The sequence below is a fragment of the Monodon monoceros genome, unplaced genomic scaffold (genome assembly GCF_005190385.1).
Source record: "Monodon monoceros isolate NGI ecotype Baffin Bay Population unplaced genomic scaffold, NGI_Narwhal_1 Super_Scaffold_11, whole genome shotgun sequence".
Taxonomy (NCBI): Eukaryota; Metazoa; Chordata; class Mammalia; order Artiodactyla; family Monodontidae; genus Monodon; species Monodon monoceros.
In genome coordinates, this window is record NW_021703767.1 from 57444554 (window position 1) to 57516642 (window position 72089).

Sequence of the window (72089 nt, forward strand, 5' to 3'; positions counted from 1 at the left end):
TTTTTTTTTGTTTTAAACCATCAGTTGTCCATTAAAGAAATCACAAGAAGAAAAACATAGATAGTCGTTTATACTTACCGATAGATGTACCATTTCCCAAACACATTATTCCTGCCTGTAGATCTGAATTTCCATCTGGTGTTATTTTCTTTCCTCCTAAAGAACTTCCTTGAGTATTTCATGTAGTACAGTTCTGTTGACAACAAATTCTGCCAGTTTTTTTTGTGTGTGTGTGGTACACGGGCCTCTCACTGTTGTGGCCTCTCCCGTTGCGGAGCACAGGCTCCGGACGCGCAGGCTCAGCGGCCATGGCTCACGGGCCTAGCCGCTCCGCGGCATGTGGGATCTTCCCGGACGGGGGCACGAACCCGCGTCTCCTGCATCGGCAGGCGGACTCTCAACCACTGCACCACCAGGGAAGCCCGTGCCAGATTTTCTATATCAAAAAAATAATCTTTATTTTACCCTCATTTGTGAAGGATGTTTTCAGTGACTATAGAATCTGAGTTGACAATATTTTTTTTCAGCACTTTAAGGGTGTTGTTCTTATCATTATTCCCCTGTATGCGTTTTTTTCCTCCACCTACTTTTTATGATTTCAAAGGTTTTTGAAACCTTCTGTTTTTAGCAGTTTGATTGTGATGCGCGTTGGTGTGGCTTTCCTTTTATGTGTCCTGCTTGGGGTCTGCTGAGTTTCTTACATCTGTAGGTTAATGTTTTTATCAAATTTGGGGAAAGTTTGACCATTATTTCTTTAAATATTCTTCTGTCTCCTCTTCACTCTTTCCCTCTGGGACTCCAATTTCATGTCTATTATACTTCCTGATATTCAATAGGTCACTGAGACTCTATTCCTTTTTGTTGCGGTTGATGATAATCCTTTTTTCCTCTCTCCTATTGCATCATTTTATATTATTATTTCCTATAAATTCTTATTAAAATTTTTTCCAAGTATATGTCATGTTTAACAATCAATTCCAACAGCCAGACATTCCCTAGTTTCCATGGTGGTATGGAGGAAAGACTTCTAAGAAAAGCACCTAGAAAATTTTATAGCTGCTTTTGGAAGAAGATAGTTCTCTCTCTCTGCCAACAATGAACTAAAAGTCTAGTGTGAGAATTTTGGCAAATATGTGAAACCTTGTTGCCATGGATTTGAAGGATGCTTCAAATAGCAAATTGAAAGACATTTCTGTGTTGGGTATTCTATCCAAAGTGTGGCTCAATTAGTTATACAACTGCATTCAATGATATTTTACTTATTTTGCCAGGATTTGAAGTAAGTAGCCATTAATTTGTAATCTATTATTATAGTTACAAAAACCTCAAAATATTTTCAGTGGACACATTCTGCTAAATAAAACAACATTCATTAAAAAGAAAAATATTTATTTCCTACCCTCAACCACCTCCTTTCATTCTCCCAAGTTGCTTCTTATGAAAGGAGTTTTTGTTGCTAGTTGTTACAGCAGTGATGCAGGCTTGCTGCCTAATTCTCTTTTCTATTTCTCACTTGACTCTCAATCACAGGGCCCAAATAAGGTGATTAAAAACAAGACCAAAGCCCCAGTGTTTCTGATGCATTACAGAGTCACTACGTGATCTAAATCAGGAGAGTGCCTCTCTGAACATTATTTATCAACAAGGCCCTGAAGATGTCATCTTGGATTTTACCTGATTTAAGCAAAGTGCTGATTTGTTGCTGTAATCACAAGAGAGGATTATAAAGATGGGGACATCCAAAGGTTAGGAATGAGAGTGGAAATCTTCTCTGAAGTGAGTGTGGGAATCAGGCTGTTAATTCATTGTTGGATGATTACTGCAAATCCAAAGTATGTGAGTTGGGAACAGCGGGGCGGGGGTGGTGGTGGGAAGGTGGGAGAGAGCTACTGAACTACATATGTCACTAAGGGACTTAAAAAGTCATGAAAGACATGATTCTTGGCCTTAAAATTCTCAGAATCTATTAAAGGAGACAAGACACATGCAAATACACACAAGGAAAAGAGACAAAGAAAGCTATGTACAAAATTGAGAATAGAAAAATATTTTAACTGGAAAAAATAGATTAAAATTCTAGAATTTGTTTTTCAGTATCAGAATTATAATTGGTGTTTTTAGCCTCTCTTCCAAATTATGAGTAATGTCTTTTATGACAGAAATAATACATTTATCAAGATTTTAAAAAATTATGAACTAATGTATTAAAAGCATACATTTGCATAATAGAAATCAGTTAGTGGGTATCTGTTGCAAGTCTACTCTGTGCCTGCATGTGCTGGAAACTGAGCCCTACTGAGGAGCAGAAGGGCCAATCTCTGTTCTCAAAGAGCTTACACTCTCATAGAGGATACAAAGCTAGGAACCCTAGAGCAATAAGGCATCCTGTGCAACAAACTGTAAGTCACGAGGGTGGAAGATTCATTCATTGATTAATTTTCTCACTAATTATTACATCATTATTTATTACATACCTTCTGTTAGCTTGAAAAGAGTTGCAAAAGAGTTGATCCTGATTCTCATGGAGCTTATAGTCTGGTAGACGTAAACTGATGTTGACCAATTAACCATAATAGGTGAATATAAGCTCCACTAACTCCCTTGATTTCAGTATAAAATCTTCTTAGTTGTTTTTCCCTACCTCACTGATCACTCATTTTTAATCTCCTCTCCTAATCCTTGAGCCTCTTTCCTTAAAAAAAAAAAAAAATATATATATATATATATATATGCTTGGTCCCTACTATGGGTTGAATCATGTCCCTCTAAAATTCATGTTGAAGTCCCAATCCCCAGTACCTCGGAATGTGATCTTATTTGGAAATAGGGTTGTCACAGGTGTAATTTAGTTAAGATGAGGTCATAATGGAATAGGGTGGGCTCCTAATCCAATATGACCGATGGCCTTATGAAAAGGAAAAATTTGGACGTAGACACACACACAGGGAGGATGTCATGTGAACATGAAGGCAGAGATCAGGATGATGGATCTACAAGACAAGGAACACCAAAGACTGCCAGCAAACACCAAAAGCCGGGAGAGAGGCATGGAATGGATTCTCCCTTACAACATTCAGAGGAACTAACCCTGATCACACCTTGATCTTGGGCTTCCAGCCTCTAGAACTGTAAAACAATAAATACCTGCTGGTTAAGCCACCCATTCGGTGGCGTTTTCTTACGGCAGCCCTAGCAAATTAAGGCAGTCTCTAAGTAATCCCATTTGTTTCACAGTTTTAAATACCAGATCTATGCCACCACTTCCCAACTTACATCTTAATCCCAGGACTTCCTTCCATCCTCCAGACTCATGTATGTAACTGCCTACTGACATCCCTACTTGGAGGTCTTAAAAACATCTCAAGTTCAACATGCCCAAAACTAAAATTTTCATCTCCTCCTACAAAACATGTTCACCCACAGCCTCCCCTGTCTTATTAGATGGTGGTACCATCCTCTTGGTTTTCAGGACAAAACCTTGGTGTCATTTCACTATAGACTGAATTGTTTTCTCCCAAAAGTTTATGTTAAAGCCCTAACCCCCAACGTGATGTTATTTGGAGATGGGGCCTTTAGTAGGAGGCAATTAAAGTTAGATGAGGTCATGGGAAAGGGCCCTCATGGTAGGATTAGTGCCCTTATAAGAAGAGACACCAGAGACCTTGCTTGCTTTCTCTCTCCCTCTCTCTCCACATGAGGACACAGCAAGAAGGCAGCTGTCTGCAAGCCAGGAAGAGAGCTCTCACCAGAATTCATCCATGCCAACACCCTGATCATAAACTTTTAGCATCCAGAACTGTGAGAAAATAAATTTCTGTTGTTTAAACCATCCGGTCTATGGTATTTTGTCATGTTGTCCTGAGCTAAGATACCACCCTTGACTCCTGTCTCTCATACTTCATAGTCAATCTTCCAAAAAGTCCTGTTGGGTCCACCTTCAAAATATATCCTTCTGCTCACTACTTCCACTGCAGTCACCCTGATCTGAGCTACCGCCTCTCTACCCTGGATTCCTGCAATAGCCTCTAACTGATCTTCCTGCTTTTACCCTTAACCCCCTCAGTCCATTCAACACAGCAGCCAGAATGAACATTTTACAATGTAATTCACATGGTATTGATCCTCTGCTCAAGACCTTCAAAGGCTCCTGATTTTCTTCAGTGGAAATGTAAAAGCATTTGCAATGGCCTAAGCCAGGTGTTCTGATGCCAGACTTTTCTACGCTGGCACATTCTCCTCTACCACATTGATTGAACAATGAATTAAAATATCTCAGATTCTAGAAAGTATTTTAAGTTAGAATTAACTGCATCGGTTGAATTGTCGTATCTGTGAGCCTCAGTTTCTTCATCTGTAAAACGAGAAGGTTTAAATAATCTGTAAAGATCCTTCCAGCTCTAACACTTACAATTTTTATTAGCAAAAGAATTTACTCTGCTATGTGTAGTGCTGACACTGTATTGAAGGACCCCAAAATGAAGTGACTATTTTGTAATTATTGAGTTGATCTAATCAAAGCAGACAGCACACTAGGTAATAAAATCCCTGAAGTGAACTTTATTCAGTGAAACTTATTCAGTTTACATTCAAACAAATCAGATAATTAGATAACCTCAGCCACTATGTAAGAAACTAATATCTTTAGACAACATGTGTGTTCATAATGGCCTGACCACATTTCGCATGGATCAAGAGGACATGCATACATGTAAGAACACCCACATGTTTATGCTCATATGACTAGTATGAATATGTTAGACTTCACATCGAGAAAAAATGGCTAAAAAAACTTGATTCGGGTCTTTTAAGACGGGAAATAGTTTTTAAAGGCACATTTAGTTAGCATTAAATCAAAAACAAGCTGATAAAATTCTTCTTAATTTGCTAAAAATGTTTTCATAAATACACTTGTTTTCCATTTATTTCATCAACTTAAAGACTGTTTTTAATATTTAAGTATTTCTTTATTTCTGAACTTGAAAATTGTTTTAAAGAATCTCTATTAATCTTCTCCTTGCTCCCCCCTCTCCAGGTACACTACCTGCTTCTTATTCCTGGAGCACATCAGACACACTCCTACACAGGGCCTTTGCACTGGCTGTCTTCGCAACCTGGAACATTCTTCCTTCAGATGTACATATGACTATCTCCCTCACTGCCTTGAAGCATTTGCTAAAATGTCACTTTCTCAATGATATCTTCCTTTCATTCCACATTCATGATAACACTTATTCTCTCCTATTTTTTACCCGTAACACTAAACACCTCATAATATACAATATAATTTCTATATTTTTATGTTTTTATTTATTTTTGGTCTCCCTCTCCTGCACCAGAATGTTAGTTTCATGAGGCATAGACCTTTGTTTTCATTCACTGATATATCCCAAATGACTAGAATAGCACCTGGAATATAATTGGTGTTCAACAAATATTTGTTAACTGAGTGAATCTGACAATGTTCTAAAGTATTTGAATCTAGATGATGGCTAATAAAGTCTTTGAAAATAGTAAAGTACTGGAAACAAATAAATCAGTTTGTGATAGGATGATATTTAGATTGAGAAAATATTTACAAATATTATACTAATGTATATTTCAATTTAATTTTTTTTTTTTTTTCAGTACGCGGGCCTCTCACTGTTGTGGCCTCTCCCGTTGCGGAACACAGGCTCCAGACGCGCAGGCTCAGTGGCCGTGGCTCATGGGCCCAGCCGCTCCGCGGCATGTGGGATCTTCCCGGACCGGGGCACGAACCCGTGTCCCCTGCATCGGCAGGCAGACTCTCAACCACTGCACCACCAGGGAAGCCCTAATTTAATTTTTTATTACAGTATAGTTGATTTACAATGTTGTGTTAGTTTCTGCTGTACAGCAAAGTGAGTCAGTTATACATACACATATATTCACTCTTTTTTAGATTCTATTCCCATATAGTTCATTACAAAGTACTGAACAGAGATTACTGCGCTGCTCAGTAGGTTCTCATTAGTTATCTATTCTGTATAGAGTAGTGTATATATGTCAGGCCTAATATCCCAATTTAACCCTCCCCCAGCACTAATGTATTTTAATTGCCTCTTTAACTTGTGATTCCTAATACCCTCCCACCCCAATGCTAAACCTTGAAGATTATTGTCCGATGAAAAGAGTGGGCAGATAATTGACTTCTTTATTAGTATGATAATAAATAGGCTTGAAAACCAATTTGGAAAAAGAAATAATTTTTTCTAAATTTCACTTGCATATTTAGACAAGCATACTCAGACCATAGAGTCTGTATCATGGAAAAGACCACTGTCCAGAAAGGAAGGCTAGGCCAAGAGTTTTGGTGCCCTAACGTAGATGGAAAGAACCTTCTCCACGCTTGACACCAGGAGGTATTTTAGATAAGGGAAAAGACGCACTGAGAGCAGATACTGCTTATTTATGAATCGGTAAAAACAGCCTGAAAGAGAACAGTTCTACAGCCATCCATAGCGTGGTTAAGAGGGTGAGACAACATGACGGGCAAAGAGAGGGTCGAGTTGGTACTCCTAAAATATCCTCAGTTTCTGTGTGGCAGTTTTTCCTTTTTTTTTTTTAAGATTTTTCTTTTTTACTGAAGTATAGTTAATTTACAATGTTGTGTTACTTTCAAGTATACAGCAAAGTGATTCAGCTATACATATATAATATATATAATATATATACATATACATATACATATATATGTATATATAATATATATACATATATATTATACATATATACATATACAATCATATATAATCTTTTTCAGATTCTTTTCCATTATAGGGTTTTACAAGATACTGAGTATAGTTCTCTGCTATACAGTAGATCCTTGCTGTTTACCAATTTTATATATAGTAGTGTGTATGTGTTAATCCCAAACTCCTAATTTATCCCTCCCCCGCATTTCCCTTTGGTAACCATGAATTTGTTTTCTGTGTCTGTGAGTCTGTTTCTGTTTTGTAAATAAGTTCATTTGTATCATTTTTTTAGATTCCACATATAAGTGATATCATATGATATTTGTTTTTCTCTGTATGACTTACTTAATATGCTAATCTCTAGGTCCATCCATGTTGCTGCAAATAGCATTATTTCATTCTTTTTTATGGCTGAGTAATATTCCACTGTGTATATATATATATATATATATATATATATATATATACCACATCATTATCCATTCCTCTGTCAATGGACGTTTAAGTTGCTTCCATGTCTTGGCTATTGTAAATAGTGCTGCTGTGAACACTGGGGTACATGTATCTTCTCAAATTTTTTTTTTTCTCAAAAAAGTTTTCTCTGGATATGTGCCCAGGAGTGGGATTGCATTAAGCTCATACAGCTTAATATCAAAAAAAAAAAAAAATCAGGCTTCCCTGGTGGCTCAGTGGTTGAGAGTCCGCCTGCTGATGCTGGGGACATGGGTTTGTGCCCCGGTCCGGGAAGATCCCACATGCCGCAGAGCAGCTAGGCCCATGAGCCATGGCCGCTGAGCCTGCGCGTCCAGAGCCTGTGCTCCGCAACGGGAGAGGCCACAACAGTGACAGGCCTGCGTACTGCAAAAAAAAAAAAGCAAAAAACCCAATCAAAAAATGGGCAGAAGACCTAAATAGACATTTCTCCAAAGAAGATTTACAGATGGCCAAAAGGCACATGAAAAGCTGCTCAAAATCGCTAATTATTAAAAAAATGGAAATCAAAACTACAATGAGGTATCACCTCACATAGGTCAGAATGGCCATCATTAAAAAATCTACAAATAATAAATGCTGGAGAGGATGCGGAAAATAAGGTGCCCACCTACACTGTTGCTGGGAATGTAAATTGGTGCAGCCACTATACAGAACAGTATGGAGGTTCCTTAAAAAACTAAAAATAGAGTTGCCATATGATGTATGTGGCATTTTTGATGAAATGAGAGGAAGTAGATCTGCGAAGATTACCATGACCTTCACTCTCAAACTAATCCTCCATGTTTTGCTGGCACTTGCCCTTACCTACATCAATTAAAAGAGAAATTCTCTGTGAAGGTCTCTCATGCGTGTTCATAAATCATCTACTTCTAGGTTGCTTCCGTGTCCTGGCTATTGTAAATAGTGCTGCAATGAACATTGGGGTGCATGTGTCTTTTTGAATTATGGTTTTCTCTGGGTATATGCCCAGTAGTGGGATTGTTGGGTCATATCGTAGTCCTATTTTTAGTTTTTTAAGGAACCTCCACACTGTTCTCCATAGTGGCTGTATCAATTTACATTCCCACCAACAATGAAAGAGGATTCCCTTTTCTCCACACCCTCTCCAGCATTTATTGTTTGTAGATCTTTTGATGATGGCCATTCTGACTGGTGTGAGGTGATACCTCATTGTAGTTTTGATCTGCATTTCTCTAATAATTAGTGATGTTGATCATCTTTTCATGTGCCTCTTGGTCATCTGTATGTCTTCTTTGGAGAAATGTCTATTTAGGTCTTCTGCCCATTTTTTGATTGGATTGTTTTTTGATACTGAGCTGCATGAGCTGTTTGTATATTTTGGATATTAATCCCTTGTCAGTTGCTTTGTTTGCATATATCTTCTCCCATTCTGAGGGTTGTGTTTTCATCTCATTTATGGCTTTCTTTGCTGTGCAAAAGCTTTTATGTTTAATTAGGTCCCATTTGTCTATTTTTGTTTTTATTTCCATTACTCTAGGAGGTGGGTCAAAAAAAGATCTTGCTGTGATTTATGTCAGAGTTTTCTTCCTGTTTTCCTCTAAGAGTTTTATTCTGATCAAAACTACAATGAGGTGCCACTTCACACCAGTCAAAATGGCCATCATCAAAAAAATCTACAAACAATAAATGCTGGAGAGGGTGTGGAGAAAAGGGAACACTCTTGCACTGTTGGTGGGAATGTAATACAGCCATTGATACTATGGAGAACAGTATGGAGGTTCCTTAAAAAACTAAAAATAGAACTACCATATGACCCAGCAATCCCACTACTGGGCATATACCCTGAGAAAACCATAATTCAAAAGGACACATGTACCCCAATGTTCATTGCAGCACTATTTACAATGGCCAGGACATGGAAGCAACCTAAATGTCCATCAACTGAGGAATGGATAAAGAAGATGTGGTACATATACACAGTGGAATACAACTCAGTCATAAAAAGGAATGAAATTCGGTCATTCGTAGAGACATGGATGGATCTAGAGACTGTCATACAGAGTGAAGTAAGTCAGAAAGAGAAAAACAAATATCGTATATTAACACATACATGTGGAATCTGATAAAACTGGTGTAGACGATCTTATTTACAAAGCAGAAATAGAGACACAGACGTAAAGAACAAATGTATAGATACCAAAGGGGAAGGTGGGAGATTGGGATTGACATATATACACTAATGATACTATGTATAAAATAGATAACTAATGAGAACCTACTGTATAGCACAGGGAACTCTACTCAATGCTCTGTGGTGACCTAAATGAGAAGGAAATCCAAAAAAGAGGGCATATATGTATACGTATAGCTGATACACTTTGCTGTACAGTATAAACTAACACAATATTGTAAAGCAACTATACTCGAACAAAAAAAATATAAATCAATCAATCAATCAATCAGTCATCCACTCCTGTCCTTTCTCTCCAGCCCCCATACTGATGATCATGGCTTGCTAAGACACTTGACAGCACCAGCTTACTGCTACCACTTCTGCCAGGAACCACCAAAGTGAATTCCAAGGGTACTTCTTCCTGATGCTCACAGAGCACCTGACCCTCAATACTCCAAAGCCTCTTCACTGAGCTAAACCATCAGCACTCCACTGTCCCCACCCTACTCATAAATCTCAAATTACTGAGATACCACTGTGTAGGCCTCAAAGTCATAGCCAAATGGCAGAAACTGAAGCAATCAAAGACATATAGTTGGTATGCATTCCCACATATTTTAAGAGTGTGCTGGGATGACTGCAGTAATCATATATGCATGACTTTAATGCAGAAAGAAAACAAGGAGGAGGTGAGTTTTGAGACAAATTCTTAAGGAAGATTGTAAAGCAGGAAGGAGTTTGGACATTCCAGCCAGTGGTAATTAAACAGTGCAAGCTAGGGGTCAGTTATCTGAGACGTATAAAAGGAGCACATTTGTCTTTCTGGAGTAGAAACTCCTTGTCAGATGGACATAGTATCATTATACAGTAAAAACTGAAGGCAGCTGTGGAGGAATTATTTGATATACTTTCCTTAAGGCCAAATCTCCCTACCTCAAAAGAAGAGTGTTTCACATCTCTGAAGCAAAACTACATCCAGTATCACCTTTCATCTGAGATTATATATAGAAGCATATTTACTTTTTAACTATTTCCTCAGAAGAATTTTAACCCTTGGGAATATTATTAAAACTATGGTAATGAAAATTCTCTACAACTGTAGCTACATTTGTAATGCTTGAGTAGTGCTGAGCTGAGGTACCATGACACCAGAAAACACAACAAATCCTTTGGAGGGACAAGGAGTGGCCTCTATACTTAGCAACACTGTCACTACCTATACTAGAGGTGGAAAAGCCTCCTGGAAGAAGCTTTGAATAACAAGGAATTTGATTGACCTTTGCTGAAAACTCTGATAGGGTGGCTGAGTTTGACTTGCTGGCTAAGGCAGCGAGTATATTAGGACAGAAGTATGAAATATGTGTGTGTGTGCATAGAATTGATTAGATAAATTCTGTATATAAAAGCATACCCATGTGCACACACACACGTACAGACACATGCACAAACATATCTAAGTATCTGTGGGTGACAAACTCACTTTTGTTTGAGAACTTTTGGAGAGCAACTACCTCAATGACTCTAGATCAGTCAATCAATATTTATTGAAAAATATGTATATTATGTGTTACATGAGGTGGGAGCTTAAAACACTATTTCAGACCCTCAGAGAACTATAATCTTTGTTTCCTTAGTGCAGCAAAGGCAGGAAGACAGAAGATGAAGCTTGGACCTGGCACACGTGCAGCCCGATGTTCACAGAGTTTGACAAGATCAAGCATGCTTCAGGCAATGGTGAGCACTTTATTGCCAAGAGAAGGTCAGAAGTTTCCAACAAGTATGCACTTTTCCACCTAGGAAATCCAAGGCAGACACACTCACGGTTTGCCTTCAGTGATGGAGGTTTATTCCAGGATACAAGAACACAAAGTCACATGAAAGTTACCCCACCAGCCTAAGAATCATACTGAGATTCAAATGTATAGGATATTCAGGAAGCCCATAGAAACCCAGAAAATATGTTCAACATCTGCTAGAGGACGTCCTGAATACTGGGACTCTCCCAGAAGTTATACATCTCAAAATAATAGATGTCATTAGGATGGTTTGCCCTCATTATCTATCGTACACTCTTTGGGTAAGTTTTACTCCAAGCCACCTTGGAGGCCCCTGAGCTCCCTCATATGCACCCTTTACATTTACCTCATGCCTCCATCTCTAACTCAATTGTATCTCATTAGTGTACCAGAGCTATTTTTGTTAAAAATCCATACTGCAGGAAAGAGCAGTTTCTGGCTACCTTCTCTTTCAAAGGTATTTGCATATGAAACAAGCCTTTGAGGCAACACGGCCTCCACCAGCCTGAAATACGGGACAGAACAGAATGAGAGGTGGGGAAGAATCCATGAGTTCACGCAGCAGGAGGTCACTTAGACAGAAGTCTGCCCGTGGGTGACCTCATTCAATGAAACTGAAGGGAACAGGTATCACCTATCAGGAACCCAAGCAGAATCTCAGTCCTGGAAAGTGAAATGACAAAGCAAAGGTCATCAGTGGGGCACCAGAGCTCAGCCAGGTTATAAACAAGGTCTTGGGTAGGGAACAGTTAAATCTTCAGGGGAAAAGATGGATGAACTTAGCTGAAGAGCTGGGAGGATAAAGGCAGAGGAAAAAAGATAAAATTAAAAGAAGCCAAATGGAAGAACTACAAAAACAGGTGAAAAGCTAAATAACAGCATGAGCAATAAATCAGGATTCATGGCACCAGGGTGTTACTGGTGCCCTTCAGTCCTCCTATAGTCACTGCCACTGCTGTCACCACTGGAGTCACCATCACAGATTAAGCTTAGGCTTTGTCATGAATGAATAGGCACTCGTCAGGCAGTGGGGGGAAAATCAATGTGACTACAGCGTAGGGTGGGCATAGCATAGTCGCAAAGATAAACCTTGTATGAAGAAACAAAAGATGAAAGTAAGTACACCACTGGAACAGACTTTCATAAAGCGTGCCTCAGCTACATGAGACCTAGGTGCGAAACTCTTACTTCATGCCCACATTTATTCGAATATTCAGGAAGAACATTCGGAAGAAATTTCATAATCACATTACATTCTTCACACTAAACTTAAAAAATACAAGACTCTCCAGATGTAGTCAGTGTTAAGTCTGCCTTAATGAGGCAAGGCAGAGTCTGTCAACTGATGCTGAAATTGAGCACTCCCTGCCCCCCGCCCCACCAGCCAGGCATGTCAGGAAAACACTGCATTCGTTGTCTTAGTTCATCAATCTAATAAATGAGTTCTCAAATGTCATTTTCCCTCCATATGCAGCAAACATTTCTCTATTATTTAGTTATGCTGTTTTAACTGGGTTGACTCTCAGTGCACCAGCACAGTTCCATCTGTGAGAGACGCTTATGCCATTTAATGTAGAGAAAGAGAGCGGCAAGAGAAAGGGGAGGACAGTTCAGAATGACATGTGGTATATGCTTGTCAGGATGGAAAAGAAGCATGCTAAATTCACATTTTTCAATTAGAGATCATAAAATCCACTGGTGATATGCCTTTTATTTCATTAAGAGAAACATTATTCATCTAGAATATCCTTCAAAGCAAAATAAGCATTTTAATTAAATCCTACAAACGGGATAGTTTCCTGGTCTACTTGCCATATGTAACAATTGTAATGGAGTTATGGAGAGCATTTGAGAAAAGAGTACAAAATGATATATGTAGGGTTTAGACCTGGGTGAAATAACTATAAGCTGGTACATGGAATTGAAGGGTAACAGAATATGCCACCACAAAATATGCTACTTTGGCATATTGATTATTTTTAGTGAAAGACAATTGAGAAGAAGCAGACATAAGAAAAGCTCTCTGCCCTTCACATATTTGCCTAAAAGCAGGACATAAATTTGTAAAGACGTTCCCCCTCCCTTCTCTATCACAAAGGATAGAAGTTAACCACTGGAGACAACTCCAGACCCTTATCAACCCAGAGGAATCTACATAACAAACCTTGATAAAACTAGCCTTTAGTTACCACTAGTTTACCCATATGTGCCTTCCCCCAAATTTGCCATCCCTAGAAACTCAAAGTCCTTTTCCTTTGTCTTGTCACCTTTCTACAAAAATTATTTTTCTTCACTAAGATGCTATGTAAGCTCAACTGCTAACCACCCCTTTGAGTTTTTCATCACTGAGTTGTCCCATGTTTATGTGCAATCCATCTGTTATTAAACTTATGTTGCTCTCTTGTTAATCTGCTGCGGGTTTTATTTCCAGTCTAATTTCAGGGCCCCAGACAATGAATCTAAGATGGTAGAGGAAAAATAATTTTATTCTTCCCTACGGAAACTTCAAAAATCCTGAATAGACACTTAAAATGATTACAAATTTAATTATTAAAACATTGTGCTACTTCAGAAATGGTTAGGTCAATAGAAAAATATTTATTATTGCAATCATAAACTAAAAAACATATTCATATAAAGAAGTTTTTGCCAAGCCCCAAAATGTATTCACTTTTTAAACTTAAATATGTTGTAAATCATTTTGCTTTATCATTATGAATCTGAATCAAGTTTTCCCAGCACTTGGTGGCTTTTCTATACATGAGCTTAATATACCCACCACTTTCACATGTATAAGTATTGGGTGTGCATGATTCACATGAAATGTGGATCAATCCATTCAGAATCTACATCTGACTGCAGATTGCTGACTTCTCACATAGGGACCATGGTTACCTAATCACGCAATTTATGTGATTAATATAGACAGCCAAACTGAATAAAATTCACTTTAGGGATTGAATTATCTCGTTTGGCTGCCTGCATTGATCAGATTTACTGTATAATTATAAAATAGTAATTTCAATTTGCACTAGCTCAAATATGTATACAATATACACAGTACATTACCTTGTTCACGAAAATTATATAATTTTTGTGCTAGAGGGAACTTAGAGATTAACCCCTTATTTTACAGATGAAGAGACTGAGGACTCAAAATTTGCCCAGTTCAATTAACGTAGCTAAATCAGGAGCAGAACACTTTCTGGACTCTGAATCATCTCAATTAGATTTTTAGAACCAGTGTGGTAAAATAGCATGCTATGCCACTTCGCTTCTAATCTTGAAACTACTGCTGTCATGATTTTAGGCTAGATGTTCTCATACTAGCTGGCATGAATGGGTGAAGAAGTTGATCCTTTAGGCCCTAGCATGCCTGGGCAGGACCTGAGGCAGCCTGAACTCCTGGGCCAGCTGCCCAAGCAAATGTGCCTATTTATCCAAGTGAGCCAAACAAACACTGTCATCTATTAGTGCAGTGATGTGAAAGAATTGGAAAGAACTCGATCTTTAGTACTTGAGGCAATTAAATCTAATCTATCCATACCTCAGACACCTCCCCTGTAAAGTGATGGACTTGGACTATATTACTTGCACAAATACTTACCAAACAGTTCTTTCATTTATTACATTCTGCTAGATTCTAGGGATGATACAGTTATGAGTAAGACACAGTACACTGTATTAGTCAGAATATGCAAGGCTATGCTGTGGTAACAAATACCAAAACCTCAGGGGCTTAACCTAACTCAAACCAATGTAATTTGAGGTACCCTCCTCTATCTGGAACATGTGGCATCTGAGATGATGGCAACAGGGGAAAAGAAAAATGCGGGAGACATACCAACTCTTAACTGCTTGACTCAGAAGTGATGCACATTAATTTTGTTCTCATTTCATCAGCCAGAATTAATTACATGTTCCTATCCTAATTGCCAGGGTGGAAAATATAGGGAATCATATAGATATTTGGTGACCACTAAAAGCCTCTCCTTTATTCATGAAGAAAAAGATAGATGAATATACTGTATTTTATACCAACTTTATTCTAAGTTAAGATGCTATACTTCTGTTTTTCCTTATACAGCTTCTAATAAGCATGATATTTGTTCACTCAATGAATCCTGGTTTATCAACCTCAGAACACATGGCAGTTGGGGGGATTCCTATCATAAAAACACAGTCCTTTGATTAGATGAAATATGACACTAATAATAATGGCTCACATCACTATAGCTCTTTGAATTTTTAAAATTCTTTCACATATATGAAAATAACACCAACCTTGTATGAATCTGCAACAATAAAAATTTAAAACATGTGTAAAACACTTAACACGGTATCTAGCCATGGAATGGCTAAATAAATATTAGTTATTATCACTGTCACAAGTGACATTATTGTTTTGTTGTTAGGTCTCATTTGATTCTCTGCAAGACATGTTTAACCTCGCTAAGGGAAGTTAGATTCAAGGGGCTGTCATTTGCCCGAGAATACACAGCTTAAATACAAGAGCAGAGCTGTCAATCTAACTACTCTGATACCAAGTCCAGTCATCTCTGCACTTTTTAACAGGAAGACGCAGAACAATTCTTTGTTTGGAGCCCTAGTTTATCTTTCTGATTGCTGAACAATATTTTAGTTGCACAAGGTGGTGAGTTAACTAGGATATAGTTTGAGTCCCTTTCCTATTCTAAGATTTTAGCAATATCCAATTATTTTAGAATCATATGACTAACAGCACAAACATAACAGGTATAAGAGAAGTATTTTACAAGGAGTAATGAACAAGAAATGGTTTCCTCCGTCTTACCTGCTCATCTCTCCCATATTTGTAGAATAAAGTATTATTAGGGTGACTGTCTGGCACATAAGAGAAAATGGCCAAGGCAGCATGGGCACAAGATTGCTGGGGTAACATAGAAAACAAACTTATGGTTACCAAAGGGGAAAGCTGGGGGGAGGGATAAATTGGGAATTTGAGATTAACAGATACATGCTACTATATATAAAATGGATAAACAACAAGGGCCTACTGTATAGCACAGAGAACTATACTCAATATTTTGTAATAACCTATAATGGAAAAGAATCTTAGAATATATATATAAGGAATATATATACATATATATGTGTGTGTATATCAGAATCACTTTACTGTATACCTGAAACACTCTAAATCAACTATATTTCAATTTTTAAAAAAAGCAAGATTGCCGGGGTAGCATTCACTGGAAAAAATTCACAAAGGCAGGAATCGCCCACTTTTTCTGGGGTAGTGAGTGGAGCCCTTGATTATGAAACACTAAGTGCATGACTATGGGTGTGTCAGTCCTTCCCTGGTGTGATCAGAACTAGAATATAATAGCACTATGATGACAGAGGATCCCTGGTCCTTGGAAGAAGCCAGGAAGCTATGTTGCTGGTCATGGTTAGCTTGTCCTCAACCTCCACATTGAGTACAGATAATGGCCCTGTTACGCTTTTCAACTAGATACCTCCAGGGCTACTCAATCGATGGCCCTTTCCACTCTGCCTTAGATGAACATGAACTATTCTTGTCAGTTATTACTCAACCATTCCTAACTGTCCTCTAGTGTCAAACACAGTGATGCTGTGACTAGCCACACAATTCTTAGTTTAGAATGATAGATTAGGATGCCTAAACATCACTTCTTGATTTGGGGAAAGAGGAGAGAACTGAGTAAAAGGTTAACTTGACTGATCCTCTGAATGCTAGTCTCACATGAAAAGAGTTGATGTCTTGCAAAGTTCCATGGAAACTGGCCACAGCCAGTGACTGATGGCCAGATTAAGGCTATCAGTCACTGTCAACTGCAATGACTTGGTTGGGCCCAACAAGTCAGGGAAGGGACTGATACTACACCCAATCCGAAACTCACAGACATGGCAGAATAAGGCTGTAGCCAATGTGCTGCCATGTCCTGCAGCTTTTGTATCTCAGCCTCTGAACTACACCAGAAGAGCTGGCACTTCACTAATCATGCAGTTTAAAAGCCCACAACCCAAAGGGTGGGGATACCTCTGGTGGAGTCCGATGAAGAACCCTGATAGATTTTTGTGCACTGTCCTAAGAAGAATGGGTGTGAGAGAAGCACAGCCCACACATCTGCTATCTGTACATTGGTACAGATCATGTACCAATGAATTTTCCAGAATGCTACTCTGGTAGGCCTTGTGTGACAGCAGTTTTGCAATTCATCTTTATTTGCACAACAGAAACATTACAATTTATCATTGAAACAAGAACATGGTAAGGGTGAAAGAGAGCATTGTTACTATTTACACCTGGACAACAGTACTGTCCCTGGAAATCCAGGCCATGTGGTCACCTTAGACATATTACCTTTCAGAGGAGAAAAATCAATCAGTGAAAGGCCTGGAATCCTGGAAATCATATCAGCACACTGAAGACATTCAGATGGAGAGAAATCTGATAGTCCAAGGCCATTTATGTGTGTTTGTGTACATTGCAAAGGAGGACAACATACACTTACTCAAAGGGCCATCAAATGGCAGAGTGAAAGGTTTATTCTCTCCTGCTCCAACAAGCAGAATTATGCTCAAGATGCAGATTCAGGCTCAATATAAGGAATCAAGCATCAGAGCTACTCAACAACAGAGGAGGCTGCCTCACCAGAGTACTCTCCTCATACTCTGGAAGTATTCAATCTGAGCAAGAGTGGATACCTTTCATGGGTACAGTGGGATATTTTCTACAATGAGCAAGGAACTATATACGTAGCTCCTAAGACTCTTTGAAGATTTTAATTTGCAAGTGGCTACTATCATGAAAAGAATATGGGATCTTGTTGGTTTTGTAATATCAAGAATCTCATGCACTAGTAAACAGTCTACACTCAAACCAAAGCAGAGAGATAACCTAATGCAGGAAAGGAAAATGAGAAATTTTCCGGTGTGTGAGACTGGTCATCCAGGACAGGCCACAAAAGATAATACAATTCCGTGTCTGATTTGCATGCGTGAAGGAAAATCATAGCAATATATTGTTACCAAGGAGGTAATTTAACTGGTTTTACCTAAAAAATGTGAAAGTTCAGAATTCCATTCAAAATCTCTATTTACTTACATGAAATTAAAAGATTTAAGCACTAATTGAACAATGATGAAATTTTATTAACTCCTGCATCCTTTAACTAAATGGCGTATGTGTATATAATATTAATTCTTTTGAAATAGGGTTGAACTTTGGCTAAATTATGAAAGTGGTAAAATTTGTCTTCAAATAAACTTCACCTCCTTATTCTCCACATAGTCTTCCTTGAGTCAACCCTTCTTCAAAACTTCCTAATGTTTCCCACTTCTCCTCTTTTCTCTTTTACTCTCAGGAAAGGATGGAATCAAATAGGTTCCCTACAATTAAAATGACTAAAAAGAGTGACATCTATCATCTGTCAATTATCTTATATTTTAAACACATTAAATTCAGTGTGACAAAATTCTAATAACGGAATTCCAGGAATCAGTCTTATCAACTAAGAGCTGTTTGATGGAGAATTCTTGGCTTCTGAATTTTTGCCATGTAGGAAGTTACCAATTCTTCATACTAGTTAATACTGTCCTACATTTATCTACTCCAGTAACACCAAAGTAAGGCTATTATGGTCTTCATTGATTAATAATAATAGCTGGGTATTTATTCAGGATTCTATGTGCTAAGCATTGCACTAATCTTATATATTATCTCATCCTTTAATTTTCACAACCATATAAATTATATATTATTGTCACAGCACAGATAAAACTAAAGAAATTTAGGTGAAAAAAAAAGGTTGAGAAATGTGTTTAAAATTATATGGCCAAGTGGTATGGTTGGAACTTATCACTCGATGTGTCAAATTCCCAACTCTGGGCTCTCAACCTACGGGTTCTATGCCACATTAGCATGCTGAAATTATCCACTAGTATTTCAAATGTGGGTATTGAGAAAAACGCATAAAAAGGAGAGAATGCCCTTTCTCTGTAACTTGTCCAATGTCTCATATCTTGTTTTCTTCCATTGATGCTTATGCCTGGGGCAAACTTAATCAGAACTCAGCAGATACTGCAGGACCAATTAGAGACTATTAAGCCCCTCTCAAGCGTCAATACTTTCTCCTCCCATACCACACACCTTTCTTTTAGAAATACATGAGTTTAACATCTCATTCTTCTTTCTGATTAAATTCTTTTAGGTGAAAGTGATTTCTTTCTTCTGAAAATTGAAACCTATGATTTCCTTCCTTAACTGGTCATTTTAAATAGAAGTTTGGGTGATTTAACAGAAGAACAGAATCAGTTATCTCCATATTAATCCAGAGGGGAAGACAGTAGAAATGGAAAAGTTCTAACTGATCAGTATCGAATATCTGACCAAATTGTGTGGTCAACTAGGCACTAAATGGTCCTCCACTTTATTGCCTGGTAATGAGGAGAAATTGAAGAGATGGTTGCAGATTGAATACCAGAAAGTAAGTTTAAAGAGAGATGCCCATGAGGGGAGGAGGGAGACTTGCTCATCATTCTCACAGTCGGCCTCAGGTTTTATCCCCAATGTAATAACTAGTAATAAGATTCATCCTAGGTAAGTACAAGATGGTGTCCCCTTTTAGACAAATTACAGAGAGGCACACCCACACTGACTGTAAAAGGAGGGAAATTTGTGACCACTGTAGAGAGAAAGCAGGCAAATCTTTAGAACCTTAACTGGGCCAAGTGGAAGATGACGGAGGGAAACAAACAGTGCTTGGTAAGAAAGGATGGCAACAGCTGGGCTGTATATGGCTCAGGCCCTCCTGCAGTCTGATATGGCAATCTTAGATCCATTCGAAGGCAACAGGAATAAGCCTCAGAGATTTTTCTAGTGGATCCAGGCTGCTAGAGGGAGCTTTGGATCTTCTTAGGGAGAGTTCTGTGAGACAGGCAAACATTTGTAGGAAGACATGAATGAGGCATTGACTGGTATCCAGGCTCTTAGTGCTCTGGATTGAGTTTACAATGTTGATGAAGGAAACTCACTAGACAATGAGAAACTGACCCAAAGAAATTTGGATAAATGTTTGCCGTCAGCCCTGCTGCCTTGGAAGACTCCCCTAGTTCTATGTTGAAACCAAGTGAGAACTTAAGAGAATTGGTGATGTGGCAGTAAGTACTACATTACGGTAGACTTCTTTATAAAAACTGTCTTGGTGAGAATAAAGACCAAGCCAGGCAACAGGCATAAGCCCCAAGAACCACAAATAGGAATTAATGTGTCTGTGGTTGTTGAGTTAAAGGATCTCCAAAGCTGATGTTGATGTTGTTGGTTATGATGACCTTGCTGCTTGATAATGGATTTTGATTGGATCAAAAACACTGGAGGTTCATTTGGTTATGTGTAGCTGCTACACCACTCAAAATGGAAAGTAAATATGACTTGTTCACTGAAGCTGAGTCATTCTCTCCCCTACAAGACCCTTGATCCTCTCTCTTCCTCTAATCCAAATTCAACTGTTTTAAAGAGAAAGCTGATTAGGGGTACAGCCAAAGTCTCCCTGTTCCCAAGGGGTACCAAAAGCCATTTTTACCAGCCCAAGTATGCTGAGGAACAGTGGAAAGAGAAGGACCCAAAGTTGTATGCTTTGTTGGTTACATAGAACAAGTCACCATACTATCCTTTCTCAAGAGGGGAGGAAATGCCCAGATTCAGATCACGGGGTTTGGGCAACATTCACAGAGAGGAAAGGAAGCTAATCTGACCTTGTAGGTGGGGCCCTTTGGGATGATTCAATGTACTGTCACTGTGGCTTGCACTGCAGAATGTATAATTGGTATTGGTATTTTACATGCCTGTACTATGAATGCTTATAAGCACCAAAAGGGATTCTCCTATTCAGGAACTACTGCATGTAGAGAAATGCTAGAGAAACATGGAAGTCACTCTCCAATCCATGTTCCTTCTCAGGTGGTTGAACAGAAACAATAGAATTCCAGGAGAAAAAGAGAAATTACAGCCCTGATTGAGGACTTAAAGGCAGCAGGTGTAGTGAAAGATGCTACATTCCTGAATGGCTAATGTGAAAGACCAACATGAGCTGGAGGTTTAGAGTAGCTTCATTGTCAACGAATTCAGTAGTTGCTCCCATAGCCCTGGCTGTTTCAGACACTGTGACTGGAACTGAATCTACTGCACAGACTAATGACACTTGATATGCTGCCTAGGATGTTTCCACTGCCTTATTTTCTAGTCACTGGCGCCTGACTGCCAAAACCAATTCATAGTCATGTGGCCTCCAATATAATTGGTCAGGGCTAACTAAACTCTGCTGCTATTTGCCACCAATGAGTGGGTCAGGATTTAGCACAAGTGCCTCTACCTTATGGTATCCAAAGCTTTCACTCTATAGTTGATGTCCTGTGGGTTGGCAAAGCAGAAGCCTCAGTCTAAACAGCCCTGACTGCATTGTTATCATAGCTCTACCAGTACGGGTCGCTGATAAACCCCAACGAAATTCAGGGGCTTATTCATCAAGTGAACTTTCTTAGGACTACGTGGACAGATTCAAAACACAATCTCTCGGGCAGTCAAGGAAAAACTGTTGTCTCTTTGCCTCTCCCATCCCTCCACCAAATAGAAGACTCAGCACTTTATTTACTCTTTGAACATTGTAAACAATATGTACATCACTTGGTCCTTTTATCTGAGAATCTGCAAATAAATATCTTTTGAGTGGGGACCAACCAATAGGCTGAACTGGAGGCTGTACATCAAGGTAGGGCACATTCTCTACTTTTGGAGCTCCAAAATAATAATGACCTCTTTGAGCTACAATTTTCGGTGACTGGTTGGAGCCTCTGGCAACGGGCATCTATAAAACTGTGGCAGGCTATCTTGCTAGCCTGCAAGTGGGGTAAAATTTTAGACCCTTTGCAGTTTATGATACCTAATTCATCTTGAATCCTCATATTAGAAGTTTGTGAAAATATACACTATACTTATTTATAGTTTTGAAAAAACATTGCTTTTGGGGGTGGAACATTCGAGTACACTATTTTTTTCAAAGCAACAACAACACAGTCACTCAATTTAAGTAAAGCTTCTATCTCAAGTCTCCTCTGGTAAGAACAGAAGTTTACATATCAGAATAAATTGAGAAAGATGTAGAAATGGGCATTGAGGAGAACAGCAGAGATCTTTACCTTATTCTATTTTTTAAGAAGCATTACTAAAGATAAATGATTAAATATTTTATAGAAATTACCATTGTAATTAAAATGCAGACTGGAGAACTTAGTATATGAAGAGGAAACACTGGGGGCTTAAAATCCTTGAAAACATCAGAATTTAAAGCTATTAGTTTTCACATTATCCTTTGAGCCATCTATTAAGTTCCTAGCTGAATATTAAAATATATTAATAAAAGAACAAAATATTGAATCCCTTCATTTAGTGTATAACTACAGATTATAAATAGAGCTGAGAATACATTTGTTTCCCCAAGTCTGTTCCATTAAACAGTGCTGATGATCCAGATGAATTTCTATTTTATTTTATTTTATTTTATTTACAAACAGTGAAATTCACTTTTTTGGATGTACAGTTCTGTATGTTTTAACACATATAGATTCTTTAACCATACTGCAAAAGAATGCACAAGAATTCCAGCAACCAAAAGAGTTCCCTCAGGCTGCCACCTGTATTCAGACCCTTCTCACTCCTAAGCTCTGGCAAACATTGATCTGTTCTATTCCTTTTTAGGGGATGGGGGAGCATTTCCAGAATGTTATGTTAATGGACTCACACAGTATATAGCCTTTTGAGTGTGAGTTCTTTGACTTAGCATAATTCTCTAGAGATTCATCCAAGTTCTGGCATGTATCAACAGTTCATTCCTTTTTATTGGTGATTAGTATTCCATATGTAGATTACCACAGTCTGTTTCTGCATTCACCCATTGAAGGACATTTGTGATGTTTCTGGCTCTAGATGATCATTAATAATGCTACTATAAACATTTATGCACAGGTTTTTACATGAACATGAACTTTCATTTCTCTAATATACGTACCTAAAGGTGGGACTGCTCAGTCATATAGTAAGTGTGTGCTTAACTCTTTGAGAAACTGTCAAACTGTTTCCCGAAGTGACTGTACCATTCTACATTCCCATCGGCAATGTATGAGAGCTCCTTTTGCTCTACATCCTTATCAATACTGGACATCATCTGTATTTTTTATTTTAGCCAAGGTAATACGTACGTAATGCAGTCTCATGGTGGTTTTCATTTTTATTTCCCTAATGATGTAGAACATCTTTTCTATTTGCCATCTATATGTCTTTTTTGGTGAAGTACCTGTTTAAATCTTTTGTCCATTTTTTAAAATTGGGTTCCAGTACAACATTGAATAGAAGTGGCGAGAACTGACATCCTTGCCTAATTTCTGATGTGAAGGAGAAAAGAATCAGTCTTTCATCAGTAAGTACAGCATTAGCTGTAGGTTTTTCATAAATGCCCTTTATCAGATTGCAGAACATTTCCTTCTTTCCACATGTGCTGAGAGCTTTTATCACAAATTGGATGTTGAATTTTGTCAAATGCTTTTTCTGAACATATTGATATGATCATTTGTTCTTTTTGTCGTTAAGTCTGTTAATATGGTTTCGCGGATTGACTGGTTTTAGATAGTTAAACCAGGACTGGAGGCCTGATCTGACATTTCTAATATCTGGGAGTTTCCCCAGGATAAACCTCACATGGCTGTGATATGTCATTCTTTTTATACATTGCTGGATTTGACTTGCTGATATTTTGTTGAAGATTTTTATGTCTATGTTTAAGAAGAATATTGGTCTGTAATTTTCATTTCTTGTGCTATCAGGGTAATGCTGGCCTCATAAAATTAGCTGGAAAATGTTCTCTCCTTTTCCAACTCAATGAGAGGTCGTTAAGAATTGATGTTATTTCCACCTTAAATATTTAGTAAAGTTTTCCAGTGAAATCATCTGGGCTTGGAAATATTTTCTGAAGGTGTTTAATTATGAAATAGATTTTTTCAATAGATGTAGGATGACTCACCTATTTCTTTTTAATTGAGTTTTGATATTTGTGTCTTAAGAATTGATCTCTTTTGACTCAATTGTAAATTTATGTGCTTAAAGTTGTTCATAATATTCCTTTATTATCTTTTTAATGTCTATTGGGTCTTTAGTAATAGACCCTCTTTCATTCTTGATGTTGACCATTTGTGGGCTCATTTTCTTGGTCAATCACACTAGGGGGTTATCAATTTTATTGTTTATTTTTTAAGGAAGCAAATTTTGGTTACATTGATTTTTATGGTTTCAATTCCTTTGACTTCTGCCTTTCTATTTGTGTTGAGTATATTTTTCTCTTTTTTAATTTTTTAGGTAGAAGCTTAAATTATTGATTTGAGACTTTTCTTCTTTACTCATATAAACTTTTAATGCTATAAACTTCCCTCCAAGCGCTGCTTTAGCTGTATCACATAAATTTGGGGTGTTTATATTTTCATTTCTTTCAGTTCAAAATCATTTCTAATTTCCCCTGAGGTTTCTGCTATGACCCAATGATTGTTTAGTAATGTTTTGTTTAACTTCCTAATATCTAGGAATTTTACAGACATAAATCTGTTATTTCTTTCTAGTTCATTTTTTTTTATGATAGAGAACACACTGTCAATAATTTCAATTCTTTTCAATTTAATGAGGTTTTGTTTTGTGACTCACAATATAGACTATCCTGGTAAATATTCCACTTATGCTTGAAGAGAATATGTATTCTGCTGTTGTGAGGTGGCATGTCCTATAAATGTCAATTAGGTAAAGGTGGTTATGGTGTTGTTCAAGTCTTCTATAAACTTTTTGGGTTTTCTTTGTTTGCTTTTTTTGTGTGTGTGTGGTACACGGGCCTCTCACTGTTGTGGCCTCTCCTGTTGCAGAGCACAGGCTCTGGACGCGCAGGCTCAGCGGCCATGGCTCACAGGCCTAGCCGCTCCACAGCATGTGGGATCCTCCTGGGCCGGGGCACGAACCCGTGTCCCCTGCATCGGCAGGCGGACTCCCAACCATTGCGCCACCAGGGAAGCCCCTTTGTTTGCTTTTTTTTACACATTTTCTCTTCTCCTTTTACAACATGAATATTAGACCTGTTGATATTGTCTCACAGGTCCCTGAGGCTCTGTTCCTCTCTCTTTCTCTCTCTTTTTAGATGGGATAATTTCTATTGCTCTATCACTGACTCCTTCCTTTCACATCTACAGTCTGCTTTTGAACGCCTCCAGTGATTTTAAAATTTTTCCATTATTGTAATTTTCTGTTTGAAAATTTTCTTCTGATCTTTGGGGTATAATTTCTATTTCTTTGTGGAGAATGTCTATCAATCCATTCTTTTCAAGAGTGTTTCCCCTTACTTCTTAGAACATGGTTATAATAGCTGCTTCAGAGACTTTCTGACAATTCCAACATTTGGGTCATCTTGTGATTGGTATCTGTTGATTTCCTTTTCTTTGGACAGTTGCTCAGATTTTTATGGTTCTTTGTATGTTGAGTAGTTTGAGGTTGTATCCTGGACATTTAAAATACCATATCATGAGACTGGATCCTATTTAAATCTTTTGTAAAACATCGATTTTTTGTTTTGTTTTGTTTCATATTATTTAACAGGCAGTCAACACATATCCTGGCCCACTTTCTGCCTTTCAAATGTTGATTAGTTTTCAAAGAATTTGCAGTGATATATGGTGCACAGTTTGTGAGCCACCTACAGTTCAAACTGAAACCTGAGCAGTGGTTCAGTGTTCAAAGCTTTTGCTAGCTGATTCCTTTTAGTTTCACGTGTGCATAGATCATAAGTTAGTCCCGGACTTTAAACATAGATTTAAATGCTCATTTTCTGCAGCTACTTTCTCTCCACTATCCTTTCCCTCACTGTGGTTTCAGGGTTCCATCTTCTTGGAATTCTTGTTAAAAAGATGAGAAGTTAGCCTCCTCACACTGATGCCAAGGTGTTGCCCTACAAGGTCTGCCTCTGCCACACCAGTGAGGGGTTTTTTACCATTACACTGTAAAGCAATAGGGCTAGGCAGTTGTACAAGTATGGCCCTACAGTGTTTGCTGTTGACATGCTCTTGGCAAGCTAAAGGGGTCTCACCTCTTTGTCACCATTCACTTGGCATATAGGGTATAGAGTAAGAAGAGTCCACAGAGAAAACTACTAGAGCTAATCAATGAATTTGGTAAAGTTGCAAGATACAAAATTAATGCACAGAAATCTCTCGAATTCCTATACACTAATGATGAAAAAACTGAAAGTGAAATCAAGAAAACACTCCCATTTACCACTGCAACAAAAAGAATAAAATATCTAGGAATAAACCTACCTAAAGAGACAAAAGACCTGTATGCAGAAAATTATAAGACACTGATGAAAGAAATTAAAGATGATACAAATAGATGGAGAGATATACCATGTTCTTGGATTGGAAGAATCAACATTGTGAAAATGACTCTACTACCCAAAGCAATCTACAGATTCAATGCAATCCCTATCAAACTACCACTGGCATTTTTCACAGAACTAGAACAAAAAATTTCACAATTTGTATGGAAACACAAAAGAACCCGAATAGCCAAAGCAATCTTGAGAAAGAAAAACGGATCTGGAGGAATCAGGCTCCCTGACTTCAGACTATACTACAAAGCTACAGTAATCAAGACAGTACGGTACTGGCACAAAAACAGAAAGATAGATCAATGGAACAGGATAGAAAGCCCAGAGATAAACCCACGCACATATGGTCACCTTATCTTTGATAAAGGAGGCAGGAATGTACAGTGGAGAAAGGACAGCCTCTTCAATAAGTGGTGCTGGGAAAACTGGACAGCTACATGTAAAAGTATGAGATTACATCACTCCCTAACACCATACACAAAAATAAGCTCAAAATGGATTAAAGACCTAAATGTAAGGCCAGAAACTATCAAACTCTTAGAGGAAAATATAGGCAGAACACTCTATGACATAAATCACAGCAAGATCCTTTTTGACCCACCTCCTAGAGAAATGGAAATAAAAACAAAAATAAACAAATGGGACCTAGTGAAACTTCAAAGCTTTTGCACAGCAAGGAAAACCATAAACAAGACCAAAAGACAACCCTCAGAATGGGAGAAAATATTTGCAAATGAAGCAACTGACAAAGGATTAATTTCCAAAATTTACAAGCAGCTCATGCAGCTCAATAACAAAAAAACAAACAACCCAATCCAAAAATGGGCAGAAGACCTAAATAGACATTTCTCCAAAGAAGATATACAGACTGCCAACAAACACATGAAAGAATGCTCAACATCATTAATCATTAGAGAAATGCAAGTCAAAACTACAATGAGATATCATCTCATACCAGTCAGAATGGCCATCGTCAAAAAATCTAGAAACAATAAATGCTGGAGAGGGTGTGGAGAAAAGGGAACACTCTTGCACTGCTGGTGGGAATGTGAATTGGTTCAGCCACTATGGAGAACAGTATGGAGGTTCCTTAAAAAACTACAAATAGAATTACCATATGACCCAGCAATCCCACTACTGGGCATATACCCTGAGAAAACCATAATTCAAAAAGAGTCATGTACCAAAATGTTCATTGCAGCTCTATTTACAATAGCCCAGAGATGGAAGCAACCTGAGTGTCCATTGGCAGATGAATGGATAAAGAAGATGTGGCACATGTATACAATGGAATATTACTCAGCCATAAAAAGAAATGAAGTTGAGCTATTTGTAATGAGGTGGAGAGACCTAGAGTCTGTCATACAGAGTGAAGTAAGTCAGAAAGAGAAAGACAAATACCGTATGCTAACACATATATATGGAATTTAAGGAAAAAAAAAATGTCACGAAGAACCTAGGGGTAAGACAGGAATAAAGACACAGACCTACTGGAGAATGGACCTGAGGATATGGGGAGGGGGAAGGGTGAGCTATGACAAAGCGAGAGAGAGGCATGGACATATATACACTACCAAACGTAAAGTAGATAGCTAGTGGGAAGCAGCCGCATAGCACAGGGATATCAGCTCGGTGCTTTGTGACCGCCTGGAGGGGTGGGATAGGGAGGTTGGGAGGGAGGAAGATGCAAGAGGGAAGAGATATGGGAACATATGTATATGTATAACTGATTCACTTTGTTATAAAGCAGAAACTAACACACCATTGTAAAGCAATTATACCCCAATAAAGATGTTAAAAAAAAAAAAAAAGAAGAGTCCACAGGACTCCTCTCCTCAGAGTTTGCCACCATGAGCTGATGGGGAGGGAGAGAGGTATTGAAACTCATTGTCAGATCATTCCTCCAGGCCTGAGATCCTTAGCCAGTCTGCATGCTTTTATGCATCTTTCAGTTTTACACTAGTTGCTTAATGTATTTTATTCTGGGACTTTTAGTTGTAGTTAGTGAAAGAGATAGTGTGGAGTGTGTGTACTCCACTATGTCTAGAATCAAAAGTCACATTTTTAAAAAATTTCTAAGATGTGAATAATAGAGGGAAAAAGAAACCTACTTTGTGGGAGTACGTGTAGCAAAGAGAATAAATGATAGAATATGTTCTGCAAGCTATAATGCTAAAAATAGAGTAATGTATGAGAGGACAGGGTGAGGCACTTTCTTCCACTCCTCCTGTGTTCTCCCATGTAACACACATGCTTCTCTCTTCCTCCTTACCTACTACTCCCTAAGGAATTAGGAGGGAGTTAAAAATCACTGGTGAGTTTGGAAGGAAAAGCAGGGCATGCACAGCCTAGCCACATGCATGTTCCCTTCTCTTGCCCACAGAAAGCTTGTGTTCTTAATTTCTCTAAGTTACATGATAAACTTGGTGGCAAAGGCCTTGTCCCTATGGAGCAGGTATGCAATTGTGTAGCACTTATTGTGACTCACTGAGTTGGTTTCACTAATTCTGGAGTTCAGTATTGGGAAACTTACAGATATAAGCCACATTGTTTAATTTCAGTAAATTACACTGGATATTTTGGTCTCTGTATGATTTATGCATTCATGTTGGTACTCCAGTGAGGGGAAAAAAAGGGGGTTAATTGCTGGGTCTTCTTAAACATGCCAACATACACTAGTAAAATTTAATTAAATTATTGAAATAGCTCCCTTTGAATAACAGGATACAGTTATTATGTGACTATAGGGCATGTTTCCTAATGCTTTATTTCAAAGGAGTCTAATTCACCTTTTTATCCCTAGTGCTTAGCACACTGCCAAGTCCAATGAGCACACAATAAGTGCTTAACGAGTACCTATCAAAAAACAAACAAGTGATTCAATGAACAAAAGAATTCCAGTATACATAATGTTAAATGTACCAGTCATAGGAACAACATTCTTATTTTAATGGTGGTGTTTCCATCTCAATTAGCTCCTACTTCCTCATAGATTTAAGACTTTGGTGAATATCTAGTATTTAATTTACCCCAATTAAAACAGTTGCCAACTCATTTAATCTACACAAAACTCTTTTGAGGCAGATACTATTACTGTCCTTTTTTTTTCTTTTTAACAAATAAAGAAGTGATGATCAGAGAGAATACGTGACTTATCAATGGTCTGAGAGCTAGTAAGTGACAGATCTGTGATTCAAACCATGAGAGCGTGGCCCTGAAGTCTGGACAGATATTAAACACACCAAACCAGCTCTGAAGGCAGACTTTACAAAGCCGTCCTCAACATCTTACTCATGTGTGGCCTGGCCCTAGGCTTACAGTCAACAAACCCACCTCTCTTTTCCTTCAGTCCTCCAACATTAGCGCACCTTGGACCCAGCCTGGCCACATTAACTACACCATTCCTCCCCATGCTTCTACCAATCAGGGCTGCACAACCACAGCCAACACTCCCTCCACAAACTATTAAGTCTCCATTTCAAAGGATTAATCTCCCTCCCTCCCACAACTACCAGGTCTGCTGCAGGGCTATTAAAAGCCCTTTGGTTCTTCAGGTCTTACCAATTAAGAATAGGACCCAGTTAGGAATAGGATGTAGGGAATTGAGAGCAAATAGCCACTTGGACAGGAATGATAAAGCATAGTGCTGATACAGCAGTAGAGAAGTTGGATCACTATAACATAAGGCCTTAAATTTCTCAATACGATTTCTCTTGACTTAAATACCTGTATACTTACAAATTTTGTGTGTCACTACAGAAAGCTGTGATACTTTTCATCTGCTACCAAAGTCAAAAGAAAGGTGTAACAGCTTAAAATGAAATCATTAATAGAATTCCCAATCCTAATAATTTGGTCATTTCATAAATTAATTCAAGTATAATCCAAGTCAATTTTGAATATTTTCTAGAATACTTATGCAAAAAGTAAAATGTGAACCAACTAATCCAGAAGCCAAATGGGTTTTATACGTTTCATGTAGACCACAGACTCTAGATGAGCTCTGACATTTTTAAAGGTATAAATGTTTTCCATTCAAGTGCCATGGTCTCCTTGGATATTGTATGTATATGTTATCTGCTCCAATAGCTCTCAGACTTGGTGTCTATCAGAATCACATTTGGGAAGTAGGACAAAGAATGATGTTAAAAATACTGGTTCCTGAAGCCTAGTCTCAAAAATCTTTGAGGGTAGAGCCCAAGCAAAAATATTTTGAAGAAGCTTCTCCAATGATTCTGAAACCCATAAAATTTGAGAAACACTGATACATACTTGACTTTCAAGGCTGAAGGATCCAGGGATAGGTGAAATTTAAATTAATTAATCTTTATAACATCTCTACTCCAACATTAAACTCTTATTCATATTGACCTTTGTGTTGATGTCTTTCCTAATTTTCTACTACTTAAATACCTCTTTGGAGAAAAGTATAGTGTTGATTCTCCAATATATATATATGTGTTTTCTCACAGTCCTTCCTAGAACAAAATAGTATATAAAAGCATATTTAGGACTTAAAGGAGAATCTGGTTCTAATTGATACAGATAAATGTAATACTCCATTTTATTTATTATTTATTTACTTGTGATTTACAATCTTTTTCGTCAATTTATTTTCTAGATATAATATATATATATGTGTGTATACACATGTATTTGAATACACAGGCATTTAAAAAGATTGGCATCCAGACAATTAAAAAGCTTTTCTTACCATGTAGCCTTTTGGCTTTTTATATATCATCTGCTGAAGCTCAACCAGCTAACCACAAAAAAAAAACTGTGCTGAAACCATTGAAGAAATACCGAAATATGCCTCGTGCATTTGCTTCAAAAACATCTTTAAGAGCTCTATTAATAGTTGTCAATCACCATGTGTTCTTGATCTTCTTGGTTATTTAAACATAATTTCCAGTTCCTTGTTGAAGTCTTTTTCTAGTATCTTTAGTATCTTCTACATAACTGCACATTTTCCATGTTAAAACCAAAATTCCTTTCCATTTGATTTGCCTTCATAGCCCTTCAGTTGCTAAAGTTGCTACTACAATTCACAAAATATTCAAATTTCAAACTTTCTTGTCACTTGATGAATCAAAACACTCACCTGAATGCTTTTAGAATAATTTTATTGTATGTTTATTTCTGCCAGGCAAATCATTTCAGAATGCCTAACAATAAATTACCACCTGTCTAAAGAAGTCATGCTGTTTGAAGGGTTTTTCTAAGCTTAACTCCTTAAAGTAAAATTTAACAGGTTCATTTAACATTTCTTCAGAAAGAAGAGCACACACAATGTAAAACCAAACTGTTTATATAGTATGTCATATTAGTATCTTAAGACATGTTACCATGAATATTCTGAAAGCAGTGGTAGTCATTGAAAAACAGAAATGGAACTTAGAATATAATTAAACTTGAAGAAGAGAGGCAGAGCACCGAGCTTCAAAATAACTCCTTTTGGAGCATGCTTCCAAACACAATATTAAGTGCATTCGATCAGTTCCAGGTCAGAGGTTAAAGAACTTGTGGAACTCATAGAAAATGTACAATTTTCAACTCCATAAACTGTCATCACTACAAGGAGATAAAATAAATACTAGAAGTTTGTTTTCAATCTCTGCCTAGTGTCAGAGAGAGTAACCCCATCTGCACAATTTCTATGCCCTGGCAGCATCAGAAGGTATTGAAATTGAGGTGCTGTAATCAAAGCAATGCCTTTAATCCTGCATATAAAATTGTCTAGACTCAATAAGTTATCAGATACTAATCAGTAAATAGCGAGAAGGCTTAAATGACATTGGCAGTCATATGATCCTACTCCTAGGGCTCTGCCTCAACTCTCCTAGGTAAATGAGCCCACAGCTCTATTCACAGAAGTGCCCAGGTAACGAGATAAAAATCCCACTTTCATTGCATGTTCCCAATTCTTTATGTCTAGTATTTTCCATTCTGGTCAAACTATCCCTGTCCTGACAATAGTGGTCAGACATAAGGTACACATAGTTGTCACAAAGACATCATCATTTAACTACCCCCGATTCTTCATCAAGAGGCTAAATTATTAAACAAAAGAAAATTATGGAAGCATACGGTATCAGTTAAAATAATATAATTGTGGAAAATGAATGATGGAGTGCTTTTCAAAGGCTAGTAAAGGGACCAATCATGATTATCCTCTCCTTTGCCAGGGCAGATTCTATCTGCCAGATTAACATTTCATAAGGAGAAAAGAAATGCCATGTTGAATCGTAACTTGTCTTTGACAGTCTTCTTTGGGTGGAAGGAAGCAAACTGAAAGTAACAAATATATTTTGAAGAGGAAAATGTATTGTTATTGGTCTCTCTTTTCCACCCCAAATCCTAGACAGAGAAAGGATATGGCTGTGGGGGAAGCTATCACTTGTACGCTATTACTTCATTATACAAATCAATAGCAGTTCAGTTGTGAATAAAGCAGATGCAGGTGGAGACTATGAAAAGTCATCCAGGCCAGCTGGTATAGATTTTAGCAAACTGATTTTGCTGGGTTTCCGTGCAAAGTCCTAAAATAGATAATTTTAAAAACCATTTAAATGCCTCTTCTCTGGCAGAGAGGTCAAAGCTGCTGTCATTTGATTTGTTGAATACTGCTCTCAGATAAACCCTAATCTGCCTTGAAGGAAATCTGCAGTCATTATTTATATTTCACCTGTGAGAGCGAAATAAATATTTACTAACAAAGAATGTTGATACACACTTCAGATGTAGATTTTCCTACAATTTTCTACTTCCAATTTGGTGGGTAAGATTTTTCTGAGCCTTTAATCATGATGGAAAATTTTGTTCAGTCACAGATAGAGAAAAATTAGATTTAGCTATTCACACTCTGCTATATCAAAAGAGTCATAGCTGTAGGTCCTTGATTGTTCAGAATATCCCCTTCTGGTATTAAGAGACACAAACCTCCAGTTATATAATAAATAAGTCACAGGGATGTGATGTACAGCATAAGGAATGTGGTCAATAATATTGTAATAAACTTTGTATGGGGACAGATGGTAACTAGACTTATCATGGTAATCATTTCATGAGGTATGCAAATATCAAATCACTATATAGTACACCTGAAACTAACATAATATTGTACATCAACTATATTTCAATTAAAAAAAAAGAATATCCTCTTCCACTGGCATCAACAGGACAAGGTAAGGACTCCTAACTTTAGTTTTTAAATTGTTGACACTCAGCTCTTCATGCTAAATTACCTAAGCCAGCTAACGTCCCCTTCCCTTTGTCCTGTTCATACTGTTGGGAACTTTCTTCAAAGGTAAGTACCATGGCACAACTTACATGTAATTGAAACTGTCTTTTCCAAATCTCAACAAAAATGTCTTCTCCATTTGAGTATGACTCTTCCAGAAAATATTTCCTACATACCAGAATATTCTTGTCACTTTGGGACCTTCAAAACTTGAATTAGCATTTCTCTAAGCATTAACCATACTTCCTCCAAGGAGACCACAACAAGATCTCCCATTCCACACACTCTTCTTACAATGTGACATTGACACTCCTCCTCTGGAGCTTGGGGGGTGGGGCGGGGTGGGGTAGGGGGTGTTATGGGGAGTGTCTATATTTCTTTGAATCTGGTGGTCTATATAGAATTGACATTACCTGCTTTCTGAGACTAGATCATGAAACCTAGCATCTACCTGGTTCTCTTGGGAAGCTCACTCTTGGATCACAGCCACCATGCTGTGATGGATGACAGTCTATGAAGAGACCCCATGTGGAAAGGAACTTCAGCCCTTGGCCCACAGCATGGCTGAGCAAGCAGATGACAGACAGCACTAATTTGTCAATTATGTGAGTGTACCATCTTGGATACGAAACCTTCAGTCAAAAATAGAGCTGCCCCAGCTACACTGCATAGAACACAGAAGAGACCTCCCTGCCAAACCCTGACCAACTTGCAGATTCATGAACTAAATGTACGTCATTGTTTTAAACTGCTAAGTTTTGAGGTAGCTTGTTATACAACACAACCCAAATTCATAAAGGGATATTGTAACTGTGCTATATTTGTGTTTTGTGCCTGTGCAAGTGTATTTGTGGGTGTGTGCACATGTGCATTTTAAAGCAAAGAACTGAGACTGTTGGAAAGAGGAATGCATTAGTTCTTCTTAATCACTGAATATAGCAGTTCTGAATCTATTTTTTTAATCAGCCTAAAGCTGATCCCATGCTCCATCCCACTTAACTGATGAAAACTTCATACTCAGTCCCTTTGGGGGATCTCCCACTATGTGTCATGATCTGAGAGTTGTCTTCAGTGCCAAACACTGCAAAAGCTATCTGAGAGAGAAACAAAATGTTGTTTGTGTGAATGGCACATTTAATTTTGCATATACTGAAATTCTGTTCTTCAGTGAATTGTTTACTCATTCACTTGACAGACATTTACCGAGAAGTTATCGTGTACTTACTGTGCTTGGCACTGTGCTGAGCACTGGGGATAAAGGATTAATTAGACTCCTTCACAATTAGATGCTAAGAAAAATACCCTATAGTCACGTAATAACTACCTTAACACAGAGAATCTCTTTAGGTGTGGTGATGAGCCATGCTCAGAATGTCTGGTGAGGCTGGGAGCCTCTACAGTTAGGGTCAGACTCCCCAGGGACCTCATACAATCCTCTCCCTTTGAAACCTTAACACCTCTTCCCATGCAAATCAGTACTTTAAAAAGGATCCTGCCCATCTGATGACAACAGATGCATATTTGTTGAGCTTGCACTTTGTGTGCCAAGTTCTAAGTTCTTTAAATGTGTTACCTCATTTAATTCTCACCAAAGCTCTATGATGAAGTATAATTATTCTTTTCAGATGAGCAAATCAGGGCACAAAAAAAAAAAGGAATTTGAGGTACATAGTTGCTAAGTGGTAAAACCAGGAATTGAACCCAGGTTCTGTCTGCAGTGGGATTCTCAAATACTAGGTTGTACCACTCTGTTGCTGTCACCAGCAAAGCCCATTAACAATTCCCAGGAAATAAAAATAGAAACTAGATAATAAAATAAAGTCTAACCTTTTCTTTCCCTTTGTGCTTAGTCTCATTTCACTTGCTCATAGAATGCCGCGTGCAGAGGCCTTGCACCCGGTTCTTCAGCCCTGAGTTCCTCGTGTGCAACTGCCGTGCCCGCACCTCAGCTCAGCGACTGCGTGCAGAAGCGCTGCGCTCCACACTGCAATTCAGTGTGGCGGTGGCGGGTCACGTGCAGAGACGTTGTGCCCGCACTGCAATCTGCAGCGAGGGCAACACACCTCTCACCAACGGGTGAGAACTCTGCCCCCTCCCCGCTGAGGGGATCTCTATAAAGCATTCCCGCCCCCAAGCCTGTCAGGAGAGCCTGTGCTTTAGAGCGAAAGAGCTCACACCTCTCCATTCTCTGACCCAAGAATAAAGCTTTCCTTTGTTTCTGAACTGAACTCCTCCATCTCCTTCTTTTCGCACCAGCGGCACTGGACAGAAGGACCCTTCCTGGAGACCAGCTCTGGAGGGTCAGTAACATTACCTTATGAATAAGCATTTAGACGTTTCCACCAAATGTATTATGTTTAATTTTTGACTAATGCAGAATGTGAAACCTAAGTCTGATCGTGATTTTCTACATTCTTCATAATACAAACTACTATGTGTTTTCACGTAAGGGTTCCTTCGTAAGCATTAATTTTATCTACCATTCTTACAAAAATATATTATTTGTGGGACTTCCCTGGTGGTCCAGTGGTTAAGACTTTGCCTTCCAATGCAGAGGGGGTGCAGGTTCGATCTCTGGTCAGGGAGCTAAGATCCCACATGCCTTGTGGCCAAAAAACCAAAATATAAAACAGAAGCAATATTGTAACAAATTCAATAAAGACAAAAAAAAAAGGTCCACATCAAAAAAACTTTTAAAAAATTATATATATATTATTTGTAAGCAAGTGGTAAAAAAGAGGCAATCATCTAGCCCAGACGTATAGTAGAAAGCAGCTAACCAAACAACATATTCTTAGAGGTCATTGCTGAATTTAGGTTAATGCCCTTGCACATCTCTACTCCCACAGTTGCTCCTTCTTAGGCTTGCTAACTTGGGCAATGTTACCTCCTTAGAGAAGATCAAGAATTTACAATGGCTCTCTCTCAACTATGAATCAGAGCCAAGTATAGAATACAATAATGGGGTTCAAATGGCCTCATCTTATTTCTCATTACTTTCCACCACACATTTCTAAGCTACTCCATGTCCCCCATATATGACCTAATAATGCCACATTTGTATCTTTCTTCATGATGTCCTCGATCTGAATCATCCACTTTCATCTCCTTCAATGTTATCCACCCTGTTTTCCTTTGGAGGGGACCTTCCCCCCAAAATGCTTCATGACCAACACACCATAGCCCTTTCTACTGTTCAGGTAAACGTCTCAGACCCTCTTTATTCTCTCTTTTGTGACTGCCTCTGTACCATTACTGCCTTTACTCAGGGCCTAACTTTGTAGCTCTGTCTTCTGTTCCTGACCCATCCTTTAAACTGCCTACCCTTGAACAAAGGACTCGTCTGTAATGGCTTCACCATTTCTGCCAGCTTTCTATTGTATCTGGTCACACCTGGTGCTCTGGCTCCATCCAGCCTCCAGGACTCCATCCAGTAAAGTAATTTTAACTTGTTTGGCTGTGGGACTGGATAAAATCTAGGCCATATTCTTCCCTCAAATTCAGGTCAAAATTTCCTATTCAAAGATGGCATCTCCTATATTCCACCTTGCAATATCCTTCCAATACAAGGCATCCTATCAGTTCTTACTTAAACATTGTCAAACACTCTCTTAAGCTCATTTGGATGCTTTTAATATTGTTTGGTAGTCACAGTGTGAGTGCTTGTCTTATTTTCTCTGAACAGTCTGAAAATTATTTGATAGGACAGACAGGTTCTTCTACTTTTTATGTATGTTTCCTTTGCTTTACTTTGAGATAAAATAGCTTCAGCTTAGGCACATATGTTTCATATATGCTTATTGAGTAGAACAAAATAAAATTTCAGATCACAATCACTGGAATCTAATGGTCCTTTACACAGTCAGTCTTGCAGTAATATTCAACAGATAGATAACGGAAATGGTAAAGGAAGTTATCAAAATACAGGGGAGGGGGCACTTTTCCCAATGATAATGTCTCCAGAATTCTAATATAGCTGGTAAGTGTCTCTATCATCATTTCATTAAACATTCAATAATCATTGCTATAGTGAAGTATTGTTATTGACAGGATATCTCCTATCATTTAGGAGGGTTTAAGCAGAAAAAGTTAAGAACCATCACTCTATAACAGCCATTGAATAAACTGTCTTTACAATGAAGTTTTCTTAGAAAATGTTAATGACTTGTAACAAAAGATGTTGCATTAAACCAGTTTATGACTAAATGAGTATCTATGCAGCCCTACCAGAAAGAATAAAGGCCCTCAAGAGGCACATGAAAAGATGCTCAACATCACTAATTATCAGAGAAATGCAAATCAAAACTACAATGAGGCATCACTTCACACCAGTTAGAATGGGCATCATCAGAAAATCTACAAACCATAAATGCTGGAAAGGGTGTAGAGAAAAGGGAACCCTCTTGCATTTTTGGTGGGAATGTAAATTGATATAGTCACTATGGAGAACAGTATGGAGGTTCCTTAAAAAAACAAAAATACAATTACCACACCACCCAGCAATCCCACTACCGGGCATATACCCAGAAAAGACCATAATTCAGAAAGACACATGCAGGACTTCCCTGGTGGCACAGTGGTTAAGAATCTGCCTGCCAATGCAGGGGACACAGGTTCGATCCCTGGTCCAGGAAGATCCCACATGCTGCAGAGCAGCTAAGCCCATGCACCACAACTACTGAGCCTGCGCTCTAGAGCCCATGAGCCCGCATGCCACAACTATTGAAACTCACGTGCCCAGAGCCCGTGCTCCGCAGCAAGAGAAGCCACTGCAATGAGAAGCCCGCACACCACAATAAAGAGTAGCCCCAACTTGCCACAACTAGAGAAAGCCCGTGTGCAGCAACGAAGACCCAACAAAGCCAAAGGTAAATAAATAAAATAAATAATTTTTTTAAAAAAAGACACATACACCCTAATGTCCACTGCAGCACTATTTACAATAGCCAGGACATGGAAGCAACCTAAATGTCCACCGACAGACGAATGGATAAAGAAGATGTGGTACATCTATACAATGGAATATTACTCAGCCATAAAAAGGAACAAAATTGGGTCATTGTAGAGACATGGATGGACCTAGAGAGTGTCATACAGAGTGAAGTAAGTCAGAAAGAGAAAAACAAATATCGTATATTAATGCATATATGTGGAGTCTAGAAAAATGATACAGATGAACCAGTTTGCAAGGCAGAAATAGAGACACAGGTGTAGAGAATAAACGTATGGCCACCAAGGCAGGGAAAGTGGGGGAATGAATTGGGATATTGGGATTGACATATATACACTAATATATATAAAATAGATAATTAATGGGAACCTGCTATATAGCACAGGGAACTCTACTTCACTTCGCTATACATCGGAAACTAACACAACATTGTAACACAACTATTCCCCAATAAAAGAACAAACCAAAAAGAAGAATAAAGGCTGAACTAATATTGATTTCACAGATTGTAACAATAAAGGGGTTTTGACTTAAATTCTGAGATAAAAATTTTCTCAAGAGACACTCAAATTGGGAATAAAGAAATATGAAAACTATTTGCTCCACGTGGTACCCCCAGAAATGAACTTAGTTCTCTGAGAAGTAAAGATTGCCATGCATTGCTTACCCTTGTACAGCACTTAGTGAAGTTAATGTTTTGTTTTGTTTTCTAAGAATTCAATAAGCATTACCATGTCAAAAGCTTTCTACTACAAAACAGTCACTAGACTTTTTCAGAGATATTATCTCATGAAGTCCTCAAAAACACCTTTGGGGTGTTACTATCTTCCATTTTTAGACGAGGAGACCAAAGATTAATGAGTTTAAATAAATAGCCAAAGTTACACAATAGCAAATGGCAAAACCAGCATTCAGTATTTAAATTTTTCAACTTTTAAATCCAGATTCAGGCAGATATTTCCCAACTAGTTATTATATAGTTATGTAACAGGTAGAATTAGACAACTTACAGAGTTAGATATAGACCTTTGCTGCATAATTTTAATTTTAAAATGAAACCAAATTTTAAAGTAAGATGAATGGTAGCTTTTAGGAAAGGGGTTATGGGATAACCATATGGGATCTATTATCTTCTATACATAATTTTTATCCAGAGATTCTTATTGAGCATCACAGGCCAAGTAGAAGTTTTGATACTAAATGCTGATTGAAATGTACTATTTTCCTTGTTTTTGCAGTCATCATAATTCTTCTTTCTTTCAAGAAAAGGGACAGACATTAAGGGGCTATTTCTCACAGCAGTTATTAAAAATCCCAGTTACTGTTTCATCACTCTCTGTGAATGGATCTATTGTCCTGCTCACCAGAAGGGCTAACATTGTAATGAGCCAGAGCTGTGTATTTTCACAGGCATCCAAGAATCAGAATGGTGATTACGACCAGGAAAGAAGTTCACATTAGAAATCATTTGTAATAGAATCCCAGAATTCTGAATTTATCCAAAATTATGTAACTTATTTAAAGATTCTTTTAATCTGTTCTGGGTTTTGTCCTCATGTAGACTATAAACCTCTATAAAAATAGTGTTCCTCTAATAAAATAGCCTTCCTTGAGTCTCTTACCAACTCCAGAACTGATTCTAAGGCACGGGGGTTGGTGGGGAGAGGCGGAACAAGGATCCTAGTCAAAGACTTACTTCCTCTAGCACTGTGAACCAGGAGGGTTTTAACCATGTGTCTGAGACAGTCTATCACAGAGCTTCCATGATGGGAGCAGTGCTGCAATTCTTTATAGTTGACAGAATATAGTACAAGAAATCTGTACCAAGCTGATCTCCCATGTACAACAGCTGTCCTCACGACTTGAATTTGAAAAAATGAAGAACAACATTCCTTGGCCACACAGTCCAGTGGCTTGAATCTTCCAGTTTTGTTGTTCTTTCCTTTTGTATTGAAAGAGGCCTTGTCAAATCAGAATGAAAAGAATGTTTTAAGGCGTGAGAAAATTCAAATTTCCTATTTAAAGCCTGGAGTTCATTAGCAGGAGTATACTCACTTATTTCAAGGGTCACTGGGTTACGCAGAAAAGCCTGTCTCTCTGCTACCCACGTCCCAAATCATTCACCTGAAAATGGGTTAGAAACACTCTCAAGTCTATTAGCTCCCTATGGGACATAATTCACCTTTGCTGTGCTTTATCTTGTGACCCTGTCAAGTGAAGGGCCCTGCTTTGATTGTGCACTATCGCTTTTTTCCTTGATTGTTTTTCAGTTAAGTAATTTTCTAAGCTTAATTGGTTGTAATGATTAAAATTTTGTTTATATTATACTGCAGTTTTCTTTTATCGATGATACTTAGGTTAACTATTTTATTATTTACTACCAAATATAGAAATTTTACCTGGAAGAAATAGTCATATTAATTAGACTCTTTTTATTGGACTATTTTTATTGCAGATGTATAAAGGTTAAAAATCTAAATTCTGGCAAATAAAAAAAATTGCCTGTTCTTGACATTACAGAGTTAGACTAGAAACAAAGAGATTTTATAATATTATAATACTAAGAGGTAGAATGTAATGAGTACAGGCTTTGGAGACTAATAAACCTGGGTCTGGATTTCGCATCAAGACTTATCAAGTTCTGGGACCTTTATGAACTTAAATTATCTCATCTTTAAAATGAAAATATTAATATCAACCATACACAGATTGCCTGAAGATCATAGATTATACATAAAAAGTACAATATTTAATCTATTAGCTATTACTTGTTTTAGCTTTGCCCCTAACCAGCTATGTCATCTTGAGAGAGCTACCTGTGTTTCAGGTTCCTTGGATAAATAGGAGGGTGGGACTAGACAATTTCTACTTTTTCTGTCAAAACTCATTTTAATAAGTAAATCAGTTACTTACAGTCTGTGTTTGTTCTTTGTACAACTTTACATCAGCCAGAGTTTTCTCATGTTAAAATTTTCCAGGTAAGTAAAAATGACATTAGTTGGAATTTGGACAGTAATGTGAGGACAAGGTGAAAAAAACAAAATGGTTAGCAGGAAGTATTTCATATGGCATGCTGGAACAAGAACAGAGCAAAAGCAATCACATATAGAAAAGAAAACCATAGATTTGTGGTTAAATAATCTGTTTAAAGAACTTGTATTATGATTCCCTATCAGATTTAATGAGTGATCTTAGGAAAATCACTGAAAAAGTTTAATTGACCCGCTTAATCTCAACTTAATTGACCTATAGCAATAAGTACACCTGCCACCTACCTAGTTCTTAGAACTCCCATGAAAAAATAGGGAATTAAACACATTAAATATGATCATTTTTATACTTGTCAATTATTTCTGTTTACAACACATTTATAATATGTTTATCTGCCTTGCTGGAAAACAATTTTAAAAAATGAACCCTAAGCTTTATCTCTCATCAATAGTAGTAGATTTTATTTTTAAATTTCTTTTTACTTTGATACAGTTGTACTAACTTTCTAAATATATTTAATAAAAGCAACTTTATTAAGCCATAAACCATGTCTAATAATTCAAACCAAAAAGACAGGATGAGGGGAAGATGGCAGAAGAGTAAGACGCGGAGATCACCTTCCTCCCCACAGATACACCAGAAATACATCTATACGTGGAACAACTCCTACAGAACACCTACTGGACGCTGGCAGAAGACCTCAGACCTACCAAAAGGCAAGAAACTCCCCACGTACCTGGGTAGGGCAAAAGAAAAAAGAATAAACAGAGACAAAAGGATAGGGACGGTACCTGCACCAGTGGGAGGGAGCTGTGAAGGAGGAAAGGTTTCCACACACTAGGAAGCCCCTTCGCTGGCGGAGACTGTGGGTGGCAGAGGGGGAAAGCTTCGGAGACGCAGAGGAGAGCGCAGGAACAGGGGTGCGGAGGGCAAAGCGGAGAGATTCCCGCACAGAGGATCGGTGGCGACCGGCACTCACCAGCTCGAGAGGCTTGTCTGCTCACCCACCGGGGCGGGCGGGGCTGGGAGCTGAGGCTCGGGCTTCGATCGGATCCCAGGGAGAGGACTGGGGTTGGCGGCGTGAACACACCCTGCAGTGGGTTAGTGCTCCATGGCTAACTGGTAGTGAGTCCGGGGAAAACTCTGGACCTGCCAAAGAGGCAAGAGACTTTTTCTTCCCTCTTTGTTTCCTGGTGCGCGAGGAGCGGGGATTAAGAGCGCTGCTTAAAGGAGCTCCAGAGACGGGTGCGAACCGCAGCTAAAAGCGCGGACCCCAGAGACGGGCATAAGATGCTAAGGCTGCTGCTGCCGCCACCAAGAAGCCTGTGTGCGAGCACAGGTCACTGTCCACAACCCCCTTCCGGGTAGCCTGTGCAGCCCGCCACTGCCAGGGTCCCGGGATCCAGGGACAACTTCCCCGGGAGAACGCACGGCGCGCCTCAGGCTGGTGCAACGTCACGCCGGCCTCTGCAGCCGCAGGCTCACCCCGCATCCACACCCCTCCCTCCCCCCGGGCCTGAGTGAGCCAGAGCCCCCGAATCAGCGGCTCCTTTAACCCCATCCTGTCTGAGCGAAGAACAGACGCCCTCCGTCGACCTACATGCAGAGGCGGGGCCAAGTCCAAATCTGAGCCCCGGTAGCTGTGAGAACAAAGAAGAGAAAGGGAAATCTCTCGCAGCAGCCTCAGAAGCAGCGGATTAAAGCTCCACAATCAACTTGATGTACCCTGCATCTGTGGAATACCTGAATAGACAACGAATCATCCCAAACTGAGGAGGCGAACTTTGAGAGCAAGATTTATGATTTTTCCCCTTTTCCTCTTTTTGTGAGTGTGTATGTGTACGCTTTTGTGTGAGATCTTGTCTGTATAGCTTTGCTTCCACCATGTGTCCTAGCGTTCTATCTGTCCTTTTTTTTGTTTTAATTTTTTTCTTTATAATTATTTTTTATTTTAATAAATTTATTTTATTTTATCTTACTTTATCTTCCTTCCTCCCTTCCTTCCTCCCTTCTTTCCTTCCTTCCTTCCTTCCTTCCGACAGCGAATCATCCCAAATTGAGGAGGTGGACTTTGAGAGCAAGATTTATGATTTTTTCCCCTTTTCCTCTTTTTGTGAGTATGTATGTGTATGCTTCTGTGTGAGATTTTGTCTTTATAGCTTTGCTTTGACCATTTGTCCTAGGGTTCTATCGGTTCATTTTTTTTCTTAATAATTACTTTTTATTTTAATAACTTTATTTTACTTTATCTAACTTTATTTTACTTTATCTTCTTTCTTTCTTTCTTTTTTCCCTTCCTTCCCTCCTTCCTTCCTTCCTCCCTCCCTCCCTCCTTTCTTTCTTTCTTCTTCTACTAATTCTTTCTTTCTACTTTTCTCCCTTTTACTCTGAGCTGTGTGGATGAAAGGCTTTTCATGCTGCAGCCAGGAGTGAGTGCTGTGCCTCTGAGGTGGGAGAGCCAACTTCAGGACGCTGGTCCACAAGAGACCTCCCAGCTCCACATAATATCAAATGGCGAAAATCTCCCACAGATCTCCATCTCAACACCAGCACCCAGCTTCACTCAATGACCAGCAAGCTACAGTGCTGGACACCCTATGCCAAACAACTAGCAAGACAGGAACACAACCCCACCCATTAGCAGAGAGGCTGCCTAAAATCATAATAAGTCCACAGACACCCCAAAACACACCACCAGACATGGACCTGCCCACCAGAAAGACAAGATCCAGCCTCATCCACCAGAACAAAGACACTAGTCCCCTCCACCAGGAAGCCTACACAACCCACTGAACCAACTTTAGCCACTGGGGACAGACACCCAAAACAACAGGAACTATGAACCTGCAGCCTTCAAAAAGAAGACTCCAAACACAGTACAATAAGCAAAATGAGAAGACAGAAAAACACACTGCAGATGAAGGAGCAAGATAAAAACCCACCAGACCTAACAAATGAAGAGGAAATAGGCAGTCTACCTGAAAAAGAAGTCAGAATAATGATAGCAAAGATGATTCAAAATCTTGGAAATAGAATAGACAAAATGCAAGAAACATTTAACAAGGACCTAGAAAAACTAAAGATGAAACAAGCAACGATGAACAACACAATAAATGAAATTAAAAATACTCTAGATGGGATGAAGAGCAGAATAACTGAGGCAGAAGAACGGATAAGTGACCTGGAAGATAAAATAGTGGAAATAACTACTGCAGAGCAGAATAAAGAAAAAAGAATGAAAAGAACTGAGGACAGTCTCAGAGACCTCTGGGACATCATTAAGCACACCAACATTCGAATTATAGGGGTTCCAGAAGAAAAAGAGAAAAAGAAAAGGACTGAGAAAATATTTGAAGAGATTATAGTTGAAAACTTCCCTAATATGGGAAAGGAAATAGTTAGTCAAGTCCAGGAAGCACAGAGTCCCATACAGGATAAATCCAAGGAGAAATACGCCAAGACACATATTAATCAAACTGTCAAAATTAAATACAAAGAAAACATATTAAAAGCAGCAAGGGAAAAACAACAAATAACACACAGGGGAATCCCCATAAGGTTAACAGCTGATCTTTCAGCAGAAACTCTGCAAGCCAGAAGGGACTGGCAGGACATATTTAAAGTGATGAAGGAGAAAAACCTGCAACCAAGATTACTCTACCCAGCAAGTAACTCATTCAGATTTGATGGAGAAATTAAAACCTTCACATACAAGCAAAAGCTGAGAGAGTTCAGCACCACCAAACCAGCTTTAAAACAAATGCTAAAGGAACTTCTCTAGGCAAGAAATACAAGAGAAGGAAAAGACCTACAATAACGAACCCAAAACAATTAAGAAAATGGGAATAGGAACATACATATCGATAATTACCTTAAGTGTAAATGGACTAAATGCTCCCACCAAAAGACACAGATTGGCTGAATGGATACAAAAACAAGACCCATATATAGGCTGTCTACAAGAGACCCACCTCAGACCTAGAGACACATACAGACTGAAAGTAAGGGAATGGAAAAAGATATTCCATGCAAATGGAAACCAAAAGAAAGCTGGAGTAGCACTTCTCATATCAGACAAAATAGACTTTAAAACAAAGACTATTAGAAGAGACAAAGAAGGACACTACATAATGATCAAGGGATCGATCCAAGAAGAAGATATAACAATTGTAAATATTTATGCACCCACCATAGGAGCACCTCAATACATAAGGCAAATACTAACAGCCATAAAAGGGGAATTTGACAGTAACACATTCATAGTATGGGACTTTAACACCCCACTTTCACCAATGGACAGATCATTCAAAATGAAAATAAATAAGGAAACACAAGCTTTAAATGATACATTAAACAAGAAGGACTTATTTGATATTTATAGGACATTCCATCCAAACACAACAGAATACACATTTTTCTCAAGTGCCCATGGAACATTCTCCAGGATAGATCATATCTTGGGTTACGAATCAAGCCTTGGTAAATTTAAGAAAATTGAAATTGTATCAAGTATCTTTTCCGACCACAACGCTATGAGACTAGATATCAGTTACAGGAAAAGATCTGTAAAAATACAAACACATGGAGGCTAAACAATACACTACTTAATAACGAAGTGATCACTGAAGAAATCGAAGAGGAAATCAAAAAATACCTAGAAACAAATGACAATGGAGACACTACGACCCAAAACCTATGGGATGCAGCAAAAGCAGTTCTAAGAGGGTAGTTTATAGCAATAGAATCCTACCTTAAGAAACAGGAAACATCTCAAATAAACAACCTAACCTTGCACCTAAAGCAATTAGAGAAAAAAGAACAAAAAAAACCCAAAGTTAGCAAAAGGAAAGAAATCATAAAAATCAGATCAGAAATAAAAGAAATGAAGGAAACGATAGCAAAGATCAATAAAACTAAAAGCTGATTCTTTGAGAAGATAAACAAAACTGATAAACCATTAGCCAGACTCATCAAGAAAAAAAGGGAGAAGACTCAAATCAATAGAATTAGAAATGAAAAAGGAGAAGTAACAACTGACACTGCAGAAATACAAAAGATCATGAAAGATTACTACAAGCGACTCTATGCCAATAAAATGGACAATCTGGAAGAAATGGACAAATTCTTAGAAGTGCATAACCTGCCAAGACTGAATCAGGAAGAAATAGAAAATATGAACAGACCAATCACAAGCACTGAAATTGAAACTGGGATTAAAAATCTTCCAACAAAAAAAAGCCCAGGACCAGATGGCTTCACAGGCGAATTCTATTAAGCATTTAGAGAAGAGCTAATATCTATCCTTCTCAAACTCTTCCAAAATATAGCAGAGGGAGGAACACTCCCAAACTCATTCTACGAGGCCATCATCACCTTGATACCAAAACCAGACAAGGATGACACAAAGAAAGAAAACTATAGGCCCATATCACTGTTGAACATAGATGCAAAACTCCTCAACAAAATACTAGCAAACAGAATCCAACAGCACATTAAAAGGATCATACACCATGATCAAGTGGGGTTTATTCCAGGAATGCAAGGATTCTTCATTATACGTAAATCAATCAACGTGATACACCATATTAACAAATTGAAGGAGAAAAACCATATGATCATCTCAATAGATGCAGAGAAAGCTTTCGACAAAATTCAACACCCATTTATGATAAAAACCCTGCAGAAAGTAGGCATAGAGGGAACTTTCCTCAACATAATAAAGGCCATATGTGACAAACCCACAGCCAACATCGTCCTCAATGGTGAAAAACTGAAAGCATTTCCACTAAGATCAGGAACAAGACAAGGTTACCCACTCTAACCACTCTTATTCAGCATAGTTTTGGAAGTTTTAGCCACAGCAATCAGAAAAGAAAAGGAAATCAAAGGAATCCTAATCAGAAAAGAAGAAGAAAAGCTGTCACTGTTTGCAGATGACATGATACTATACATAGAGAATCCTAAAGATGCTACCAGAAAACAACTAGAGCTAATCAATGAATTAGGTAAAGTGGCAGGATACAAAATTAATGCACAGAAATCTCTCGAATTCCTATACACTAATGATGAAAAATCTGAAAGTGAAATCAAGAAAACACTCCCATTTACCACTGCAACAAAAAGAATAAAATATCTAGGAATAAACCTACCTAAGGACACAAAAGACATGTATGCAGAAAATTATGAGACACTGATGAAAGAAATTAAAGATGATACAAATAGATGGAGAGATATATACCATGTTCTTGGATTGGAAGAATCAACATTGTGAAAATGACTCTACTACCCAAGGCAATCTACAGATTCAATGTAATCCCTATCAAACTATCACTGGTAATTTTCACAGAACCAGAACAAAAAATTTCACAATTTGTATGGAAATACAAAAGACCCCGAATAGCCAAAGCAATCTTGAGAACGAAAAACGGAGCTGGAGGAATCAGGCTCCCTGACTTCAGACTATACTACAAAGCTACAGTAATCAAGACAGTATGGTACTGGCACAAAAACAGAAAGATAGATCAATGGAACAGGATAGAAAGCCCAGAGATAAACCCACGCACATATGGTCACCTTATCTTTGATAAAGGAGGCAGGAATGTACAGTGGAGAAAGGACAGCCTCTTCAATAAGTTGTGCTGGGAAAACTGGACAGCTACATGTAAAAGTATGAGATTACATCACTCCCTAATACCATACACAAAAATAAGCTCAAAATGGATTAAAGACCTAAATGTAAGGCCAGAAACTATCAAACTCTTAGAGGAAAATATAGGCAGAACACTCTATGACATAAATCACAGTAAGATCCTTTTTGACCCACCTCCTAGAGAAATGGAAATAAAAACAAAAATAAACAAATGGGACCTAATGAAACTTCAAAGCTTTTGCACAGCAAAGGAAACCATAAACAAGACCAAAAGACAACCCTCAGAATGGGAGAAAATATTTGCAAATGAAGCAACTAACAAAGGATTAATCTCCAAAATTTATAAGCAGGTCATGCAGCTTAATAACAAAAAAGCAAACAACCCAATCCAAAAATGGGCAGAAGACCTAAATAGACATTTCTCCAAAATGGATATACAGACTGCCAACAAACAGATGAAAGAATGCTCAACATCATTAATCATTAGAGAAATGCAAATCAAAACTACAATGAGATATCATCTCACACCAGTCAGAATGGCCATCATCAAAAGATCTAGAAACAATAAATGCTGGAGAGGGTGTGGAGAAAAGGGAACACTCTTGCACTGCTGGTGGGAATGTGAATTGGTTCAGCCACTATGGAGAACAGTATGGAGGTTCCTTAAAAAACTACAAATAGAACTACCATATGACCCAGCAATCCCACTACTGGGCATATACCATGAGAAAACCATAATTCAAAAAGAGTCATGTACCAAAATGTTCATTGCAGCTCTATTTACAATAGCCAGGACATGGAAACAACCTAAGTGTCCATCACCGGATGAATGGATAAAGAAGATGTGGCACATATATACAATGGAATATTACTCAGCCATAAAATGAAACGAAATTGAGCTATTTGTAATGAGGTGGATGGACCTAGAGTCTGTCATACAGAGTGAAGTAAGTCAGAAAGAGAAAGACAAATACCATATGCTAGCACATATATATGGAATTTAAGAAAAAAAATGTCATGAAGAACCTAGGGGTAAGACAGGAATAAAGACACAGACCTACTAGAGAATGGACTTGAGGATATGGGGAGGGGGAAGGGTGAGCTGTGACAAAGAGAGAGAGAGGCATGGACATATATACACTACCGAACGTAAGGTAGATAGCTAGTGGGAAGCAGCCGCATAGCACAGGGAGATCAGCTTCGTGCTTTGTGACCGCCTGGAGGGGTGGGATAGGGAGGGTGGGAGGGAGGGAGATGCAAGAGGGAAGAGATATGGGAACGTATGTATATGTATAACTGATTCACTTTGTTATAAAGCAGAAACTAACACACCATTGTAAAGCAATTATACTCCAATAAAGATGTAAAAAAATAAAAATAAACACTTTATGTTAATTTCCTTTATGAGCAAAGGACTAAAATCAACAAGAAATTATTGTATCACTGCCTAACTCATTTTCTATTGCTATTTGTCTGCTACCTGTACTATCTTAATTCCTTTTGTTTGGTGCTTGTCAGAACCATCAGTGTGAGAATTTATTTGGGACCTTGACTTCTAGATCACTGTGGGCAAGTTTTATCTCTTTTTGAAGACTGTACATGAGGAGATGGCATGGAGGAGTGAGTGGATACACAAGGCTCTTCACAAACATGAGAACCTGCAGAAACCATTTATGACTATCAACCCTTTTTCATCTAAGAAAATAGACTTTCTTTAATCCTCTAATCTTCCAAATGTGAATTACCCCTCTTTCCCTAAACTTTCTTTCTTTGGAGCTACAAAATAGAAAGAGTTGAAGCTCCCATCTCTTCTCCCTGCCAGTATTTCATCAGTGCTGATAAAGCTGTAGAGAAAAAACCTCCTTGAGCCTTCCACCATCTGCAAACTTAGAAAACTGCTTGTGTAGCAGTGGAACATAAACCACAACTGGGAAAGAGCAAGACCTAGACACCCGCATCTGGAGTGGAAGACAATAGATCAAGGCTATTATTGTACTGGGGGCTGGGGATGGAGATTTGGATTTATAAGTGTTTTTTTTTTTTAGTTTGTTTAAAAAAATGTTCCATTATCTTTACAACAAGAATACATGTTTTTAAAGCCAGAAATTTTGGCTTCTTAACTATGGTTATTTGTTCTCGGGTAAAGAAGGTCATGGTTAATGCGACCATTGCATCCTACATAATGTGAGGATAATAGCCACTGTCAAGGAAAATCGTGTGAACTTATTCATCTAATATGTATTAAATTTTAATAAATAAAAGAAGAAACCTGTTAAATAAAAAAAGATAATGAAAAGACAAGCCACAGAGTGGGAGAAAACATTTGTAAAAGACGCATCTTGTTAGGATAAAGTGGCAACTTGCAAGCTTCTTACATGTGCAACTGGTTTAACTTATTTTGGTATGTAGTGTGAGGTACAGACTTTAGTTTTAAATGGGTGTGCAGTTTTCTAGGCATCAATTTTAAAGATTATACCTTGACTTTGTCACAATCCAACTTCCCAGACATACTTAGAACTATTTGTGGATATTCTTTTCTGTTTAATTTGTATATGTGCTCATTCATGTAGTAATGCTACAATGTTTGAATTGTAGTGGCTTTATAGTTAAGTTATATAGCTGCCTGCTAATTAACAGATACTCAACTTCTAATAAAGTTTATTATTTTAAAAAAAAAAGACAGCAACACAAAATCTGAAACCAGAGAACATGCACTTCCTCATTTACAAATGCATCAGAAGAGAGGTGGACACCCTTTCTCCTGTTTGTAAGCAAGGGGTCAAGACACATGAGCAAACGAGTTTCAAAACTAAGTGCTTATACAGATCTTTCCTTATCTGAAACCTGTCCTCTAAATTTGGAGTAAATAAACCTTATGTGAAAATCAGTATGGGAGACGGGTTGGAGATATGGAAAACTAGGCTCCAATTGATAGTTTTTCTATGATAAAACAGCTCATCCTGAAACATCTTATGATAAGAAACAATAACAGTACTAAAGTATTAATAGCAACACTAATATCTACCTTCCTTTGAGCCTTTAATAATAGGCTCTATGACTCAAGACTTTATGTACATTATGCCTTGCCTGTATTAAATTGAGAAAACATGCACATAAATATAGTTTGGATAATTTGAAATTCATGTAATAGCCTGAGCCCATTTATAATGGTCTATTAACTCTATTAAAACTCCATACTTTATAAAACAAGAAATCAATGACTTTTTTAAAAAAATAAAGGATTCAAAGCATGACTGATTTAGAAATGGGCCCCATTTTACTCCAGGCACTGAGTATGACATTTAGCAAAATTCCTAATTCTAATTTGAAATCGTCAACACACCATAACACAAAAGACTTCTTCAAGGTCAATTTTTACCAATTACCTCCAAGGGAGTCTTAAGGATCTTTGCCACTGCTCTTGCAACTCATTCTATTCCCTTCCCAACTACATTCTCTCAACAGTACAAAGCCCTGTTCCAGGAGAGAAAAGAACAAAACAAACATATTGGTCATCTTCTCTAATTCCAATATAGTAACCATCAAGGTCAGTCTTAAGGAAGCAAGAAAATATACAACTTCCTTCCTATGCAGATCCTTTACACACTTATTGATATTTCCACTTTTATTTATTAATCTTATATGAGTTGGGAAACTGGGACAAGTAGGAAATAACAATAGGTAATTAAAGTTACAGAGAAACTCTCAAACTCTTCTTAAACCTACTCCCTCCTCCTAGGAGGGTGTAAGATTAATTTAAACTCTTGTTTTCTATCCTGGGAAGAGGATTAACCTAGCGTACCAGAACAAGGGGGAAGTGAAATGATCTAGAACTTTTTTTTAAAGTACTTATTGTATTTGGGATTCTCAGAAGAACTCAGGATTCTGTGAGAGTCTGGCTAAAGAATGACAAGGAAGGAGCATTACCTAGTGTGACTATGTTTTCAATACAGAGAGAACACCGCAGGCACACTTCAGAAGCCAGGTATCTTACTAACAAGTAAGAAAAAGAAAATGAAACAATGCTTAGAGATGGGAGAGTAATTGTGGCATCATGTGAAAGAACAGTAATAACCACCACCCGCTGATTTGGCATAGCCAAATCAAGTAGAAAGTGGCAGAATTTCAACGAAGTACTGAAAATGAAGAATGCAAAATGAATCTCTAGCTAAAGGTTAAAAAGAAAAAATGAGAGGAGCTGGGCATAAGAAATCTCTACTTGGTGATAGATATCAGGAGACATTACTCAAAATGATGAAACTGTACAACTTCCATCCTCAGGGAAGTTAGTGAAAATTAAGCCAACTAAATACATGAGTGAAATATGCATGAATTTGGGAACCACTGCTCCAGAGTGAATCCTACTTCAGTCTAATGGGAGGAAGTAAGAAGCAATCCCACTCATGGGCACGGTATTAAAAGCCTCAAAGTTACTTTGCTTTTACTACCTCTTTAGGCTTGAGGATCTCAACTTAAAAGCAGCTCTTTTAGACAGACAAGAGCTCAACTAACAGGAACAACGACAGAGAGAAAACTATTAAACTAAACACAAGGGAAACCTAAATCAATTTCAACTTGCTACAGACTTTAGTGAGGCGGTACTTTGTTTTTGCCTAGAACCCTCATCAGACCAGGTCTCAGAGCCTTAGCATCACCTCCTGTCTCAGCTTGCTTGGTGCCCTCTCTTCCAGGAGATTTCCTCTTCCTAGACCTTGAGAAGGTCTGGCAGACACAGCTTAAAAAACGACCAAGACAGAGTGGTGATGATGCCAAGGATGTCACTGCAGGAGAAGAGGGCCCGAGCTCCTGGGACACTGAGAGCTCACAGGGCTGGATCTGACATTCCTGATGCATCATACAGGTACCTTCATCCTGCTGACTCTGTAATCTGTCCTGCAAGTAGAAGAAAAAGTTTAAAAGCCCTCAATGCAAACGCACTATACAGAAAGAACCTGACCTTCGGAACCAGTTCTTTCATACTCTATCTGGGCCCAAGGATCCTAGTTTGTTTCCCAAGTTCCTTATCCCCAGCTCCTCCCACCCCGGGTGAAGAGCTGTCATTATTTTCCCTTCTGGAGTAACCCAGGATCCCCCATGGAAACTGCATGCTGAGGTTGGCAGAGGCACCAATCAGCCTGGATCACTGAATGGCTTTGGGGTACCCACGTCCTCTTCCTTCAGCCTCCATCCTGGAACCGCTTAGAATTGTTATTTGGGAAAGAGGTACATTTTTAGAGTATCGAGCCATTATACGTTTGGGTATATGCTTGGTGTGTGTGTGGCAAGCCCAGAATTTTTCTACCCCATGCCTCATCCCTACCTCTTTGGGAAGGTCAGGATCACTTTCCTTGGCACTGAGTAGGGTCAGCTTTTTATCTACCGCCTCATCTTCTTCACTTTGTGGTGGTAACAAAGGCGTTGGAAGAATGCCAGGGCAGTGGGTCTCCACTTTCTACTTCTTCTTGCTCTTTTTCATTCTCTTTGTCCTTATGACCTTTCTAAGATGTCTATGTTTTTTTGGAAGTGGATCTAGCTTTCTCTTCTGGACTGGAGGCGAGACAGGATCTTGTGAAACATCACCCACATGACTTCCAGATGTCCCTCCAATGGCTCTGATGATAATTCCAAACTTCTCTTCAGAGGGTCATTCTCCCATGGGTGGAATCTATCCTCTGTATCTTGAGTATCTGGTGATATGCTCAAGTCATCAGCGACATGGTTTGGGATGCAGACTGGAGATTCCCAACCTCTCTCATCTAGGGGTTTTTTTTGACCCACTATGCTGACCCCAGCCATCTTTGCAGAAACAAGGAGCTCACAACAAAAGGACCAACAGTCAAATGCTAATGGAAGTAGTTAGTTCCCTGACTCCAATGATTTACCCTCAGCTATGATAGACAAACAGCTGTACTGATCTCAGATTTCCCCTCTGGACTTATCTAAAGGAGTTCAATGGCCTTCAGAAATAGAGTCCTCAGGTTGTTCTTCTTGGCCTGGGAGATCTCAGATTCCCTAAAAGGAGAGAGCAAGTCACTGGAGTAATTGCTCCATGGACAGTGGAATTCCTCCTGGTCACACAAAATCCATGATTTAATAAGACTCGGCCAAACCTAGCATAAATTCCTAGGCAGAAACTTGCCAAATTTCCAGAGCAGTGTTCTCCATGTATATCAGAATCACCTGGGGTACTTTTTGAAAAAGCAGATTTCTGCGACATACCCCAGACCTACATTCAGAATATCTAAAGCTGGGTTCCAGGAATTTACATTTTTTCCTAGTAACTTAAGTGATTTTCCTGCACTATAAAATTTGAAAACTACTACCTTAGAGGGACACTAAATCCAGTATTCTATGGAGTCATAGAGATGACTATTCTTTAAAAACATTCCACTTTTCCCATATAGGTTTTCCCTAATCATCTCAGCCCATAATGATTTCTCTCCTCTGAACACCTTTAATAATAATCACTAAATTTGGAATGTTATCCTTTATTATTTTCTATTATAATTTAACTTCTGAACATTGTAACTATGTCTCTAACCAGATTATAAGCTTCTCAAGGGCAGGGAGTCTCTTAGACTTGTTAGTTTTCTACAGAGACTTGCCAGGTGCCTAATGAATTGAATAAGTGAATGAAAACATGAATAGGTTTATATCCCAGTGTACAGTGATTGTATTAGATGAAGCTTTTCTGTGGGAAGCGCTATAGAGTAACAGAATGCTAAGAAGGACATGGGCCCTGGGGAAAAACCTAATCCAATTCCTAAAGTTTACAGATGGGGAAGCTGAGGCTCAAGTAAGATAATGACCTGCGTAATGCTGAGCTTGGAGTCTTTTTTCCATAAAGGACCTAATAGTAAATATTTTAGGCTCTGTGAGGCATATGGCCCTGTTACAAATATTCATCTCTGCTATAGCACGAAACCACCCACAGTCAATACATAAACAGATAATCATGACTGTGTTCCAATAAAATTTTATTTACAAAAACAGGTGGTAGGCCAGATTAGGCAGCAGGCTGTAGCCTGCCAACCCCTGGCCTAAAGTCATACAGCTAGTCAGCAGCATAGCTGGGATTAGAAATCAAGTCACCTAACTCCCAGCAAGTGCTCTTTCCATAAAAGAGTAGAAGACTATAGAAAGAGAAAGGCCTTCTTCAATTAAAAGCAGGACTTTAAAGTAGGAAAAGATCAAAATATGTCTGGGTATGCAGTATTTCTAAGATGGTCTCTTATGACCCTTTACACAAACAACTAGTAGCTAAATTCTGAAACTGGGTCACTTTTCAAACGAATCCATCAGTTGGGAAGTGGGGGGAGTACACTGAATATCTTCTATCACACCTACCTAGAAAAGCATACTATTTGGTCCCTTTTTGACTGAGGAGAAAATCCTATAGAAAGATAATGGAAAATACTTTCATTATTCATTTCTTGAAATTATTGTGGCCTGATGAATATAGTTCCACAGTCCAGTGATCAAAAGCTTCAAGTAACTACCAGAGAAACATGGAAGCAAAGATAGGAGAGGTTATCTAAGGAGCTAAAACCTCACTTTCTAAACCAAGATGCTTTTTAATAATGAAAATGACCCTAGTACTAAAGAGTAAGTTGTCCAGAATCTTGAGGTTATTTTTATATTCTGGACTTTCTGAGAACTGTGAGCTCCACCCAAATTCTGTTCTATTTTTATTTCTACCCCTAATGTGTTCCTCCTTTCATTCCTTTGCCTTCACAAAGCATATACTCAACCAATATATGCTGACTGATGGATTAATGGATGGATGAGTAAACGTATGAATGAATGAACCCAGTGCTTTTAGAAAGTTCCTTGCATTATAGCTGTAAAGAATAAAGCAGTGTTGGTACATTCTGCAAGAGGTCATTCAGGACTTTTTATGTTACCCTTCAGTAAAGCTAACAGTGCCTTCACATGGTAAATGTCAATAAAAGTTTCATGAATGAATTAATGCATCTGGTGTAAGCCACTTAGATTACATGTCAAGCCCAAAGAATACTGCTTATCACAAAAGATGGTATTTAAGGACAGAATTTATTTACTAGTATATTAACATAGGATTCTTTGTAATTAGCTTTAGTTCCACACTCTTAGGAAAGTTTGTAAAATCTCTGAGAGACAAAAATGTTCCATGTAATAAATGAGAGAATGTAGGCTCAAGTTCTTTCTATCTGCTGTATCAGAAGCAACTATGGAGACAGTAACTATAGAAGCAGCAGCCAGAGCAGCCCCCAAAGAGGTGAGGATAGAACTAAAAAAGAGAAGTCAGCTGGGCAAAGAGTGCAAAAGTCAACTTGACTTCTCCACTGCCTTGAAATCGCCGAGTCAAACCCTCACCATGCCTCAACCATACTTTGACAAGGCTCTACTCCCTCTAATTCACCCTCCACAAATGAGCTAGAATAATCTTTCTAAAATAAATCTGATCATGTCTCTCTCCTATGTAAAGCTCTGTCGCTCCCTATTCCCCCAGAAAGATACAGGTCCTCTGTGATCTGACTCCACATCACCTGTCCAACTTCAGGTCCACCAGTCACCCTCAGGTATCTTCTGCTACTGTGAAAACGTAACATTTGCCATTTCCTGAGACCACTATACTTCTTTAGACACTCTTCATTTTGCCTGCAGTGCCCCTTCCCCTCTTTGCTACCTGGCCTAGTGACAGTATCACCTCTTCTAAGAAGACTTAGCTGACCTCCTCAGGCAGAAAAAAACTGAGTTGATTCAGGTAACATTCTGTGCCTACAAAAATCAACCCACTGGACTATAATAACCTGTTTAGATATCTGTCTCCTTCACTAGGCTCGGCGCTCCCTGAGGGCAGGAAGTCTTGCTTGTCACTTCATCCCTAGTGTCTCCAAGGTTCTTGGCACCTGGAAGGTGTTCAGTGTTTGTGGACTTCAAAATGCAGGTCTTTACAGGCTGCCTCCCAGAGCCTGGGCTCTACAGTTCAATTCTCCCCTCTCTCTGAACGAACTGAAGTTTGGGGTACAAAACTGAGCAGTGCTGGCCAGGGCTCAGCTGTAAATCCAGCTACCAATCCGGAGCCTGTGATGCCAGTAGCTGGCTTCACTCAGGGAAAAAAAAAAAAAAAGAGCTACTCAGGGAGTGGTTAGCACTACTCAGCACAACTCTAGACTAGCAGCATTCTCCCACCCACTTCCCCCCTAGAATCACAAGGAATGCTACCCAGGGAGGCCCTACAGTTATTCAGATCCCTGGGTCCCTGCAGGCCCATTTTCCTCCCACCCCTACCATACTTTTTCATCTTCCTGGTAGAGTGTCAGCACACCCTGGCCATCCTTACGTCCCCACCCTGCTTCATGCAGGGCCTCCCCCAAATCTCAGTGATCCCTGGACTGCAAATTTTTACCCAGAATCTGCTATTTCATTCCCATAGGACACATACACAATTTCAGGCCCTGACTCTCCCTTTTGATGCTCCAGCCTGAGGAACCTCTCCACAAGAGGTAGATGTGCTCATATGCAGGGATGCTGTTCAACCCCACCCCCGGAGGGCATTTGCCTGACAAGATGCAAAAGAGATTTGTACCACATGAATGTCACTCAATCTCAAGTCCATGATTCCTCTGGATTTCACAAATCAAAAATTATTTGGGTATATAAAACACATGAATTCACATGTCACAGTATGAACCCCTTTGTCTCCATAAACCTATTGCACTTCAAAATTCTCTGTGATTGATTCTTCCTCATTTCACATATTACATGAAGCAAAGCTGAGACTCTTAAAGCCCTTGGATGAATTTGCTATCTAAGCAGACTCAAAGCCAACTTAGAAGTTCTAAAACAACAAATTCGTGGCCACTGAACTTCTGGCTGGTCCTGCAGAAGAGATTAGACAAAAATTCACTAATCATTATTGACAGTGAAGTGACTATCCCTCTTTAAAAATGGGAAAGAAATAATTGGCGTGAGCCAACTTTGCTTCTCAGTGACTCTCCAGAGAATTAAATAACTGAAGCATCGGACAACGATTTTCTCTGAAGATAACCTTTCATATTAAATAAAAGGCTGAAGAGCTAATCTTAAAGGGAAAGAAACTGAATAACCTGAGGGCAACTACTCATTCCTGAGTATACAGTTACAAAGGGACTAAAATATGATAGTAAGCATTATAGAATGTAGCATTACAACTTAAGTATATTTTCATTTTCAGGGTAATATTTATTGAGAGCCTACTATGAATCAGACATTGGGAAAGTCACTCTTTGATATGGTTACCAAAAAGCATACACTGATCAACATAAGTCAGTTGTTTTTTAACTTTAGCAGGTATGAAAATTACATGGAGGGCTTTTAAAACAGAATGCTGAGCCCCATCCCTAGTGGTTCTGATTCAGTAGGTCTGGATGAACAAATGAGGACATAATACTTCCAACAAGTTCCTAGGTGATGCTGCTGGTCTGGAGACTGCGCTTTGAGAACCATTGAATTAAATAATCTCAGGTGTAAAATGAGACACACTGACTCATAATAAGCTAAAAAAGGGAGGGGCCACTCCTGACCACTTATTATGACTAATGAAGACAAATAGACTCTGAAAAGATTATTTGCTGGGTTCAATCCTCCAGCCAGGCTGCCTTCCCACCCACATTTTGAACTTTTAGAGGGATATGGCCAGAAGGCACTATGCTTGAAATGTGGATACTGGGTTTGCCAACAGGTCTTTTCTCTCCATGAGCACCTCTGTCCCCCTACAACTCTGCTTCCAGTTTCAACCACAGACTAGTTACAAGCTTCAGAATGTGAACGTCAAAGAAGCGAACTATTAAAAAGCTAGGAATGCACATATAAAGTAGTCATGAAAGCTTTATTTTTCTAAGGAAAATAATTGAGTATTATCCTTCTATTAAGTTCTTGCTCTTTTCTAAAATTTCATCATCTCATTTTAAAACTTTACCCCTCTGGGCTGAAAATCAATGCAGAAAAAGAGACGTGTGACCTTTGATTTAGCCTAGTAAAACAGTAACAAATAACACACTCAGTGGGTGGTTAAATCTGATAATATTTTGTGCTGAATTTTCTGTAGTAATTCAATTAAAAATCCTACGGCCAGCCAACAGAAAGCATACAAATCACCAAAGTTTTATAGAATTGCATATTTAGTCTTAAAATGTATTAAGCTTATATTAATGTAGTGTCTTTATTTATTAACCTAAATAATTCAAGTAGAGTTTCTCCCTAATATAATTTAGGATAACCATTTATATTTGTGCTGTTTAAAAACTTCAGCTGGCTCACATCATTATGGTGCTTAAAATTCCAATTGAAGAGGGAGAAATACTAACCAGAAAGAGAGTACATTACAAAAGCTGTATTAATATGACCACCACAATTTTTCTTAAATATAAACCACCACCTGTTTCTTAAAGGTTCTGGGGAACTAATTCATGCTGGCTCTTCTAAGTCCTCCTTCAAGCAGCAGGACCCCTGGAAAAGGAACACTGCCACACAAAGCAAGCTGAAGCCATTCAGGATCACTGAGTCGTTTGGTCACATCTAGTCCTGCCAGGGTTCCTAGCCAAAGAGTCAATGATCCTGGGCTGTCTTCATGCCTTCTCTAATGACAGCCTTGGAGCATTCCAGAAAACTTTAGCACTTCCTTTTTTTAACTATAAATTGCACATAACTCTTCCAAATTCTTAGTCTATAATTTCTCATAAAACTCTTTGAGATCCTCTGGTGAAGATAAATAGCAAAGAATTATTGGACTTTAAATTGTTATCCTTCAATGTTATATGCACTGGATCATAATTCTATGGCTTTGGTTCCCCCATAAAACGAAACCACGAAGCCATTCTTTTCATTTCAAGCTTAGCAGCACACAGGCCCATGGGTGAAGCAATATAAACACTCTTGAGTAATTTCTCAAAACCAAATCTCTTCTGCAGAAACAGACTTGCAACTCAATGGTGTAAAATCCTCCTGTGAAGTTTGTAGATCTCAGGCCACCCAAGTAGAATGGTGAGAATGATGTTCCTGTGTTAAGGTGGGACAGGCCTGGGAACTGTCTGGAATTACAGAACTTAGGTGCAGTCAGTCCCAGCTCCACCACTCTGTTGCCCTAGGTAAGTTACCAAGTTAGGTGATTGTTTTGGGGGAGAAAAGTGAGACCTCAGGTTTACAGAATTCATTTTTGACCTCAGGTGCATAGAATTAATTTAATCAAAATTGCTGGTTCCTGACACACTCTCATCATTGCTCCACACATGGCATTTTTTTTTACTTATTGTCTTAAGTATTCAGTTTCAACATATATACTCTTAGGTATATACCTAAGAAAAGGCTATGCAAAATGTGCACTAGAAATATGCATATAAATGTTCACAGAGGAACTACTTACAATACAAAAAGTTTGAAAAAATCTAAACGTCCATTGTTAGGATAATGTGGTAGAGTCTCACAATGGAATAGTAAACGATAGTCAGGTAAAGAAGCTACAGCTACCTAGGACAATATGGAGCCATCTGATGTTTCTGTTTTGCCATCTTAAATGGAGACAACAATAACACTTAACTTTTTCTGAGGATTAAGCAGATATTGTATGTAAAAATCCTCGGAAAATTATAACTAGTAAACGTTAGTTATTTTCCTCCCACATCCTCTATTACTTCCCCGGTTATGCAAAAATAACCTGGAGACGTCTTAGTGAAGAACAGGAAAGCAGAGGGTAATCCAGAGGATACAAATTTGGACCTCACTGCAGGGAAGCATATCTCTAATCCAGCAATCATTTTGTGTGTGGAGTCAGGTAAATTAATTAACCTCTCTAAACCTCAGTTTTCTCCCATGTGAAGTGGAAACAAAATTAGTACCTAATTAAGGGGGCTTTAATGAGGTAATTCAAGTGTCCATCATAGTGCCTGATCCAACATAAGTATTCACATAATTGATAACTATCTTATGAACAGGGATCCTTTATACATTTGTCAAGTGAATGGAGTTGCTTTGCCCTGCCCTTTCTCACCGTTTACTCTCTCAAGGCGTGCGCACAGGCGCACACACACACAGCCACACTCATGCACAAATAGATTTTCTTTGCTTTTGCCTGTTTGATGACTCTTCACATTTAGTTTAGGACTGAGGGCAATAGATAAGCATAATAATTAGGCCCAGGGTTTCTCCCATGAACAACAGGACAGAAATAGGCACAATTTCAATAGATCATATCACTCTTAAATGTAAAGTTATTCTCGGAAGAATTTTGCTCAGAATGTCCATAAAAAGCAAGGTTCATTTGCATTTTATTATTTAAAAGACCTGCAAATAGGTAAAGGCAACCATTTTCACAATCCACATAGAATAATAAAAAAGTGTGGAAATAATTCTTTAAGTGTAACAACCTAATTGGAGTAAAAATGATTAAACTACAGTATTTGAAACATAAACATTTTAAAGGACATATTTTACATTTGTTGAATTTGTTAAGTTCGGCCTGGACAGGTCATAGTGGAAGAATCTGGGACCTGAAACTAAACCTGCCACCAGGGTGGATGGCCCAGCTGCAGGTGCTGGTAGGATGTCCACTCTGGCAGACAGAACAAAGTAGCTGAAGAATATGCAATACATAAGAGTTGATAATGCAGCCAGGAAACTGGAATCAGGAGACAAACATAAAACAGTAGAAGTTCACTCAATACAAAATTACAGCGTGGTGCCGAGAGATCCAGAAGTGAAAAACGCCCCAGGATTCAGGCAGGCAGCATCGTACTGCCTAATCTGTGATAGTGGAGCCTCAGTCAGCCTATGCTGCAGAGGCTGGACCCTGGTGACTGAGAAAGGGTAGGAATGGCAAGGGTAAGGTTGAGTCTTATGTGTCCTTAGAGAGCTTGGGCACACCTGGCAAATTCCTGAGACAGGAACTCATTCCTTGGTAATGAGACAAAAATCCGGGCACAAGAACTAAAGTACAAGGTAGATACTGAATCCAAGGAACAAAAGACATATATGATTTTAGAAATATGGCAGAAGCCAAAGGCAGACTAGAAGCCAAACTAACGATGCTGCGGAACAAAAGTGCTGGGTTAGAGTTCCTTGAATGACTCCTCTCCCAGGTCGAGTCTGGCCACAGCGAGCTTAGAAGGCTCAGTCATGGTGAGAGGAGGGCGGCAGAAACTGGAGAATAGGAAGGACCTGACAATAACCAGATCAGGAAAACCAGGCCCACAGTTCGGAGATTACAATCAGTATAATTACCCTGAAACTTTCTAAACACCAAGTAGCAGCACTTTAAACCAAATCCCAGTACAACAACCACAAAACAAAAATTAGGAAAGTCCATGTGAGTTTGTCTTAAAGAACTTGACCTAGAGTGAAATGATAGGCTTTTTAAATTTGGTACAGCTGCCCTGCCCACAGAAAATGAAAAAGCATCTCTTTTCCTATTTTCCCTCCTTTTCATTAGTATGTGAACTTAACCTATAAGAATGAAGTACCTTTTGAATTTCTTCTCATCTCTGAGACACAAAGGCTTTTTTTGTCTTTGTCCTCCTTCTAAAGAACAGTAAAGAGATTTTTCAGGTCTTGGCCATTCTTTTGAGAGAAACAGATTCTAACAAGGCCCTAAAGCATTAAACTCTGATAATAAAAATGCAATATAAAAGTTATTTATGTATTTAGCACACCACTATGATCTGCTGCCTGCCACAAAGTGACAAACACACACAAATGTCTGTCACACCCATGGCCCAATTCATTTAGAAGAAGAATCGCCACAAAGCCATCCTTCGAAGTCAAGAATCTCCTCTTTTAGATGTGAACGTTTGTGAAATGGAGAAAGAGTATCCCTTACAAGTGCCATGACCACCGGCAGCCTGGACCTCTAGACTATGCAGATGCAACCAATCAACAACTGGCAAATGTCTCCATAGTTGATGTCAGCATGTCCTAATGAGCAAGGGATCTTTATCTAAATAGGTGTTCATGAACAACTGCTCCTGGAATGCTCCAAAGCCTGATAATTAACAGCTGTGTGCTGCAATTAATTTTTTATTTATGCCTTAGATATTCGGGCAAGATATTATTTCTTGGTTATGACAGATTCATACTTCATGCTGAGTCTCAAAGCAGCAATAAGAAAACAACACCAATTTTGTTTTTGTTTTGATTTTCTTCTTAATTCAACTGCTCTGCCATTTTTATCTCAAAACACCATGTTGCCTTGTATTCAGCAAGCAAATTACAGAGTTCATGCAAAGGACCATGGGGGAAAGGCTGGCAAAGGCATCCAAGACTTTCCCCAGGCATTCACAAACCCTTAGAGGGTGCCAGAAGGGACCATCTAAATTAAGGCAATGACACTGAGGTCTCAGCAGTCTTAATTCACCCCTGTGACCCCTGAGGACATGTTATTTCATTTAGCAATTGTTAATTGAATGTCCACTATGCACACGGTACTGTTCAAAGGCTTGCAAAATGAAGACGCTGGATAGTATTTTTCCAGGTCCTTTCCAGTTTTATGATTTCACAAGTTAGTAAATCCAGAAAACGCACAGACCAGGACCCCAAGGAGTTTACAATTCTGAATTTGAAATCAGATCACACTAACAAAAAAACCATAATACAAGGCAGGATCAAGGAACACCAAATACAAGAGGCAAGCATCAGAAGACTGTAGAGGAAGGAGTGCTGTGAATGCCAGGCTGTCTTCAATGGCAAACTCCAGCATGCATCAGTGTTTATTAAAACACACCAGTGGACCCCACTACCAGAGTTTCTAATTCGTAGAACTGAGATGGGGCCACCAAATGTACATTTCTCACAACTTTCCACGTAATGCTGATGTAGCTGATTCAAGAGCCACATCTTGAGACCCAATGCTCCATGGGTTTACTGCACCAAAGTTTACTGCACAGGAGAAAAACATGATGGAAGCAGTGTTTTTGTTAAGTTAATCTAGAAAGAGTGGGTAGGATCAACTAGAAGGAGGTTGACAGATTTACAGCAGGCCCCAGGAAGGGCAACGGTACAGACCAGAGGACTTGGATTTCAAAGAACTGACCTGACTAGCGCAGAATTGACTGGACTAGCAAATTGGCTATTTGGTAACTTTAGCTCAAAAGGATTCCCGATGCACAGGATGGAACCTTGAATAGGTTAATTTAGCAATGCTGTGTCCAAATCTCTCTAGGGATAAATAATCCCTTGGAAACCACATCTAGCCTTAATATGGAGCTGTCCAGATTGTCCAGATATGAGAGGTTCAGCGGCCCCAATTCATTATTCCTCTCAAAGTTCTCACTTAAAATTCCCACCACAAGTCACCACTTAGGTCAAGGTGCTGACTCCCTAAACCCTGTTTAATTTAGCGTGTATTATCGTGTAACTCAATTAGAAACTCTTGCTCCTCTGTTGCCACCAAGGGACAAAAGTGGTTTTTCTCTTGAAACCCTAGCTTTGGGAAGGCAGATCTCCCTCATGCTATCTTTCCTAGTGAGTCATCTGGATCCTCACACATTCCAGCCCGTAATTTAAGATGCAAAAATCTCTGCAGCTTTACTACATGGAGAGGAATTTTGGAACACAAGTTACATGCATGTCAGCAAACTGCGGGTATGTGGTGGTTACTGAGTTGTCTTCTCTAGCTTGCCTTCGAAGGATCTTCCCTGCTTTATTGTTTCAGGTCAGGCAGCCAAGGCCTCTGAGCACCCACCCCACACCATCCACCTCTTTTCTCAGTCTCTCCAGACTAAATGTCCCAAGAGCTTTAGTTACTTGATTCCCATTTGCCCTTCCCCACATCCCAAACCCAAAGGTCATTCCTAACAGAGTTTAAGTTCAATAACAAAGGAGTTTATCTGAAGTCACACTGAGCCTCTTGTTCCCAAGGCCTGGCCCCTCCTTGATTTGCTCACCTGTTCTGGTAATCCAGTATATGCCAAAGTCCCTGTCTCTATTTCTGGCGGAAATGGGGCCTACTGACTCTGATATTTGTCACTTTGTCAGCCCAGGCCCTGTCCTAACCCTTTCTCAAACATTTCAGAGTGAATTTACAGCTATCTGTAATCCACCCCATCCCCTTCCCAAAAAAAAAAAAAAAAAAAAGCAATAAGCCAAAGAGCAAGCACAAAGCTTCCACAGTTCAGTAACAATGTGGAGGAGATTCCAGCCAGATTCCCTAGCCTGCCTCTACCAACTCCTCCCCAGTTTGTCCATATTCTGACAGAGTCTACTCAGTCCCCTTTTGCCCAGGTCTCTTAGGGTTTCTCTGTCCTTTATTCAGGCATCCTTCCCTAGGGAGAAGGGAAAGGAGCTCTATTCTGTATCCTGGTCAGCTGGCTTAAGGGCTTGTTTCTACCCTGTTCTATTGGTACTTACTAAACGTTAGGCCTTAAGCCAGATGCTGAGGTGAGATCCAGAGATGAATTAAGAACCGACAGACAAACATCATTCCTACTTTCATAGAGCTTTCAGTCTAGTGGTCAGGTACCACTGCCCTGACTTCCTAAATTTAGATAAAACACCAGAAATTAATGTGGAAGTGAGAATCTTAATACTATTTAAAAATAAGCTAGATTTTTAAAAATAATCAATGTGTATCCCAATGTATAAGAAGTCTGCTTGAAAATTACTTTAAAAAAGAAAAAGAATTTACACCTGTTGCAGTCTGTTTGCTGGCACAAACAGAAAAGTATTTCTAAAGATTTTGTCACAGTGTAATTCAATCTCCCTTGATTGTTGCCCCAGGTGCCTTTCCCTCATTGAAATCTATCATTAATAGAGGCTCCTACATGTCAGATGAAATGAAATGGGAAGAAGAATAAAAGAAGGTCCTTTTCCCACCGTCAGGAGTTGGTGCTAGTAAAAAATGTATTCATGAAACTGTGTTTCTAATACAAACATCAACTTTTCACCAGCAGCATAGTTAAAGAACTTTGCTTTCTTTCATTTTCTTGCTAACATGTTTCTGATTACAAAAGTAATACATGAATATTGTAGAAAATTTAGAAAATACAGGGAAGTATAAAGAGAAGAAAACACCTGTAATCTCACTGACTAGAACTAATCGTTTTTATATTTTGGTTTATTTCCATCCAGTGTTCTTTATTTTTCTATTTACTCTCACCATTAGACAAAAGAACATGTCCTTGTATAATTAAATATTATTTGAAAACATCAGCAAGGCTAATTTTTATATTTATAATGAGGTTATTTCTCCCATGAATCTAAGCCCCAATCTTTTGTGACAGAGAGAGACCTACTTCTCATTTACTCTAAACACCAGAAGAAAAAGAAGAAAAGAAGAGGAAAGTACTGATAATAAAATCTCTGAAATGAATTGAGGAATAAAACACTCCTGCAGCTGCACTTTCCTCCCTGAAAAGAATTCCAATAAACTCAAGAGAGGTGAGGGTGGTGTCCAATTCTCTCTTCAGACCTAACAGGTAAGTCGTTAAGATTTTTTAGTAGTCCAGTCTCCTGGCTATTGACCCTCATTCTGGAAGCATGAAAGGTTTTTTGTTTTTTTTTAAAGTTCAAAATTCTAGTTTGCAAACTCAAGGTAACCTGGCTTGGCAAAAATCTATGTTAAAAAAAATATCAGGGATTTTAATTAAATTGACATGAGCTTGATATGAGCCTATGTGTGACATGTTTTTCTATAAAAGCAAGAGAAAAAAACTTTAAAAGCCTAATAACTTTTATTTTATATGGAATTTTCAGGTAACAAGCCATTTTCTTTTTTTTCTTTTAAAATATATATTTTTTTGCGGTACTGTTGTGGCCTCTCCCGTTGCGGAGCACAGGCTCCGGACGTGCCGGCTCAGCGGCCATGGCTCACGGGCCCAGCTGCTTCGCGGCACGTGGGATCTTCCCAGACTGGGGCACGAACCCGCGTCCCCTGCATCGGCAGGCGGACTCTCAACCACTGCGCCACCAGGGAAGCCCTTAAAATATATCTTAACATTTAAATAACTATTATTTTTAACATAGCTTCATAGCTATGTTGATTTGGTCATAAAAGTAGCACATAATTATTCAGACTGCTTTCTTTTATATTTTATCCTCTGAACAATCCTAGGAGGTGAACGGGTAGACAGAGGAAGATCGCTATCCCAGTTTCAGAGATCAGTCATCCAGCGTCTGGATATGCTAGATGACTCATATAAGGTCATGCAGGAAGTCAATGAACTGGCAAACTGGCATTAGAAACCTTTCTTTTAACTTAAGTGCATCATTCTTTTCAGATAATCTATTTTGAGCATTTTTTATAGAAATACGTTTTGTCTATATTCTGTGCTACTCAGAAATTTATAGCATTCAATCCAATTCTGTCACAAAACACATATGAAGAGGAAAATTGGTGGTCTCAAGTTGGATCCAAACGAGGGTGACTAAGGCTGTGAGAACTATAGAAACCATGTTCTATGACCAATAATGGATGAAGGAACTTGGTATATTTAGCTTGGAAAGAGAAGATCAAGAGGAGATAAGAGACCTCTTCTAATGTTTAAAAAGTCTGTCGAATGAACGAGTAAGTAGACTTGTTCCATGTTGCTCCAAATAGCAGGCAAGAACAACAGACAGAACTTCAAAAGAAACAGATTCCAACACAATAAGAGATTTGTCTTTTGAACCAATGCAACTGTTCAACTGTGGAGAAAACTGCTTTCTCTATAAGATGGTGAACTCCTCTTTATTGGAGGTGTTGAAAAAATTTGCCAGACATGCTGTGATGACTTGTTTGGTTCTGTATCTTCAGTCTACTTTTCCTTTGGTTTTCTTGGCTCCCCAATACAACATATAATGCACAGAGTATGACAGAAAAGAAACTACTATAAGCCAGGTGCCTCCAAACTGTGTTTCCCAGATGATAAGAATCTCCTGGGCGGGAGGGTGCAGAGGCCTCAGAGGATAAGCCTGGGAAACTTTTGGTTTTAACAAGTGCCCCCAGGTGATTTTTATCATCAGGGAAGTTTGAGAAACACTTTCAAAGTATCATTTTATCCATTTAACTCTCATAACAATCCTGGAGGGCAGAAGAGAAACTAAGGTTCAGAGACATTTAGCAATGTGCCCAAAGTCACATGGCTCTGAAGTGGTAGAGCACTCAGGGGATGGCACACTTGGGGAGTTTGATCTGGACCCTGAGATCTTTCTTACTGTCCATGAGAGTCTGAAAGAAAGACATGAAGCAAGGAAATGGGTACCTTGAAGCGGGGGGTGGGGGGTGGGGTCTTATTAGATGTGCATTTTGTTTTTTTTTAAACTAAGTCATGAGTCCTTGGTGTGCATGGTAAAATTAGGAGGCTCATAATTGGTAGTGTTCCGATTTAGGCAAGGACTATGTTGAAATTCACATTTTTGTCTTTCATGAATAATTGTGAAAAGGGTGTATAAACCAAATAAATAATTTCAACATGATTACAAAGAGAACAACATTTTAATGTACTTAACAGAAGCAATTTACATGCATACAATTAATGTGCTAATTTCAATGATCTTTAGCTATTCATTAAAACAGGCCTGGCAGGTCTTGCACTTGGCAACACTTTGTTAGTCATTTCCTGCCATTATTTTATGTACTCAGAAGTAATCAGCCATCTATAATTTAAGACTTTTCACTAATTAAATAGCCCTTTCTCTAATTATGTCCAAATTAGAGACGTTGGTATGTGGATAAATATGTTTGTATTTGGTACATGTATTCAGAGATTGTGATTTCTCTGTATGTGGCAACAAAAACCAATATGTGATCTACAGTCTTTATACACAGTAGAGGGAAATGTTAGAATGCATAAGAAAGACCTTTTGACTTAAAGTCTGAGCAGCAGAGGAGAAGTATTCTCTTTGAGATGGGCTTTATGTTCAGCCTTGTAAACCTAGCAAAGTCTGGATTTGTTGACCTTCAGGGAATAATACAAGGATCATCTGTTTTTTCAGTCCTTTGCCCGAGAGATGAAATGGAATGACGGTTCAGAGAGAAAAGGAGTTAAAGGTTGTGTTTGCAGGAATGTGTTTGCTGACATTGATCAATGGGTAATTTTGTGATTGTAGGTTTATTCACAAAGAGGGTTCAAAAAACAGATCAATAATAAAGCAATGGTGAAAATGCCAAAGAAAAGGTGATTAATGAAAAATATGGTGGAGGTGCAATCTGCCATGCAGTATGAACACTCCTTCATTCAGCACCCTATAAATAAATATGCATCAGATGGAAAGAGAACATTCCCTTGGAATGTCATTAGCACCAGGCAGAATCTCATCAGAGCCCATGCTTCAAAGAGCAGTTCCGCATGTCCACAGAAGCAAGTTTAAATTATCTTGTGTAAAGTCTCTGTAAGCAGTTCCACTCTTGCATTATGCATGATTCTGACATCTTGTAACATGAGCAGTGTTCTAATAGTGATTTCCAATTTTATTTCCTGTGTTACATTTTAACGATGCTATTTAGGTTAGCATTTTCCTTTGGCCACATAATAACTTGTTACATTTTCTCATATAGCATTGAATTATGGTAGCAGTACTGTAACCTAGTAAGGCATGGACAAGGATTTAGTGTAGCCTTTAAAGAATCTGTTGCTTTTAAGGCCAGTGCTTTGTTCCATCATTTTCATTGTGCTAATTTAACATGTAATGATGAGTGTCAGGCAGGATCCCAGCACCTTACACCCGGGAACTGATAATAAGTAGTAACGAGCTGTGCTAACAGTGGGTACCAAAGTCTAAGACCACCAGACATGACAGGAGGTTGTATGCCTTTCCTAGAGTGAGAACACTCAAGTTCTTAAATGTGAAAATCCAGGAATGGTCAACCCTATGGAAATTTGTGAAGAAGCCAAAAACTTCACTCTTCCCCTTCTTATATCTCCCTCTTCATCCTCTTTTTGCAGAAGTCCAGGCTTTTCTCCCTGTTGACCTTTGCCCTTAAAAAGTGAACTGAAACCAGTCTTCAGCACCTAGATGATATCATGCCAGGGAATATCCTCTCCACATTTCATGTATCTAAGTCTTATCTATTATTTTGCAATGTCAGTCCCCTATTTGTATTATTTCATCAGTCTGTAGATAAGTCATGGATGGTATATGAGTAGCAAATGTGAAACCAGTTTTCTTTCCAGATGTCGCTTTTTAATGGTCCAGAGAGGCTAAATCTATACTGCATGAAGGGTAAAATTAAATGATTTCAATTAACCTGTTAATTTGATCCATATATCACAGCATTGAGAAATGCGATGATTCTTCTTAAACTTTCACTGGGCAGTTTAAGCATCTTCACTGATAACCAAATGACTACCAAGTACTATCCTCTCCATGAACTGTGACAGATACATATAAGAAGATTATGTTCACGTGTAATATGTGTTATGTATGTAATATACTGTATAAAAAGCAACTCATATGCCAGGTGCTTTACACACAATATCTCATTCAAGAACTCTGCATATACTTGTGCCCTGGACAGAGGAGTCCAGAAAAGCAGACAGAAGTCAGGGCTGAAATCCAGGCCAGGTTCTCCTTGCCAAATTTAGGAAGACACATGGACGATGTTACCCAGCCCCCGACACCCCGCAGTGCGGCACCTTTTTCTAATTCACATAAAGGCACTGTGTGTGCTAGAGTTTGCCAGATCTCATTTCATACTCAAAATAACTCCATTAAGAATGTGCTTATAGGTGAACACGAGAGTTAGAGGGGTTAAGCCACTGGTTTCAAGCCCCACAACTACTAAGACACATCAGAACTTGAAATGAGACCTTTAAAGGCCTGCCTTTAAATACCATGCTTCTTTCCAAAAAAGGGAAAGTGGGGGGAAACGCACACATTTCCTTTATCATTGACTGCTTAGCTCAATTGTTTGGAGCATGGTCCTTATGAAACTACAAAGGTTTAGTGAGAGGCGGTGAACTACACTTTGTTCTAAGTCATGGCTGCACGCTATGCTTAGAATGCAAAGCAAGGACAGGAGGGTGTTGGGTAGCATAGTTCAGTGGTTCTCAAACTTCAGTGGGCTTCAGAAGCACCTCGGAGGGCTTGTTGAACAGAGATCGCCGGGCCCCCTCCCACAGAGTTTCTGATTCAGTAGGTCTGGGATTGACCTGAGAATCTGAGCTTTTTTTTTTTTTTTTTTTTTCCTTTGCGGTACACGGGCCTCTCACTGCTGTGGCCTCTCCCATTGCGGAGCACAGGCTCCGGACGCGCAGGCCCAGGGGCCATGGCTCACGGGCCCAGCCGCTCCGCGGCACGTGGGATCTTCCCGGACTGGGGCACGAACTCGTGTCCCCTGCATCAGCAGGCGGACTCTCAACCACTGCGCCACCAGGGAAGCCCGAGAATCTGAACTTTTTACAAGTTTCCAGGTGATGCTGATGCTGCTCACCTAGGGACTGTACTGGCATAGTGTACAGGATCTATTCATTCAAAAATATAAAACTATAACTAAAGAAAAAAGCCACTAGTCTGCATGTCAGGAGTATTATCTAAGAACATAAAAACAGCACAGGTCTTGGGTCTCATTGTTCTCTCTGTTCAAATGAAACTGCTTATAGGATTATAATGGTATCTCTAGCTTCCTACTTATAGCCAAATAGTATTAAAGATTGAAATAACAATAAAAGATAACAGGGTACCAAACTAACTAGTTTGGGTGCTTAATATTATTAACTTT